This window comes from Gavia stellata, chromosome 11, assembly GCF_030936135.1.
Source record: "Gavia stellata isolate bGavSte3 chromosome 11, bGavSte3.hap2, whole genome shotgun sequence".
Lineage (NCBI taxonomy): Eukaryota > Metazoa > Chordata > Aves > Gaviiformes > Gaviidae > Gavia > Gavia stellata.
Window position 1 is genome coordinate 19,653 of NC_082604.1, and position 68,809 is coordinate 88,461.

Sequence of the window (68,809 nt, forward strand, 5' to 3'; positions counted from 1 at the left end):
TCACCTTGGAGCCACCATTCCCAATTCACACTTGGCTCTCAGTTGGCTGCCTGCGTTTCTGGTTCAAAGGACACATTTCAAGCAGCACAGACTGCAGCTAGTCCCAAGCAAGCAGAGAGGGGGGGATCACACCTGCACACAGCCCAGCACAGAAGCAAGCCACCCTTCTCCACCCTAGCAGGGTCTGACCAAACCAGGCTCTTGGCCCTGGTCTCCTTAGAGGCACAGGTAACAGTCCATGCAGGGAGCTGCTCTACAGGGCTCAAAATCCTCCCCCCCATCCCCTGAGAAGCGTTGTTTACATCGCTCTTACCCTCCTGCAGAAACAAAAGAGCATCCAGCCAAGGGCAACAGGCAGCCATGTTGCATTAGTAACCTCTCCTTTGCTGCAGTGCTAGAGGCACACAGAGCACTATCAGCCGGCATCCCCAAAAGCCCTGCTGCAGGCTCTGAGATGAGACCTGACAGCACAGGCACTGTCTAGCTTCCGAACACCAACACCAGAGCCCCTGGCGGGGGTTGAAACAGGCACATCAGAAACATAGCTGTCCTGTCACCAGTGCTGCACTCACCAGATCAAACCCACAGAATAATTGGACACATCTGGTGTCTTGCAGAGGACAGAGCCACAGCAAAGGCTACAACCAGAGCTGCAATGAGGATCCAGGGAGAGCAGGGAAGTGCTGGCGCAGACAGCTTACACCATCACAGGGATGCAGATGGGAGCATCCACTACCCCCACTTCAACCCATAAAGGTAAAACTCCAGCACTTGGTTAAAGAAAGGAATACGACTGCAACACTCAGTCATTTTAGATGCTATCAAAACTTTTCCTCCCGAATAACTGCAGTGACATCACTTACCTAACTGCAACCTCGTGAAGTGCCAATCATGAAGTCCCAAACAAGCAGCCCATAGCCCTCTTTCTCCAGGCAGGGTTCATACTTGTCGTCTTCTGAAAAAAGTAGGACAACAGAGTTGGCCCCTTTCCCTTTCAGCCATTTTTCCCCCTGCCTTCCTCTGAGCAATGCAATCCCACATTGCAGGGGAGAACATCGGGTTTTTTGGTAGCACAGACCTCAAGGCACAGCCCTGGATTTGCTTTCTCCCTTTTTATTCCCATGCTGGGAATCCATTTTGTTTCCTCACTTTTTGCTCAGTTTACATCTCACTTCCAAACCCTGAACTGCTTCTCTACTCCTGTTCTGAATCAAGACAAGATTTCAAACGCCTACATTTTGGAGACCCTGCCATTTGCCATACAGCCATGAAACCCCCCCAAAAATAAATTGTTTTTTCCCCACTGCTTTTTAAAACAAAGTCCTTGGCCCCAACAAGTGTCATGTCTCCTAGGTTTTCTTTTTCCTTAATACTATGAAACCATTTAATCCAGCCAGTTGTCTTTGCGCAAATGCAGAAGAACATTTATAAGCCTCAGGAAGTTAATCCCATTTCAAGGGGGATGTCTGACATAGAGGTTAGCAAGGCAGTAACGGGGGCTGTGATTGCCCGGAGACAATGCACAAGAAGATGGGGAGGCTCTGGATGGAGGTTCAGGCCTGACTCAGCAAGGTACTGCCACAGCATCTCAGCCTGAACAAGGAAACGCAAAGATGTCAAGGGCACTGATCACCCACGCAGTTACAGGACGGTTCGATAGGTGTTCCTGGGACTGACACTACCTTAATCCTTAGTCTTGGCCTCATGTTTCCTCTGGAAGCTAAAAGCCATCTAAGTCCCCGTGATATTGAGGACAGAAACATGCTGCGGTACCACCACGCTGTAGGACCAGGGCTCAGTGGTCCTTCACGGTCACAGAGGCAGAGCAGGGGTCAGTCTCCCCTCCCGCACACCCAGCCCTTCTCCTCAGCTGGCAGGGTCCCGCCAGGGCATTCTCCATCCCACCCAGTGCCACCGGGCACCACAGGCTGGGGAGTACCGGGCTCTGGTGGTGCATTCCTTTCCCCCCCCCACTTTTCTCCTGGGCTGCTCTATGATCTCAGGAATTCCAGCTGGGCCTCGGCCTTTGCGCAACGAGTTGGGCGGTTAAGCGTCCCTTGACTGTACCAGGAACTCTTGCATGGCTAAGGTGGGGAGCAGCACTGACTGCACCAAGCACTCCTGTTACCCAACTCAAGGCGGGTAACGAGAGCGGGAATAACCAGCCATCCCCTGACAGCCTTGGAACATCCCTTACCTGGGCCATAGCCCGAGTGAAACAGTACCAGTGTTGCTGGAACTCCAGTAACTTTCCAGTAACTTCCTGATGACTAAAGCCAATCATCTTACGAAACTACAAACAGCCGTCCCAAGTGAGCTCTCCTGGACCGCAGCGGGCTGCCACCAGCATCCTCCTCGCAGTGGGACGCCTCTCAGAGTTTCATGAACTCTCCAGTTTGTGAAATGTGGAGGACTGCCGCCAAAAGCTGGCGACGTCACCTGGGCTGAAACCTTCTCCTCCTTGAGGCTCAACTTGCAATGGAGGGGTCTGCTCCATTGCTGCCCCCAGAGCATCCCCCTTGGGCTCCACCACAGAGACAGCCTTTTAACTTTCCCTTACAAAGCAGCACGGGGACTCCCAGGACAACCAGGCCACAGAGAAGAAACCTTCCCCATTTTCTTAACCAACCCAAAACCTTTTCCTCTTTCCTACAGATAGAAAAAATCCCTCCCGTGCCACAGGCAGCACAGAAGACGCACCAAGGATGACACTGACGGTCGCAGATTCGCACTCATCTAATGACAGCTCTGCCAAGGACCAGGCAAGGTGTTTGATCTCACAGGGACTCAGCTTTCCTACCTGCGAGGCAAGTCCAGCAATACTTATTTGGGAAAAGGACAGTCACAAGAGCTAGCAAACAACTCACATTCAACACAGTGCTGTTGCTACTACGGAGAGACTTATCTAGCCTCTCTCTCTGTAATTAGCCCCTTTCTCTAATGTCTGAGCAGCCCAATGTTTTTAGCAACATATACAATCAGCTTTCTTAGAAGAAAATGGTTATCTTTTACCAGTCCAACTTGGTGGGAAGAAAAAGTATCACTGAGAAACCTGATCTTATCCATACCCTTACAGCATGCTGGCTAGATCAACATATCTTTAAAACACGTGCCTGCAGCAATCCTGAAAGGCAGGGGGAAAAGCGTCTCGGCTTTGTGGATAGAACTGCGATGCAGATGATACTGCACAGGAAAATTAAGGTATAAGTTTAACACGCATCAGCTGTTCTCCAGCAACTGCCTACAAGCAGGGTCTTGTCCCATAGCAGAGAAAAGGTCTCATACTCCACATTTGCTGTGGGGTTAGATGTCCGGCATATCTGCAGTCAGGTACAGCCGCCTGCCTGGAGAGTTTCACGAACTCTCCAGTTTGTGAAAAGTGGAGGACTGCCGCCAAAAGATGGTCCTTCCATGTCTCTCTTTTTTAATGCTTACCTAGCTTTACCGTGCTCAGAGACAGAAGATGAAGCCTCATTCAGCCACGTGGCAACATGGGCTAGAATGAAATAGCACCCATTCATTCACAGATGACTTGCAGCTCAATTACTAACAGACCGAGAAGCAGCAAGGTGGAGAAAGGCACTTCTGAACACACACACAGACACAGAGACACACACACACAGACACACGCACACACACAGACACAGAGGTAGGAGGGCTGCTGCACTTGGGCAGCTCTTTCCATCCAGTTCTTTTCCGAGCAGAGCAGCCCCAAGTGAAAACTGCCCTTCTTCAGCCATTTCAGGAGACAAAGGGGGTCCATTTGCTCACCATTAGAATGCAATGTGCATGACTCAACATTGCCTTATTCTTACTGACTACAGCTTTCAGGGCATTTTCATTAACTAATGGCCCTGAAAGCAGCAGTCACCAATTTCGGATCTCAGGGGAGGTTTTGAGTACACATCTGTATTAGTTGCAAATCTGACCTAACTCCTATTTACTTCAGACACAAGCAGGAGCAACTGACACAATTTCAATCAGAATTGGGCAGTCTGGATCAGGTCTTGATGTTACAGAACATCTTGAAAAACAAGGTCAAAAACAAGTGTTAAAAACAAGCAAGAAGAATCAGAAGAATGTAAAGAAGATACTTCATAACAACTGCGCCTGGCACTTAGACATACTAAAGATAAAGACTGTCTTCACCAACTCTCTACTAACTAGCAATAACGATTAACACAAGGACGAATCTTAGAAAAATAGAATGGACTGCCAAAATAGTGCCCTAGAGTTAACCTGTCTCACTATAATCTCATTCTAATGCTAAAGAACACACCTCCTAGCTAGAAAAGACCCCAACCCAATTAAGCCCCCTACTCTCTCAGCAGGTGTGGTGAATTAAAAGAGAACTGTAACTTTAAGATGAAGTAAGAAAAGTATTAACCAAGAGTTAATTAAGGGGTAGAACCAGTAGGCCTAACTAACTTTGGTAATTGTTTTAAATACCTGTCATGATTTTAACCTGGTATGCATGTTAGGAGGAGAAATCCCCCATGCACCCGCCGCTGCAATAAACCAATGTCGGCTTTCTAAACTATCATTTGGTTTGGAGAGTTTTCTTCGTTACGATTTTCGGTAACAGAATTTGGCGACCCAGATGGGACCTGCTCTCCAGAATCTTGATGGATCAGAGGAATTGTGAGGACTCCTGAGCGCACTGGAGCATTTTCGGGGAGGCCCTCCAATTCCCTGGTCGGGTGAGTTTCTGTGACAGCCCTCTGGGAGACTAACGACATTGGTATTTGATATTAATATTGATATTGGTTGCTTGCAAATAAGTCATATCTGAATTCAGTACGTGTTGTTAAGTTGCTGGTATTGATATCGGGAGTAGACTACTGTATAATTTTGTGTAATCCGTATGCTACTACAGGGACACCCGGAATCTGGATTTTTATTTGGACACATCTACGTGGTTATGAGGTACAGATACATCACTGTGAGCACGCCACTATCTTTGGACGTGCCTGTGCATCACTACCAACCAGGGGACCGGGTGTATCTGAAGACATGGTCAGATGAGCTGTTGAAAGAGAAGTGGAAAGGACCTCTTCAAGTTTTACTCACCACCCATACTGCTTCCAAGCTTGAGGGAGTCGCTCCGTGGATACATCGCAGCAGCATCAAGCCAGCCGCGTCACCACAAATGGACTGTCAAACAAGAGGGACCTTTACGTTTAAAATTAACGTGGGAATCATGAAGTTCTGGGTTATATATCTTGCAGCGATGTCAGGAAGTGCGGAAGTTGATACAGATGGAGAGGTCAATACAGATTTGGATGAAACCCTAATTCTAACTTTGATACAAGGGTTTGGCAAAATGCATAGTCTTACCAGCGTTACAGCATGCGTCCCAGTCCCTCACTCGGCCAGTCAGCCCATCCCATGGGGCACTATACAGGTAAATTTATCTTTACTAGAGGAACACGACAACATCACAGGAGCCTTTAAGCAGGCCAATGTCTCTTACTGTTTAGACAAACACAATAAACGTAGACAGAGAGGAAGCGATGTTTTACAACATGCTACTTTTTGGAGATCAGGGGACAACAGAACAGTATTTGGGAGAGGCTCGGAAAAACAATGCCCCAAGGGATCACATCCCTTACATGCCCAGTTTCTGCAAATAGCATTGGCAGCCTCCGGCGGACAGGCCGCAGGATTACTGAAACTCTGTGTCACTAATAATACAGTACCTAACGTAACCACCGCTCCAGAATGTACTAACCTTAGAACAAAACTCAGAATTTGGACCAGACCTTTGGAGGGACATTGGAAATATATAGGGAATGTGGACTGGGGCTTTAATTGGGGAACGAAGGCTACTTATGTTAGCCGAACCAATTGGATGTGCCCCAGTGTTCTAAATTATAGTGAAATATCAATCCTAAATTCTACCTTGACAATGATAGAATGTTGTAAAAACCAAAATTTTTCAACTAATGATTGTAAACAAGACATTCCATCCCCAGGCTACACAACCTGGGTTACATCAGATGGGTATTGGACTACCTGACTACGACTTAGTACAATAACTAGACAAGCAACTTCAGGATTACTGACCTTATGTCCTATATGGAAAAAGAGTCCAATCAAAGCTCAATATTGGGGATGAATTAAAAGAGATACCGAGACAGAAAAAGACCCCGATATTTGGATGGAGCCTTCCGCAGCAGTACAACTTGAGTGGGGATTCCAAAGTTTCCCATTACCAGGGCTGATGCCTTTAGAAAAATCGAATGTTAATAGAAAATCTGACTTGGCAGGTGGAAGCCTTATCGAGAGCCACTCAGAAAGGATTCCAACTTATCAACAAACAAATCCAAGCTAACACTAAAATGACTTTACAAAATAGGCTGGCCTTAGACTTGCTATTAGTCAAAGACCAAGGAGTGTGTGGCTATCTTAAGTTAGACAAAGAGCACTGCTGTATCCGCATCCCAAATATCACTGAAAACCTGCAAGAACAATTAGACAAAATGAGAAAAGTAGCAAAAGACAATAGAGCGATAAAAGAGGCGGCGGAAAATAATCGGTTCAACAAAAATCTCCAAGAATTAGGTGGGCGGTCTCTAAAAGGATGGTTAGCTACATTGTTGGAGGGAGTAATTTATGTGATCGTGATTGTGATTATTATAGGAATCTGCATAGGCTGTACTAAAAGAACCATTGAAAGAAACATATGGAAGTAATAAAAATCTAACTACTTCAAAAGGGAGGATTGATACCAAAGAATTAAGAAAAAAAACAAAGTTGCCAAACCTAAACCGTGATCATATACGAGCAATTAATGACCCTAACTGTGAATGAAGGGTTAAATCACTGACAGTCCCTGGCTGAGACACTACTGTGATACATAAAAGCTTTACTTGCATAGTTTTAGTTATTCCTTGAGCAGAACTGATAATAGGATGTTTCAAGATATGTAACTCCCTTCCTGATAATGGGCCTTGAGGTAGCTCGTTAACATTCCGAGGCCAAAGGATGGATAAGCCAATCCCATGACTATGTATGGACAAAGGAAGCCCGAAGTTCAACTAGCAGACAGTGTGAAGAAGACTATGAATGACCACCGGAGGGTGAAAAGGCCCTAATCCTAATTTTACTGCGCATGCTTGGACTATGCAAATGAATTCCAGGAACTCATCTACATAAGACCAGATAAGACCAGTCTTTGTAGAAATCTGATGAATATGTACGATTTTTCTGTATATGAACTGAGGTGCTTTGCTAACCTGTTGGAGCGTTGGTAGACAAATCCCCAGTGCTGCCCAGCGCTGTATTAAAGAATGCCTGCTTAATCACAAACTAGTTGTTATTGAGTTATTCATCTCGGAAAACCGTCCCGATCGCGGGCTCGGTACCGACTTTGTTGTTTCAACTGCATCGCTGAACTGATATAATGATAATCCCAGAACTTCAGACTGCACTAATATCCAAACCACTGAGAAGACTTGGTATCGACTATGCATAAGATAACTGATTTTTCCACAGAATTGCTTCAATAAGGCTCTTAGAAATTATTATTAATAATATTGATACTATTGTAGTATTAATAGTATTATTGCGTGCATAATCAGGTTAGAATTGAAATATTTTATATTCTATTTCTTTTTCCAGGTTGTAAGGGGACGGGTAGATTTCAGAATGTGTGACAAGGTTAATCACCTTCTGCTTAGTTGGTGAAATCCAGGTAAGAAGGATTGAGACTTATGGTAATTATAAAATATATCCATAAGTCTCAAAGGGGGGAAATGTTACAGAATATCTTGAAAAACAAGGTCAAAAACAAGTGTTAAAAACAAGCAAGAAGAATTAGAAGAATGTAAAGAAGATACTTCATAACAACTGCACCTGGCACTTAGACATATTACAGATACAGACTGTCTTCACTAACTCTCTGCTAACTAGCAATAACGATTAGCACAAGGACGAATCGTAGAAAAATAGAATGGACTGCCAAAATAGTGCCCTAGAGTTAACTTGTCTCATTATAATCTCATTATAACACTAAGGAACACACCTCCTAGCTAGAAAAGCCCCAACCCAATTAAGCCCCCTACTCTCTGAGCATGTGTGGTGAATTAAAAGAGAACTATAACTTTAAGATGAAGTAAGAAAAGTATTAACCAAGAGTTAATTAAGGGGTAGAACCAGTAGGCCTAACTAACTTTGATAATTGTTTTAAATACCTGTCATGATTTTAACCCGGTGTGCAAGCTTTGAGGAGAAATCCCCTTGCACCCGGCGCCGCAATAAACACGCCTGCTTTATAACTCTGTGTGAGTTGTGAAGTTTGTTTCCGCGTGTCAATACCTCTTTCCCAGGCTCTCAATTTTATTATTTCCATTCTCAATCATTGTCAATACAAGCACAAGGGAGAGGAACATTTGAATATGCACAGGCATTCTACAATTAAAAAAATAACTCTATAAATAAGGGGAATGATATACTTGGCAATGAGGTATAAAGCATAGAGGAAACCCACAAGACCAAGGGCTGTTGCTTAGCACATACATCACACCTGGCAGAGCCCACAAATAAGGGGTCTTGCTGCATATACTGCAATGGCACCAAAAGATCCAGGACCAATATGGCACTTGTCAGAAAAATCACTACCAACTTCAGTAGCGCTAAGGAGGTCTGCTACACACCTTGGACTTCTCCTCCTCCACAGACATTTGCAGGGAATAATGTGCAGAGCATAGCCCATGCTGCTTGTAACTCACAAACTCACCATGTGGCTCCATCTCTTTCCTCAAGGGTGCATCAAATTTTACTTGACCAACTAAAGAGGAGAAAAGGAAAACAAGAATCTAAGCTGGACTGCAATGAGACCCAATTCAGCTCCAAAGGCTAGCAAAAAAGACAAATCCCGTTTAATGAGTGCATCACAGCCCCACTGATGCAAACTTCTGGCACAGGCACACCCCCAACTTGTGCCTGCTGGAAACTAAGGGGCACAGAAAGTACTCTTCCATCACAAAGGCAGCACGATCGCCACTTGCCCCACCTAGTCATTAGAAAGAGAAGGAAAACCATTCAGCAAACAGGCCGTCAAGTGCCCTCTTTAGAGCAGCAATACAGATGTAATTTAGATAAAACACACAGCCATTGTGGGAATTCCCTCTGGGACCTGTTCTTCGGGGAGATCACTAGCACTAAAGAGCCGTGAATGGAGTTTGGAGAGAGCTTATCGCATCTTCCAGGAAAGCTCTTTGGCAGACGCTCATTAACACTCCTTCCCTCAATTTTAGCTTCAGGAAAGACAACTAAAGCGCCAAGGATTGCTCTGATTTAATTCAAACAAAAGAATGACTACAGCTTGGGGGATGGAGTCTGCTTGTAATGGCCAGCGATCAACCACCTCCTTTCCTGATTTCTACAGGACTGTTTCAGTTCAAACTACAACAAGAGACTAAATTAAGGCAGAAAAATCTTCCTCTGCCATTCTGCTACCTAGCACAATCTGGCATCACTCCGAATATCCCTGCTGCAGTGGCGTATGAAGCAATACCAGCCAGCTCTCAGAAGAGCTCAGGTTGCGTCCTGTTCAGTTAAGATGAAGCAATAGTGAGATTTGCTGAAGTGCTGACAAAAGGTGTATTCCAATGTTTTACACTAATGTTTCTTTGGCATAGTCATAGTTTCCAGGTTGGACTTGATGATCTTACAGGTCTTTTCCAACCGTAGTGATACTGTGATTCTGTGATTCTGTCATCTAGAACCTATATCCGTAAGTGAAACAGCATAAGTTTTTCTTTTCCTCTGTATCACTAAAAATGTTTCTATATACGTCAGCTATGCAGAATACTAGTTGAAATATGTGAATATCAATGATTATTTTAAGAATATTTAATGTTGTCATATTACACATGCTTACAGTTTATTTCAGAGCGTGTCTTTTCTCTTCTCCCATTTCTACTTCTCGAGTGTATCCTATGAGGCACTACCAGAGGCTAGAGGTGAACAATAAAAGACTTCAATTCCAAAATATATTCACTTGAAACCCAGTATTGTGTACCTGGTTTTTAGCAGGTTTCTTTAGCATAATAGCAACAAAGAAAGACAGAAATCAAACAGAAGCTAAAAATAAAGATTGCATGTACGTTTTCGCACACTAAAGTTAGAATTATTTGGAGACATTTTATCTGTAGAGTGTCCTCACCTTCAAGACAAGGGTTTTTAAAACACTGGATTTGAGCAAGTAAAGACAATGCTGGCCAGCATTTGTCTTTGCTCAGATAACATTTCCTTTGTGGCCTCTCAGTTTAACGGTATTGATAGTTGGAAAGTCTTCACTAACATACAGTTAAGTATGAAGACAGGATGCAGCAACAGAATATCTGTTTTCTCTTGTTTACAAAGCACTTCAGTCCCACGCTGCTTATCACCTTACATAAGCGCGCTATTTTTTTCCCAGCTGTTAAAGCACAAAATCAGAAACTTTGTCTTTGACAAAACTGTAGGTGAAATCAAGTTTCAGAGTATTCCAAGATAGAAAATAGAACCTGCAAGAAACACATACCAAAACGCTTGACAAAAACAACTACAGGGTCATTCTCTTCTTCTCATAAGAAAGCAAATTAGGAACAAAAGAACAAGTTCTACAGAGGTGGAAAATGATTTTTACGAATGCTTGCTTTGCAGATGAATGGAAACATAATTCCACAAAGAAACAGAAAGCAGAATGCACGACAGAACTCGGGACTGCAGAAGCAGTCCACACATACTGCTGCAAAATTGTTGAAGGACAACCACAAACAAAATTTTAAAGTGTTTTCATCTCTTTCTCTTTGAGCGTCTCTCCCCCAAATATAATGAATTTTGCTAAGGGCCTGGACGTGTGACAGAGCAGCACAACCAAAAGTAAAAGCAACCCTTCAGCCTGTTCCCAGATCACAAAACATTCTGTGCCTCAATGAACCATAAGCATTTAGTTTTGTCGGCAAATGAAAACTTAATCTGAGTCTGTGATTAAAACGTATTCCTACCTCAGGATCATCGTCATCAAAATCACAGTAAGTGGAATGATCAGGATTATTCATTTTATCCAAAAGTTCAATAGCAAGACTTGGATTTAATCGCTGGGTAACAAAAAGGATGCTGAAAGACAGAAGGAAAAACACAGATTAAAATTCCAACCACCCATATTAAGCACATTTTAATTTTAGAACTTAAAAAAAATCCCACACATAAATTTATACCTGTAGTAACTTTTCAGCTGTTGGTCTTTTTTCAGGATTTTTTTCTAACTACCATTTCCACAGAGTGATGGAAACTATTGGACCTGTAAAAGGAAGTGGTAAACATGAGAATCAATTGCCCAGTGAAATACATGATCATTATCTACTGAAACAGAAAAGTACTTGCCATTTCATTTTGTCCTTTAACTCAGGAGGCTGGCAGTTGCTTTTCATCATTAGCAAAAGCGCTCTAAAAAAACCAACAGTATTTCTGTGGGTGACATGGCAGTACATACCTGACATGAATTTTGAATACATTGTTTAGTTGGCAGGAAGAAGTCCATCCGTTTAAGAGACGCTACCAGGACAACATGACGCGTTTATGCAGCAAAAGGAGTTGTCACAATTTCTATCACGTACATCCAGAACACTTACAACCCAACACCCTTGCAGTACCCCCAAACACCACAAGCACCCATGTAGCCACTACTCCAAATGGATGATTTGGGAAGCTGTACTTACACACTGCGCTTTAACCCTTTGCTCACCTCACGGGATGTAGGTCAAACATTGGAGGCTGAAGCTCAGCGAGCTCTGTAGCAGTTATTCCAGCTGCCCACAGATCACAGAGGTGCTTATAGCCACCTTTTCTTCCTACTGCAGCAACTTCTGGCGCCATCCTAAAGGGTAAAACACATTTTTAGATAAACTTCTCGCCACAAATCAAACATTCTTCTGTATGCAGTGGTTTACTACTCTTTTTCCTAAAGCTCTCAATCTATAAGCTCACAGCATATACACTTCCACATGTGGATATATACACAGGGGTGCGTGTGTGTGCGCACATGTGTGTGCAAAAAGTTCCGTAATGTATACATGAAGTTCTCCTCAATCACCTTCTCGTGACTAACAGGCAGTTTCCAAAACAGCTATTTCGCTGTTGTCAGTGGATGAAACCAATCTGCCTCAGGCTGTTCTGCAGGCACACAACAAACTGCCCCTCCACAGCCAAAGAGCCTGAGGGGTCATTATTCAGCTACAGTAAAACCCAAATAATACCCAAATTCACACACTGCCCCAGAAAGTGATCAACTGACCTTGAAGAGCAGAATTCTAACCAGAAAGAACTCACAAAATATCAGCGGGGCTCCTGTCATTCCGGCTCGGCTGCTCCGGGCTCGGCTCGGCCCGGCGGGACTCGGCTCAGCTCGGGTCGTTTCGGCTCCGCTCCCATCCGCGGGCTCGGCTCGGCTGCTCAGGGCTCGGCTCGACTCCACTCGGCAGGGCTCGGGTGATTTCGTCTCGGCTCGGCCCGGCGGGACTCGGCGGGGCGGGTCTGGGCCGGGCCCGGTGCCGGTGCCGCAGCCCCCGCCCAGGCGAACCGGCCCGGGCGCTGCCCACGCAGGAGCTCTCCTCGGGCGGGTCCCGGGACACCCCTGCCGAGCTCCGCCGAACCCCCCTCGCTGGGCGGCAGCCGGCGGGACCGAGAGACCCCGGCGGGCGCAGGGCAGAGGCGCGGCGGTCCCGGCCCGCCCCTCCCCGCCCCTCCCGGGACAGAGGGGTCCGCAGCGGCTGTCCCGGGGCTGCTGCCCCACGCCCACCCGTGCGGCGGCACCGAAGCGGGTGGAAGAGGCCCCCGGCTGCCGACCCCAAACGCGCCCCCCCGCAGGAGCTCCCGGAGCGAGGGGGCCCTGGCCGGGGACGCCCGGCGGGCTCCAGCACCCTTCCCTGGAACGAGTTTATTTAAGGCGGTCCTCTGAACCCGAGCGTGGAAGGTTTGCTGCTTTTCCTCAGCTGTGGACGCAGGGCTTCGCAGGACGGACCATTCCTGTCCGGTAATGTTACCGAAAATCGTAACCAAGAAAACTCTCCAACCCAAATGATAGTTTAGAAAGCCGACATTGGTTTATTGCAGCGCTGGGTGCGTGGGGGATCCTTCCTCCCAGCATGCACACCCGGTTGAAATCATGACAGGTACTTAAACAGTTAACAAAGTTAGTTACGCCTCCTGGTCCCACCCTTTAGCTAACTATTGGTTAGGATCTTTCTTACTGCATCTTAAAGATACAGTTCTCTTTTAATTCACTACACATGCCCAGAGAGTAGGGGGCTTATTTGGGCTGGGGGCTTTTCTAGCTCGGAGGTGTGGTTTTTAACAGTATAGTGAGGTAGGTCAGCCTTAGGGCACCCATTTGGGGCATTTCACTGACTTGGCTGTTTGGCCAAGTCTCAAGTTTGCATATCAGCCATTATCAGTAGACCCAGAGGCTATATCAGGTGCCAGGTCTGCTTTTGTCTCCAGGTAGACAACATTAACATAACGCAATAGAGCTAATCGCCACAGCCAGCCTGTTTCCGGGAAAACTAATGCATATTTCAGTTTGTGTGACACAGTATCATCTTAACTCATCTGTACAAAGGTTGCACAAAGGGATCTGGGTTTTTTGTATGCTAACTAAGTTGTTTAAGTCTTTGGTATCAGTAACACGTTGCCTGCTCCCCAGAGCCACAATCGCAGCCACTGGGTTAGACCTGCAGAAAGAGGTGCCTTTCCGAGGGGTATTTTCTGAGCGTGCTCAACATAGACCCATCAGGAGCCCCACAGCCAAGACAAGGAATGATCTCTGGCGTTACAGGAAGCGATAAAAGGGTGACAACCTCTGGGCTCAAGAGAGCAATTGCAGCAGCAATTCCCATCACAGGCATCATAGAATAACGGATGCTGCCCACCCATGTCTAACTCGCATTAAGTCACCCTAATCCCCAAGACACTTCTCTTCTAAGGAACTGCAAATCAGTTAAAACCATGGAAAAAAATAACACTGGGTTAAAAAGATTTATACTTAACACACACAAAAAACAGACAGAACTGAACAAAAGCCAATGCTGGATATACAGCTAGAAAGCACAAAACAAAGCATTAATGTGACAACTGAAGACTAAGCGCTGCTTCCACATTAAAAGGTTAGTCGTCATGCAACAAGCTACAATTATCACAAGCACATGGACACCCTCTCACAGCAGAGCTTTGCTGTTGCCTGCACAACAGGGAACAAAGTTTTGGGAAGGTAGAAGGAGTTTCTATAGGAGACCTGAGTAAATGGAGAAGGATCCAAGAAATAAAAATGCTGCTGCCAAAATTAAGAATTGTTCTTCCGCTTCAAAGTAATAAACACTTCCAACATGCAAAAAATCCCTACTTCCACCAGTAACTGTAAGCCACAGTGCAGCTTGGAAATGAGTGTTGGCTGCCCAAGTGCTGAGGGCCGCTATCCTGAGGGGAAGCCCAAGTACACACTGCTGCAGAACAGTATCCTGGGGCGCAGGACAGCTCGATCCCATGAAGGGATACGCCGCAGGGGGAAGGAAACTTCAAGTCCCCCAGACAGTGCATCTCTAATGGGGGAGAACAGGAGAGAGGTGTTCCCACTGAATTACCAAGCTGCCTTAACCTGGGGCACTTACTAAATAACAGAACTTGTTGCCAGTGAAACATTACATTTTAGGAACCATTTTTCTTCTACCAGTTCAGAGTGTTCTCAACCACTCAGTAAAGTAAAAATCATATCCATAAAACACATTCTTCCAGTAGGAAACTTCTCCCCTCTAACCGCACACCAGGGAGGTGGCAAGACTTACACCCTCGCTGTGCTGATGCATTTGCTCCTAGCCTCTGCCATACGATCAAGTGAGAGGGCTAGGCCTCTTCTTCCAAGCTTCCTGAGGCCCTTCGTACCCAACACTTCCACTTTATTCTTGGCTGCTTTCAGAAACCTTAACGGCTTGGGCACAACAGCAAGTTCCTCTGAGCAAGCAGGGCTGTAGCAAGCTCTGGAGATATGCACTAAGCTCTTTCTTACTGCTGTTACCAGGGCCCAGCTGATGCAGAGCAGCTCAACCCAGGTACTGTTCTTCTACCAGTTCTTTCATCTTCCCCCACTTTCAAGCATCCGGGGTGGGGGGGGGGCGGGGGGGGGGGGGAAATAAAAAAGAGGGTAAATTGGTGTGAGAACCAAGCAGACAGTACAACTGCTGCTGCTGTCAATAGGATCTCACCTCACAGGTATGCAGCGCACGTCTCCACAGCCCACCCCTGACAGTTTCTTCTCAGATGAGCTGAAACACCACTGCTGCGTTTTATTTGCATAAGCACAATTACCTGTGTTTACGCTGACACACACTGAGTGTTCAGTGTTCACGGGCATCACTTCAGTGCTGCTGTATCCCTCTTACTTAGTATTTTAATTAGGCTTTAATGGATTCTAGTGGAAGCCAAATGCTTTTGTTCCACAATTGTTTTCCCCTATTAGGCAGCTCGCAAACCAAACGGGACTGCGTTTCAGCTACTAATGAAAACATCACATTCAAGCTAGGCAGCAATCAATATGGGAAGCAGGAACAGGCTCTTTGTTCTGCGACACAAAGACTCCACAGCCTGCCTTCCAGGTAGTACCTCACCGCTAGGTAAACTGGAGCATTAAGTAAACTGGAAAAGGGCTCCCCTATAGCTCGAAAAGAGCCCCCAAACCCCCCAAAAGTCAAAAAACACCTGAAACTTCTGCTCCTGTGGCCCAATTGTTAAATAAAATGGCTTTGGGGCATGCATGAGGCACAGTTTTCCAATTGCACATTGTTTCTCTCTTCCATTAAGCAGTTTCCTAACCAAGCAGAAGGGCAACGCATCCTCTTTTTTTAAGCACCAGCTGCAGGAGTCTGTATAAAACCAGCTAAAGTTCTCCGGCTTTTGCTTGTAGTTAGCCAAGATGGGTGCCCCTACCAGCACCTTCCGGCCCTATCCTTCCCTGGCAATGCAGAGCTTCTGAGCTACCTGCTGCTCTAAAGCCAAAAAAAAAAAAGCACTGGGTCTACCGGAATCACAAAGAAGAGGTATTTTATGTGCATATGTTTGCAGCAGGATGATTTGGGAATCTGAATACATCTGCCCTCTGAGACAGACTGCTGACATTTCAAACAGCAAACTACAAAAAAAAAAAAAGCCCACAGATTGCTTCATCAGTTCAACTTGACTTGGCAAGTTTCATTTAAAGAGGAGACAACTTTACTTTAGAAGCACCTCCAGCAGTCAGACTTTCTACTGCATGCTGTAACAACGGGAGACGGTACAGGGTACATCAACAAATAAAACAGTAACGCAGAGATTAAGACCCTCTGAAACAACACATGGATATGGAGCATGTTCTCCAGAATCCAACATAGTACCTGGGGGAGACGCGGGGTCCTCTGCTTTGTTACCCTGTCCCTAACACCTCACCTTCCCTTTAGCTGTAGCCTCTCTTGCTCTTTGCTTTGTGGGTAAACAAGTTATAGCACATCAGATTTAGTTTGTTATTTATCCCTTGCAACAGGTTTAAGTGTGCATTGGGGTGTGCACTGGGATATTCTTCCTTAAGGAAATCAAACTGGAACTGTGAGAAAACCCCCTTGTCTGAAACCCAAATTGGCAGTACTTGACTTTACTTACTGAAGCAGTAGCACAGAAAAAAAATTCTTTGTCCATAATTGAAAAAAGGCTAAAACCAGGGGAATCAAACACCACCAGATGAATATTGCTATGGAGAGGGCCACTGTGCCAGTGCGAAGAGGGTGTAAGACCTCCGCCTCAAGAGCTGTCCTTGAAAGCTGATGGAACTGCAGAAAAACCAGTGAATCTCTGCTCAAAGACTATTTTTTTCCTCCATTTTTAATTTCACTTAAGTAGAATTTAGTAGCCAGAAGAGATGGCTGGTGTATGAGGTTTAACCACCCCTGTCCTTCAAGAGCTACAGTCTGGTTCTCTGTCCGTGTTCACAGAAGATTGGAGACAAATTAGCCACTATCTTTTCTTGAGATTAACAATACCCCAATAGATCATTTGAAATGCGCTTTCCTTCATACACTGTCAGCTCTTTAAGTGCATTCACACCAATGCTCTGGGCCTTCTAGCTGGCCATCTCACAAACTCCAATTAAACTGGGCAAAAAGATGTGAAAATCTCCTGGCAAACCTACAGCCGAGACATTCATCATGACAAGTAATTCTGGATGGCCAAATGCATCCATTTTGGAGGAACCCTGTTGGTAGAGAACAAATGCTTGTGCTCTCAAACATGTGGGCTCCTTTCTGTACTCTCTGTGTGAGCATCCAAGATCTGAGACCCATTAAAAAATCCTAGTGATTTTCTTCTCATCTGCTCAAAAAAAATCTCATCCATCTATTTACCTAGGGCATAGGGGAGATGTTACCATTTGGCAGGCTGCTCAGAAATGTTTGCTGACCCTGCTAACTTCACAGCAATCAAAACCCAGGGATCTTTTCAGTATCCGGTGATAACCAAGAACTGTGGACCAAACCTGAAGCACCTGCAACCCGAGGTCCCCATGGCTCAACTACAGATCCCCATCTGGCATCTTTCCAGTAGAGTGCTACTGAACCACACAAAAATAATTTTTACCTATTGGAATCATGTTGTTGGGCAGGAGAGACTGCTCAGGAGCTGAACACAAATGACTGCCATCGTGCTTAGGAACCATTTAAAACACTGATTTTCTGCCATCTGCAGCATAGCTAGTTCTCCTCAGCAGGAGGATATTGTCCTCTACAGGCCTCCCAACACTGAGGGCAAATTCTTAGGCAAATAACTACCTGTCAAACTCCAGAGGAAAGCCAAGTGTGGGGTAAGACATACCCTTGTCAGGTGGTGCTCTGCTGACAGGGCAAAATCCACTGAAATTCGCAGACTATCTGCATTCACCAACTGCAACTCACACATCAGCTTTCAGGAACAGCTCCAGGACACAGCAGCAATGGCACAGATTGATTTTAAAAGACCAGAGGGGTTATCTCTGGATGTCACAGCCTTCCCCAGCCAGCCCCCCTTCTCCAAATATCCCAGGCACATCCTCTGCTTTAGCAAGAAGAGGCCCAGCAAAGCCTCTCCACACACAGAAGTGAAGAGAGCGAGCACCAGGGCCAGCACACGCACACATAGACGCACATTACCTGGGATGAGGACTGCATTCACATCAGGATTATAAAAATAAACACAGCACAATTAAAATGGGCATTTCTTTTCCTCCCTTTCCCCATCCCATCCATTCCCAGTCCCTAGCCACATTTCTTATTAAGTTTTTGAACCCAATAAGAGTATTTTGACAACACAGGAAAAAATATTAGGGTGGGAGAGTATTGGCCAGGTAAACCCACAGAAATATGAACTTCTCTGACTTTGATCACTATTGCAGAGGGTGCTGTGACACACAGCGGGACAATATCGCTGTGCTGCTGCGGGAGGTATGTGCTAGCTTTTGCTGGCCCTCCTGGCTGTGCTCCCACTAGATGGCACGTTTCAGAGATGGGAATTCCAGCTCTGCGTTCTGGTACACCGGAGCGAGCGGCCTCACCAGCTGCAGAAAATGCAGCAAAACTCCATTATGAGGAGAGGTGGAGTAAGCCACCAACCACATTCCTAGTTCCTCCAAAAACAAGCCAAGGCAAAAGCTTAACAGCCCTTCCAAAACTGAGACAACTTTGGATCTCATGTCAGTAGGCACCTACCTAGTCCCCATCTCAAGTCCTGATGAGTTCTTGGTTTCCTAGCATAGTAATAATTTATTCATAACTAATGATTATTAAAGTGATGTGTTTTATCAGATCACAGTTTTCTATTTTGCTGTGGCACAGTCTGTATTCCATATTCCAAGGCTGAGGACAGGTGCTCTCAGATCATATCCTTTTATAGCCCTTTTATAACAGAGACAGAAAATGCCTGTAGCCTCAATGCTGAATCCAGGGCAGAGAAGAGGCGCTTATCTCCAAAGTCTCACCCCTGCTTCTGTCCTAAACGCACATTTTAGACACAGAGGCTACCTCAGCAGTGAGAAGGCCTACAGATAGGTGTTTGATAGCCAGGCAAGAGGATACACAGTACAGCAATCCCCCCCACCCCTTCAAGAACTCACCTGGTCTCTTGAGTGGCTTTTTGGTGGGGGTGTCCTTCCTTTTGTTCAGAACGGCAGGGGAATATGGCACTCCAGTGGAGGAGCTGTTCTTACGGAAATGGTCTTTCAGCCCCTTGATGGAGCGGTCAAGCTGGACAGAACGGATTTGGAAGTAAACAGGCATAAAATCTAGGGAGACAAGGTAGAAACAAGATTATAGGCAAACAGGGAACACTATATGATAAAACAAACCTTTCCTGAAACACTCTGTGCCCCTAAGGGGCCCTAGTAGCATTGATGTGGGACCCGAGGTGGTTTTCCCTCCCAGAGCCTCTCCTGTTTTCTTCAAAAACTGCTACTTCTTCTTCCTTCCCCCACAGTATTCATTCCAGCCCTCCCACCACACACAACAAGTCTGTGCACCAAGAGCACATCAGTTGTGGAACTGATGGGAGACATTTGCGCAAGACATTGTCAATTCAAGTGCTCAGTTTCTAACATGAGACTTTACACACTTCTCAGGATTCAGGGCATTCAGAAACTAAATGAGGCGTTCATCATTTGAAAGCAGAATACAAACTGACTAACAAAATATGCTATATATGCTTCAGTCGCCTTTGATCATGGAAAAGTTCTTAAGAAGCTTTTAAAAGATGTTTGTCATACTTGGTAAGCACAGTAATCCCCACTCAGAAGCAAATCATTGAGGTGGGGGGTGATTCTAGTAGCTATATGTATGTGAAAGTACAGGTTTCCTGTAACAAGTCCACAAAATTGTTCACTCCCAAAGAAAAAGTTAATAAAGGAGTATAAAGCTGTAGGCAGATTTTGATGCTGCAGAACAGGAAAGAAGAGACATGTACTGACTGAAGAAAGTCGTCTGTGCTGCTTCCCCCCCCGCCCTTGGTCACATTTACTACAAAAAGTTCTGTTCATAAATAGTTCCCAAATGGGAATAAGTGACCAGTGTCTCACACATTTATAACACTTATAATGATGGAGCACTAGATAGTTGCAGCTCCATCAGAAGGCATCACAGATGCAAGTTAAATGGATTTCTGCTATAGGACAGGCTATGCATTACGACAATTTATGCTTTATTTACACAGCTCGCTCTCTCATCATATTCACCAGATCATTCTGTTCAACTGACAAACCATCACTCACTACAAATGCTGTAAAAAAAAAAAAAAGGAGGATCTTAAGAAGGTGACTGAAAGGAGACTGAACTACTCACCTAAAAGGTGCCACTAAGGCAGTCACTAGTTTTGCTAGCGCTGCTAGCTACCAACGGCAGTGAGAGTCATGATTTGTTAGCCACAGCAGCACCTGAGCAGAGGCTTCAAGGCTGAAGGTGTGTGATCTACAATCAAAGCTGTACAGTGCTACACAGAACCCTCAACACCCTACTTTTGGTCTCAGCCACATGCGGTAAGTAGTTGGAGAGCGCTCACCTGATACAGAACTACAAGGGAACAACACACAGCACTACCAACCTTGATTCCCGCCGTTTTCCACCAGCCAGCCAGAAATGCAGATGATATCGTGTAGGACGCTCTCCGGGAGGTGCTCCAGAGACGTCTCCTCCTGCATCTCCATTTCATCATCCCCGCTGATCAGGTCCAGGATGAGGATGGGTGGGACCGGCTTGGTGTGTCGTGTCATCAAGCTGCAGCTTGCCCCTCTCAAAGAGGGATTTCTGGCACACAACAGCAGAAGGACAGAAGCAGCACAGGGCTTCTGTAATCAGTCACTCACAAGTATTTCTGTATAAGAACGTACTTTCTGCAGCGTTTCTAACCACATGCTTCAAACTCCAACACCTGTAACTAAGAAACTTTTAAAGCAAATTAAATAAAAAAGGCTTGGGAGTTGCTCAGTTTTCAAGTGGGATTTAAACAGATCTCCCATTCCGTTCAAGCAGTTGAAGGACTGACAAGAGCTGCTCAGGAAGAGGTTCAATCAACTCCACCACACGTGCAAGATGCACTTTCAGAAGTCCTATGGCACAATGCGTAGAGAAAGCAAAACGCCACAAGCAGAAACGCTGCCGAGTGCAGACTTAAACAGAAGCCAAAACAACTGTTTCTTTAGCTGTGCCCAAACACCTTCTTTACAAGGCAGCAAGCAAGAGGGCAAGCAGCAGGGCTACATCTGTCCCTCTTACCCATGCCAGGTTCCAGACCCATGACCTACCATGCGGTTCAGCTCTGGGCTGTCTGGATTGTTGTCCTGGAAGTATTCCACCGCCTTCTGGATTTTGTCCATGCAATTCAAGTACTCCTCCAGCCTCCCAGTGGGGCTGAAAATAAAACCAAAAAGAAACAGAAGAAGCAAAGAAAGAAGGTATCAAGAAAGCACCAGACCAAACTCGGGATAAAAATAACAAGGAACATTTAAATTGCCTTTTCTTCAACTAGGAGGAGGTCATGGGATTCCCTTTTGCCTCCACTCAATAGCACCGCAGAATACCCAATCCATGCAGCAAGTGCAGAAGTACTGATGATGGAGCAGCACACAACTCTCAGCCTTGCCATCCTTTCCCAGTCAGGCCCTGATGGGAAGGTAGAGGAAGCTGCACATCCCACCCCAGAGAAGGGCCATCACAGCACCTTCCCAGAGACTGAAAGCAGGCTCCAGAACAGTTCCGATTCATCCTGGATGCAGCGACAACATCAACAGGGCAGGAAGAACCTTTGGGAAAAGGGTGGAGGAAAGAAGAGAAGCCACCAATGCTCATCAGATTCATATGGCAGCATGTCTGCAAATCCTGGAAGAGACACCAGGGTCTGAGCAGACTTTGCCCTCTGGGGATTGCTGAAGGTCAAGTCAGGCAGCTTCATTGTGGACTGACAGTGGGAAAAGAGTGGGGGAAGGGTACAAGGAACATTATGATGAGTGTGTGGAGTCAGGTCCCCTGCCAGAAGTTCAATAGGATGAAGCACCCCAGTAAGATCTAGCTGCTCAACTCACCCTTCCTTTATGATCTTCTCTGTGTCCTTAGCCACATGGGAGTAACTGATGACGTGATCCAAGCAGGACAGGGTCTTCTCCACGTTCTCCTGCAAGCGCTGCAGGTTCTCTGCCTGTTTATGGACAGGGATGATCGAGTTCTCCAGCTTCATCAAACGACTTTCAAAGGAGGAAAGAATAGAAACCTACACGCCAAGAGAGAAACAGAGAGCTGAGGACATCCTTCCACCTGGACCCATACAGTTGGACAGCAGTTAGAGCAGGGCAATCAGGGACCTTCAAGTCCCAGCTTCACTTTTTGAGCTCTGCTACTAATTTGCCATGGCTCCTAAAGCAGGCTGTTTAATCCCTCTATGTCCTAATTTGTATTAATAATCACAAAATAGATCACCTGCCATACAGAGACGGGCCAAGCTTGAATTAGATGTTTGTAAAGTGTGAAGCTAATGTTTCAAGACAGTACTAAGGAGGAGCAAAATTTTATTTGACAGCAGAAAACAAAACCACAGGAACTGCCTAGAGGTGCCCTAGGTAAAAAGAACAAAAACATAAACCGGCTGCCACTTTGCTCCATACCACTAAGACCCAAATATGAGATGCACAACACGACGACACAGGACCAGTATAGCGAGAACCTTCTTTTCCATCATAGACATTTAGTTTTTAAAAGGGACTGCGATATTGCTTCTGAAAGGTGGAAAACCTCTTAGTAAGCTCATAAATGGAGCCTTAATGTCATCTTTTCCAGGCAAAAATGTAATTCTTTCAAGACTCACTCCTACGTTATGTTTTCCACACTTCTCTGGCAGTGCCTCTATGACCTTCTTGAAGCACTAAGCCCAAAACGGGACATAGTATACTAGCTGAGGGCTTAGGAGCAATTAGAGCGTGGGAATTACTTTCTACCTCCTAAGCAGAACACTCCCAAAATAAAACTCCAAACGAGACCTGACTTTATGAAGCAACAACATGATGCTGTTGCACAAACTAGTCTGGGGTCTATTAATACCAATTCCCAAGAGAGAGGACAGACTCATTTGAGCCCTCATCTCCTCAGGAGAGAAGCTTAGGATTTAAACATTCATCAGTTTCCCACTTCGCCCAGCCACTGAAGTGTCAAACACAGATGCAGAGCAAGTGGTTCATTACTCTGCATTCCTCAGATAGGCACAATGACAGCCTTGAAAACAGATTGTCCTAAGAAAAAGTAAACCGAGGCCCAACATTGGGGCTGAACTTCAAGGACCTCCTTACTATGTTCTTTGTAAGCTGGTCACTCTTCTCAAGGCTCTCTTTGATAAAGGACAGGGTTTCTTCTTCCTGTCAGCAGGATGAAAAACTAGTCTTCAATTCTGAACATGGAGCATTTAAGTCACTACATGCTACACGTACGTTTTTACAAGTCCTGGTAAACACTGCAGCAAACAATGTTTGATCTGATGCTGACACCACATTTTAATATGCCACCTCTTCGCAGAAATCACAACAACTGACCCGAGGCGAGAGACGCATAACATAAGTGAGGGGTTTATGGATTACTCATTTCCCTCTAATATCCCAAGCCCATGAGCCTTAGCACACTGAAGTCACAGCACAATATAACATTAACACCTTTACCACAGAGGCACACCGGCACAAGACCACATTTGCCTGCCACAGCACAACACAGGTGTTGCACAGGCACCATCCAAATCCCCCACACAGCCGTGAACTCAAGCAGCCAACGCAAAGCAACCACCAAGGGCTGTTTTCAAGTCACCAAAGCCCAGAGATGGGGTGGGGGGGACGGACGGGACACAGCAACCTGCAAGGGCTGGCCCCACAGGCTGCACCTGAGGACCTGAAGGGAGAGCCCCCAGAAGCTACCAGGCCCTAAGAGCAGGGCCCCAGCCCCAAAGCGGGGGGCAGAAATACCTCCTGACCCTGAAAACTAAGGGCCCTCGGCCCTGAAGGGGACCTGGGGATGCTGACAGGCCCGGAGCGGGGTGACCAGGCCCTTAGGGGGCCGCGGGACGCTCCCAGGCCCGGAGGGGGCCTCCGTGCCAGCTCCCAGGCCCATCTCCTAGGCAACGCGCTGGGGCTGCGGGCCCGGGACCAGGCCCCGGCCCCGGCAGGGCCCGCAGCAGGGCCCTAGCCCAGCCCTACTTGCTTGAGCTTGCCCTCGATCGCCCTCCTGCGGGCCGACACCTCCTCGGCGGGGATCATCCTGCCGCGGAGCGCCGGGGCCGCGCTCCACCGTTCAGTCCCACTGCAGACACCCTCTTCCGCCCTCCCGTCACTGCCGCGGCGCCATCTTGGGAGTGGCAAGACACATTGAGCATGCGCAGCACGACCAAGGGCCCCCTGGAGAGTGGTCTCCATTTAAGTAGGGGCCGGAAAGGCACCAGCCCTGAACGCGCATGCGCTGTTGTCCCAGAGGGGAAGAGGCGCATGCGCACTGCCCCTCGTGACGGGCAGTTTGGGAGTAGTGGGCAGCGGCGCCGCCATGTTGGAAGTGGTGTGGCGGGTGCCAGGGTGGCACCCCATTTCTGTCAGGGCAGGACTGGCTCCCCAGGCCCGCCATCCCCACTGCGGCCTGGCCGAGTCGAGCTCCTCCAACCCCAGTATCACCGACGTCCCCACAGGACACGACGTCCTGACGGGGGTCCAAAGCCACCCAGCCTTCCCCCCTGCCAAGCTGTTGGGGCGGCCAGGCCCAGGGCCACTCTGCCACACACCGTGAGGGGGAAACGAGGTGTGGAGGAAGATTACAGGGGTTTGAGCCCAGGGAAATTAAATTGTAGAGATTTGAGTATGAATTATGGAAATGTAGACATTTGCAGGAGTGCAGGTCACTCCACTCCCATCCAGCGTCCATTTTCCAGAAAGAAAGGCTACCACCACAGGGAAGGTGCTGCCTTCTCCTGCGGCATAGGTGGGGATGGCCGGCTTTATCACACGCTGAGGCAGTTACGGGGCTCTGCAACCTCACAAACCACATCCAGCCTGGCACAGGGAGCTGGTTTTATCAGAACAGACAGTCCCAGCCTGCCGTCTCATGGTGCACCGAGGCAAGGCCCCTGCTGCGTGAAGGGACTGGTGTGTTCTCATCCATCTTCCTCTTGTCAAACCACCCCGGGCTCTGGAAAGGAGCTGAAACAGCCCGACTGGTCTCTTTTGTTCAACAACTTCAGTGTGTTTCATAACTCACCTTATCATGCTGCAAACAGCTGTGACCGGGCTCTGGCTGCTGTGAGGGCCGATGCACAGCCAGGGCACTGTGTTTTCTGTGTGTGACATTGCCCAGCCATGACTGCCTGCCCGTGTTTTATGGGGACACCTGCTAGAGGGGATCTTGTCCTGTGGGTACAAGAGAGAAGAGCCCTGTCCAGGGTCAGCGCTCAGCATGTCTTGTGCTTTTCCCCGCTGGGCTGGTGTGATTGGGAAGGTTTCTTTTCTCCATGTACAGCAGAGCCATCTCTTTTTTTTATAGCAATCCATGCTTTTTCTGCTAACACTCATCCCCTCATTCAAAGAGCACCCAGGGCCAAAATGAAATCTCCCCTCTCTGAGCCTGGGGAACAATTGTGTGTGCTCCCCTGAATAGTGCTGTATATCTCCCGAAAACCCAGCAAAAATGTTCCCTCACCCGTTCATGGGGTGACTGAGCCCTCAGAGCAAAGAAGGGGAGCTGGGATAGAGGCACCCAACCCATGTCGCCGCTGCCAGCTAGGGTGCAAAGGGTGAATAAATATACAGAAAGTCAGTCTGCCAATAAATAGTGTAAAAACTACCAGAGTCTGTGCAAACGTGAGGTGCAACGCCACATCCAAGGGGAGGCAGCAGAAAAAACCTGGCTTGCTGGTCAAATGAAAAAAGTCAAAGCAGCAGAGGTTATTTCTGGTAAAATGAAAAAGAAAGGGTAGAAACACTGCAGTTTGAACATGTTAAAATGCAGTGCAAAAGGGCGCAAAGCACACCTGGGATCTTTGGGTTGTAAATACCCCCCCGGCTCATTGCTGGCAGTTTCTCCAGAGTCCCTTTCCAGCCCCTTCTCCCACCATCCCAAGTGGCAGCACTGCCCCACAGCTGTGGGCACAGAGAGGTACCCGCAGCCTGGCCCTGGCCAGCCTCGCACCCAGCCCCACATCCCTGAGCCAACCTGCCCTCCCCATGGGGCTCCCCGAACCTGCTGCCCCCAGACCCGCCACCCCTCACCCTGCCTGCGCCGGCCGGGCTGGCAGCTGAGCGTGCGCTGCTTTTCTTCCCTGCCTTGGCAGAGCCCAACCGCTCCTCGGCGTAATTGGCCTCGCGAGGGCTTGGCTATTCCTGCGGTTTCTGTGCGGCTCCTCTCACCGCCCTGTACCCAAGAGGGCTCTGAAGCCACTTGTGTTTCTCAGGGCATCTACAGGGCCAGGTGGGGACATGGCACAAGCAGAGGGATAGCCCCAGGCACTGACACCATGTCACCCTCAAGAGCTCCCTGCAGGGGCAGGGAAGGATGCTCCAGGGGTTGGGAGCAGCTCCCAGGACTTGGGACCCCGGGCACAGCCACCCTTATGTCGCACAGGTGGGGTGTAACCATTGTCACGCATGTGGTGGTTTGTGCCTCAGTTTCTCCGCGGGGCATTGCTGTGCTGCCACGGAGAGGGGTGATAGCACCCATGTAGCAAGGCTGGGTGTGCAACCAGGGCTGGGCTGGTGAGATGTCCCCTACCTCCAGGGGAGAGGATCAGGCAGAGCCAGGCTGTGCTGGAGGGAAACAAAGAGGCAAAAGGGTTTTTTCTTCTCCATTTTTTTCTTTTTTTTTTTTTTTTTTAAATTTGAAAATAACTTTCCATGGAAAGGTTAAATTGCACACATATCGCTGCAGTTCTTCAGCATCGAGGCCCCGAAACAGGAAAATATAACAAGACCAACAAATAAAAAGGAGCATTGCCAATACAGATATAAACACCTACACTGACCCCCAAAGCCCCCCAAAGACATGGCCTTCACTCCCCAGCCCCGGGACACCGTCCCCAGCTGTGCGGTGGCATCCCAGGGCACTTCAGGTGCTGGCACCTGGGCAAAGCAGTGGCCCAGTCCCAGCTCTGCTGCTTGCGTGAGCTGAAGATGTTGGTTCATCACGCTTTACCGGGGGGATGCGGGACCTGCACTCCCACCTCCACGGCTCCAACCCTCTCCCCAAATTTGGGTGCAAATTACTCCAAGGGTAATTTATATAGTTTTTTAAAGGCTTGTTTATTGATTCTTACACTACAGCTATACTCTCAATAAATTATATTGCTCACATTAAAGGTCCTAAGTGCTTTTGTAACCAAAAAAGAAATTCTTTACAGTCTTCCATTTTTCAGTAAGTCTAAGACATACAACTAAAACTACAGCTTCTACGTGGCACTCACAGTCTTTGGCCTGAGCTCCTGGATGGAGCCTGAATGTGGATTTCCTTCCTCCTTGGTCTCAGCTGGGAGCATTTGATGTGGAGTGACCCCATTGCCACCAGCTGATGGCCATGCCACAGTGTTTTCCTTACAGCTCCCCCAAAAACGCATTCTTAATCGGGGTCCTGCATTGCCCTGGCAGCCACTCATAACCTGATGGATGAGCAAAAGAAGTGGAGAGCAACAGTCTCAGACCAAAAAAACAGAGAGGGGCTATGTCAGCTGGTGAAAGACAGAGAGGGTTTATGGTGGTCTAGACCCTTCAGCAACTGCAGCGAGAATTTTGGCTATAAAAAATACGAAAGCTCGTTCTGGGAGCACCTCGGTCCCTACTGCTCCTCTCCTGCCAGGGCCAGTTCCTGGATCTTTAACGAAACCTGTTGCTGCTGCTCCAGGAATCCTCCCTCGCCTGGTCTTGGTTTACAGAACAATGAACACAAGCCTTTAAAAACAGTGAAAATATAAAACAACTCTCAAACTGTATTTCCCCTATCCCCCCCACTATTAAGAAATTCTAGTGCTAAAAATATAGGTTTCTTTGAATATATAATATATAATAGATTATATAAAAACATCTAAAGAGGCAGACTTGCTGAATTTATAAACCTTTTCTTCTTCCCTAGGCACAAGTCAGGAGGGAGGTTGAACTCGGAGAATCCAGAAGGGACCTCTATTTGCTTGCTAGCTAATTATCACACTATATCTACTAACTACCCTAGATAGAGAAAGGAAAGAGAGACAGAAATGGAGAGACGAAAGGGTGAGGAAATTGCATTTAATCTATAGAGTCCTAAGCCGCCAGGAATCACATGTCTTGGATGGAATTTAGCAGGTGCTCTCCTTTAGCCCTGAAGGAACAGATGTTGTGTCCATTTTCACAGGAAAAAAAAAAAAAAAAAAGGGTAATTCACATTTCTTCCTTTAAAAGTAAAAAAATAAGTAGTGTTCTATTTCTTCTCTCATGGACTAGAGACTTCTGATGTGTCCTTTAAAGATCTATCAAGCAGTTCCTGTGGTGGTGTTTTTTTCTCCCCCCGGTGTTTCTGTGAATAATCTTATGATGAAGCTGGTAAAAATCACTGTGGATGTCTCTGTCTCTAGAAAATCTTGTCCCTTCTAAGTCCCAGCAGCATGGGGGGAGCATCCTACTAAAGTCTGGGTGGGCTTGGAATGGCGACTGGCCTCTTATCAAAGGGCCGTGAGACTGCTCCAGTCGCTCACATCCACTGGCAAAGAGGTATCATTGAGGTCAAACAACTGATCTATGTTGATGCAGTTGGAGAGGAGATCGTCTGTCTCTTCATCCCAGGGATGCTGCAGGAGAGACGTGGCCATCAAGGTTTCGTCAAAGTCCAGGTTGTTCAGGCTGGGTTCAGTGAGGACCTGCTCCTGCCCCTGAGGACAGTCGACGTGGTGCCCTTGTACCGTCAAGTCCGGGTTGCGTGTTGCGGGGCTTAGTGGAGGTGTGAACTCCAGATCCCCGAAAATGGAGAGGTCCCCACTCAGGTTGGTGTCTAAGATGGCCTCCCAGTCAAAGTCACCTTTCAGCGATCCCAGCTCGGTCTGCTCTTCCTGGGTCAGCAAGGCAGAGCTGGAAAGCCGCGACGCCTTGGCCGTTCGCTTGGGCAAGGGCTGCCTGCGCTTCTGGCCTGCTTTGCCATCCTCTGGATTCCGGTTCTCGTTGCCAGTGACTTTTTCAAATTCTTTCAGCAGCTGCTGCGACTCCGTGTTGACGTAGAGGATGCTATCGGTGGTGCAAGTTGAAGTGGCCGAGTTGGTGACGCACCGTACTTCTTGCTGGGCTCTTCCGGTGAAGGACGGGGGGATCTGCACTGGGGGCATCCTCCGCTTTTTGAAGGCACCGTTCTTGAGCCGGTCAGCATGTTGGGGGTCCAGCTTCCAAAACCCGCCTTTCCCCGGCTCGCCCTTCTCCCGGGGGACCTTGATGAAGCACTTGTTCAAGGAGAGGCTGTGCCGGATGGAGTTCTAGACCCAAAAGAGAAAAAAAAACAAGGCTGAATGCTTGTCTGCTACTGCAGCACCTACCTGTGTGGGAAGGCTGGTGGAAAAGCATGTTTTCAGCAAGGACCTTTGGGAAAAAGAAAGCAGAAATGGCAACGTCAAGACATCCCGGGCTTCTGCCCAGCAGAAGCTCCTCCGCCCCGCAGAAACTCCCCTGCCCCGCGTCACCAGCAGAGTTTTCTTGCCTCCTGTCTAATCCAGCCAGAGGTGGCAGGAGCCAAGTGGTTCAAGCTAGGACTTGCCAACCAACGGGAAGCTTTTGGGCAACTCTCCTTGGCTGTAAACGGCGGCCATGGGGCCTTGAATCATGCAGAGCACTGAGAGAAACCAGCCAGACTTGCTCTAGGCCTGGAGCTAAGCTGGAGGAGGTCGGGTCCTCCTTCATGGGTAAGGAGGAAGAGGAGGGTCTTTACACCAATGTGGCCACAGCTTCATTAAAAGTGGCAACACATGGCAGCACCGTGGGGGACGGCATCATCAGGGCCCTCCTTGCATCCCCCAGTTCATCTGCGCCTCTTGCTAGGAAAAATATTTGGCCAAAAACCAGGCAGCATGCCTCCCCGCAGCCAGGCTGACACAAACCAGACAGGCAAAACCGCAGAGATACGTGGGCTGTCCCACCTCAGCCCTGTGTGTCCCCAGTGGTGCCTCCTGGCCCAGGGAAGCTCGGTGTGAAATCACTGAATTTTCATCAACCACCACTCAAACGAGCCGGGGGGAAAAAAAAAGGAAAAAAAAAAAAAAAAGAGGCGTTTCTGCTCCCGTCGAGCTGTTCTGAAACCCTGAATGTGCCTGGAGTGATGTGAATAATCAGAAAGGAAACTCAGTTATTGGGTAAATAACCCAGCGTTGGACTCCACAAAGCCAAGACTGTATTAAGAGATTGGATATGGTAGAGGGTTTTTTTTTTTAATGTTGCCTGGATATCTTTATGCTTATTCATCCATAATCTGTAGTGCCGAATAGGAAAAACAAGGCTTGAATGCTTAGAGCTGTTGAAAAACACGCATATGCGCGCGCACACCCCCCCCCCCCCCCCCCCAAACCCCTCCTCTGGGCTGAAGCTCCTTGGGTGTGTTGGCTTTTCTCCAAAGCACTCAGCTCCCACAGGAATATATCCATCTCCCCCTGGAGTATGGGTGGCATGACCTTTCCAGGCTGTCTTCACGTATGGGAATCGGGATAGGGGATGAGAACACAGCCTCGAAAAGAAAGAAAGAGGAAGAAAAAAGGAAAGAAAAAAGGAAAGAAAGAAAGAAAGAGGAAGAAAAAAGGAAAGAAAGAAAGAGGAAGAAAGAAAGAAAGAAAGAAAGAAAGAAAGAAAGAAAGAAAGAAAGAAGAAAGAAGAAAGAAAGAAGAAAGAAAGAAATAGAAAGAAATAAGAAAGAAAGAAATAAGAAATAAATAAGAAAGAAAGAAAGAATGAAATAAGAAAGAAAGAAAGAAGAAAGGAAGAAATAAGAAAGAAAGAAATAAGAAAGAAAGAAAGAAGAAAGAAAGAAAGAAATAACAAAGAAAGAAATAAAAAAGTAGCAGGAACACAGATAGCCCTGCAAACAATCCAGGCTGTGGTAACTCTGAATTTACAGTTTAACGAAATTTTACAAGGGTCAGAGACTTGCAAGCTGAATTCTCTGCTCCCCATCTCCCCTCCCCATCCCAAACTTCATTCAGCCTGGGCTGCCCTCTGTTATTACCCGGCCGGTTAACATATTTATCATTCCTGCCTGCAACAATCCTGTAAAGCCCCTGCATCTCTGCAGAGAGCGATTGAAAACCTTCTTTCTTTTTTTAATAAACACATTTAATTAAAACCGTGGTGATTACCCAGCCGTGAGTTTGCAGGAGAAAGTCAACGGACTGGCACACAGCTCCTCCTCCCGCATTGCTCCCATAGGTCCCCCCAGCACAGGGGAGGCTGGGGGACCCAGGTGGCCCTGGAGAGGGACCGGAGGGTTTCCTTCCCCGTGATGGGCTTCAAGAGCCGCTGAAGACCCACCTGCCTGGGGAGAAGGTGGGCAACGCCTGGGCAGGGGCTTTGCAGAGGTTTTGCCTGGGTGAGCACCGCCGCCGGGATCATTGGCACACTGCGGATTTGGGCTGGGAATAACCCGAGCGGAGGGACGAGCCACCCAGGTCCCTCCTGCCCTGCCACATCCTAGAAAGCCTCACGTGCCAGAGGTCCCTTCGCGTGATGGAGGAGGGCGGCGAGCCCAGGTGGCTGGGAAAAGCCCCCTTGTTGTTGTTGTTTTTCTTTTTCCTTTTTAATTTCTATTTTTTGCTGCGGGAAATACCTACCCATAGAAGACTTTTTATACAGGTATCTACTATGCAAACTAAAAGCAAACAACCTTCCCTGAGTTTTGAGAGTAACTTGCTAGTTCAGCCTGAGCTTCCATACAGATGCTAAGTAAGATTTTTGTGGCACCGAAATCCCCAGTCTTTATAATTTGGCAAATGAAGACGTTAGTCTGAGTTGAAATAAATGTGTGTGGTTAAAATCAAGTGCAATAAAGACCTTACAATGTATAAGGAAGGGGCCTTTTTTTTACCTGTCTGAAGGATAAAATTTCACAGAAAGGCAGGAATGCTTACCCCTGATAAAGGTGATTTCTTTCTTGGCTTTTCTTGTAAGCATGACTGCTTAAATGTGCGTGGGGGTGAATTTACCCCTGCAGACAGTCAAACTGCATGCAGCTAAAAAACCAAGTTAGATTGCCAGTTTTTATTGCCAAATCAATTTTTTTTCCACTCTCCAGGCCACCCAAGACGGTCTTGAATCGCTCCACTCCATCCATGTCTGCTCTTCCAGTAAAAGGCTTCAGCACCTGCTCACAGCTGCAATGAGAGAGGATCAGCAGCTACCCCACAAGCCAGGACAGGAGTGTGCAAGTGCAGACCTGTTGTAAAACAAAGAGTGGGACTCAGAAGAAAGACTCCACTGAGAGGCCACTAACAGTCAAAAGCTCAAGAGCAGCAAAAGGCAGGACTTCTACCACCGTGTACACGGGTTGAGGCAGGACACAGGGAGTACACAGACCCTTCACAGCATCTATCATCATGCAAGGGAGTTTTGATACCAACAGCTCTTGCCAGGAGCAGCATCCTCTCTTTTGTACCCAGCGGTGTTTTGCACCCAAACTAAGGAGCAAAGAAAGTTGCAATCAATGTCTGAGACCAGGCCAGCTCTGAAGAAGAGGGTGATGGGAATGCCTCGTGACTGAGGGCGCTCTGAGGAATAACCATGAGAAAACACTTGCTCCAGAACCTTGTCCAAACATCTATGTGACCCTTCTTTCTGATGGGACAGAGGAGTGACAAGAAAGGGAAAGATGCATCTGAAACCACACGCTGCCAGCAAGAGAAAGGCTTTCGGTGAAACTTAAGGCCCCAAGAGCCACCAAAGGAACGTGAGGACTTGGGAGGCCACAGAGACTCCGTTTACCCAAGGAGAGCGGGGAATGGCACAGACAGGGACAAGGAAGTGCCCCAGCTCATTCAGAGGGAAGGGAAGAAAGGTGTCCACTGCACAGGAGTGTAAAATAATAAAAATAAAAAAACCCCACAGATGCAGAGAAAGACAAAGAGGAAAAAATACGGAAGCACATCAAGCCCTCAGAGATAAGTTAAGAGGCACGATCAGAGAGAAGCAAAATAAGCCGTGCAACAGGGCAGAGCAGCTGAAGTCTCACAGGCGTGGACAAACAGAAGGAAAGTACTTTGTAAGTCCCAGAAAAAGTGTATGATGGTGGTGGTACCAGGAAACGTACAGTAGGGGAAAAAGCAAAACAAGCAATGTGACGATAACAAGGATTTAGTAGAGAGCAGGAAACTTCCACCACCATTTTCCCTCCCCATTCCAGCAACTGTCCCGAGATATCTGGGCAGACGTCACGCGGCCGGAGCTGTGGCTGTGTGAAGTTGTCTCCGGACACTGGACAAGGCTTTCACTTGGTCGTGCATAAAAGCCTTGAGGCATCAGATGGTCTCGTGCCTGCCCTGTGTACCATATAAACTGTGAGGAAGCAAATCAGTAAGCTGCCAAACTTTTGGAAGAAGACACCTCTCCTGTCTCCTCCAGAGCTCTCCGACTAGGCTATGATGAGAACTTCAGCACCAACAGTCACAGTGAGATTCCACCTCAATTGGCTCTTACCTCCAGAAGACAGCAGAAAAGGTTGTTGATGCAGGAAACCACCAGACTCAATTCCAATGCAGCCAAGATTCACACTGCGATCAGTTGCCCCCCCCCACCTCACAGGAATCCCTCAGCTCAGTCTCAAGCACACACAGCCCCATCTCCATCTCAGAAGAGATCTTTAAGCCCCCAAACAAACCACTGCCTCATCCCCACATGAGCGACCTGCCCTGATCCTCGTTCCTTTTCCCTCCATCCCTGGCTGTACCACACTGAAACGGTATTTCTTTCCCTACTCACATAACCACACCATATCCAAACACAGTAATAATCCTGCATAGGAAAACCGTCTGCAGTGCCCAGGGACTGCTCTTCCCCAGTTGCAGCACAGTGCACCACAGTGTCATGGTGTCATCACTGATGTAGTGCTGCACACTATACAACAATCAGCAGAAAACACAGGAGGTATAAGTCTTGACAGACTATTTTTTCTCCTTCACATATTCCCTTTAAATCATCTCTTCAACTCTTTCCAATAAGTATGTAGCTTTTGAAGATAACAGCTTTATAACAGATTTGAAGAAGTGCTTTTCTCCAAAGCTTTTCTGCTGTTCATCTACATTAGGAAAAATGTCTTTACTGAGAGAGTGGTGACACACTGGAATAAACTGCCCAGGGAAGTGGTGGAGTCACCCTCACTGGAGGTGTTCAAGGAACGTGTGGACGTGGCATTGCGGGACATGGCTTAGTGGGCATGGCGGTGTGTGATGTGTGTTGGGTTTTTTTGTTTGTTTGGTTTGGGGGTTTTTTTTGTTGATGGTTGGACTTGATGATCTTACACGTCTTTTCCAACCTTGGTGATTCTGTGACTACGTGTGTGTGTGATTCGTTGCTCATGTAATAAAAGAGTAAGCAAGTGTACCTAATTCCTCCTAACATGGGCATGACCAGGGTTCCCCCCACAGCCAAGGCCTAAAACTCACCACGGGGCGAAAGTGCGGGTGGACGGAGGAGTGGGTGGGTGCAGAGGCCGGACGGGCGTGGAGGCAGAAGGGGTCTCCAGCAGAAGCTGAGGGATGACTTTTTCCTGCTGTTGCAGCCACCTTTCTCCAGGAGCGGTCCGGGTCCTGGAAAGGCTGGAGCCGCATCAAGCAGGCTGGGACATATTCAAGCACGTCACTGAGACCAACAGGCAGCAGCAAGAGCTGCAGCGGCAGCCGCCCTGGTAAGTACCTCCAAACAGGGAAGGTGCTTCCCCCGGCTGCAGGGCCAGCCCGGGGTGGGGAAGAGGGGACTTCTCTGACACTCCTCGTGAGACAGAAGCAGGTTTTGGAGCCTGGCGTTGGACTGGAGCTCCCTGATGCCGGAGAGGGGCTTGCGGGGGACCTGGCTGGAGAGAGAGGGATCCCTCTGATGGCTGGCTCTGCCCTTTCCAACCCAGAGTCTGTCCTCCCTTTGCAGAGGCCTGGCACCAAGACGCCTTGCCCCGAGGGGGGAATACCTGTTTAGGACAGCCAAGGTCTCGCTGCACCTGACTCAGCCCCAGGCTGATCCGCTGCACGGAAGGCAGAAGGGGCAGTATGGAAGAGGAGCAACACAGTAACTGAGCTCTTGGGAACCTACTTGCAGAAGCCCCTCGCCGCTCCCGGCCCACCCGTGCGTAACCACACAGCATCACGCTGCGCCCCTGAAAGTAAGGCTGGGGCAGGGGAGGGCACCGGCCCGACCTGGACCCTCTCCACAGGCCACTTCTCCGCAGGCTGAGGGTGAGGCCACTTCTCCGCAGGCTGAGAGCCAGCCCCCCCACACACCTGGGGGCTCCTACGCCTCAGCAGGAGCTGACGGCCGCAACCCCAGGCCCCCGCAGTCAGTGGCTCGGCCTGGTGCTGGTGTTACAGAACATCCTGAAACGCAGGGTCAAAGTAGTGTAAAAGGAATGGAAATAATGTGAAGAAGATACTTTGTAATGCGTGCACCTGGTATGTAGACATAAAATTACAGTTAAAAACTGTCTCCACTAACTAACAGTAAGGATTACCACAAGGTCGAAGTCTAGGAAAATAGAATAGAGTGCCAAAACTGTTTTAAGGCTGACCTGCCTCATTGTCATGTGAAACCCACACCTCCTAGCTAGAAAACGCCCCCAACCCAAATAAGCCCCCTCCCCTCTGGGCATGCGTAGGGAATTGGAACTGTATCTGTAAGATGAAGTAAGAAAGGTACTAACCAATAGTTAGTTAAGGGGTAGGAGCAGTAGGCGTAACTAATATTGTCACCTGTTTTAAATCCCTGTCATGATTTCAGCCCGGGGTGCATGCTGGCTGGAGAGATCCCCCACGCACCCGGTGCCGAATGAAGTAATGCCTGCTCTTTAATAGACCAGTGTGAAGGGGTTCCATTCCCGATTTCGGTGACACTGGCACTGAGGGAGGGAGCAGGAGGGCGCCCGACCGGGACTGGGCTGGGCACCCTCCGCCTGTTCGTGCTGCGAGGCCTCAGGGCGAGGGCCCGCGCCTTCCCCTGAGAAGGCCCAGCACGGCCCGCAGGGCGGGATGGGCCAGGAGCAGCTGTGCCCCGAGGGCCCAGACAGGCTGGGCTGGGGCCCCCCATCAGCGCTGATGTTCTGGGCTGAAAATGGGAAAATGGGGAAAAACTTTGCCATGCATGTTTACTGGAGGCTTGTGGCCTGATGCTGTCAGGCCCTGGGTGCCAGCGAGGCTTTCCAGATGGCTGAGTAACGCCGTGCGGCTGTGAGCGGTGGCACAAACTGCTCCGGTGGCCTCGGGTCCCTGGAGGGGGACGTGGATCGGGGACGGGGCTGGGAAGGGCTCTCGGGAGAAAGTCCTTGCTAGAACTGTTCGAGGACCATGAGTGAGTTCAAGTGATGGAGAATGGGGCCCCTGCATTTCGGGGCCTGTGGAGATCCGCAGGGTGCTGCGTGTCTGGTCCCCGCCCCGCGGCGTGTCCCCAGCACGTGTCCCTGTGTCACAGCAGCCCTCTGTGAGGCGCCGCGCTCCGCACGGGTGTCACAATGGCCAGGCTCTATATCTTCCCAAGGGGCTGGTGCTGCCCCAGTTTCTCATAGTGTTTGCAGGAGGAGGACCCAGAGAGAGCAGTGCGTCCATCTGGGGGATCCTGCTGCCCTGAGGAGGATGAGAGCACTCAGAGGTGAGGGGGTGGTGGGGGGCTGGGGGCTGCTGCCTGCTGGGGGCTGCGTCCCCGTCACCTCTCATCCTGCTGCCAGGCACCTCCGAGAGGGCTCTGGCTCCATCCTCTCCCTGCCCTCCGTGGGGCAGCTGGGGACTGCTCAAAGACGACCTGGCCCGGCCGACTCTTGTCGGGACTGCCCAGCCCCAGCCCTCCCAGCGCCTCCTTGCAGGGTCCCATGTCCATGTCCCGCCCAGCTCGGGGCCCCTGTGCTGGACTCGCTCTAGCGCATTGCTGCCATTCTGTCACTGGGGAGCCCAGAATGGATCCAGTCCCCCAGTGTGGTATTCCCAGTGCGGTCTTCCCAGTGCCGCAGTGAGGGGAAGACTCCCTTCCCTCGTCCCAGTGACTGCCCTCTTGCCAGTACAGGCCAGCACGGGCTGTTAGTGCTGGGAGAGGCTGGGAAGATCCTCTCCCCTCCCTGGTGTAAAAGCCCTGCAGCCAGCAAAATGATTTCTTTCTTTTCTTCCAGCTCTCTGCCCGTGCTTTGGTTCTCAGTCCAGACCTGCACATCCTGAGGATGGAGGCAGGGCAAAGAAGGCTGTCCCTAAAGCCGTCACTATCTCTGTGGCTAGTGGGGCTTCTCTGCTAAAGCGGCTGCAAGACCATGAGGTGAGACAAGGGGGCTCGAGGGCTCCCCTCCAAGCCCTTGACTTCCCCAGGTGCCGTGGCAGAGGGGGATCTCGCCTGATGGCACCTCTGCCCTCCTGCAGGCGCTTCGTCCCCAAGCGCCGATCCTGCCGCTCCAGCTGGACTAATGCCACTGCTCCCTCCCTCCTTTCCCTGGGAGCTTGCAGTGCTCTCCTGGACAAGGCAAAGCCTCTGGCATAAATCCCAGCATCTCTCCAGCACCTTTGCCCAAGTGCTCAAGGCCCCACCTTAGCTTTGGTTCCAGAACTGTCCCAGCGCCTGGGCTCCTGCCTGTGCGAGGGGAGCGACACTGTGCCCCAAGGTGCAGGGAGTTCATGGCTCCCCCTCCTCAGGGACTGGTCTCATTCCCACATCTTCCCCTTCCTCGCCTGGCACTGTCCGTCTGACCTCCACCATCCCCCATCCTCAGGAACGACTTCCTAGGCTCCCGCATGGCCCTTTACCCTGGTGGAATCAACCTCCCTGTCTGGCTCTCTGGTAGTGTCAGAGGTGCCGTGGAAGATCTTGCCATTCCCCATGGCTGTCCTGACCGATGCCTGCAGTTCGTACCTCGTGCCCATGGCAGAGAGATGATTTGGGGGGCAGTAGGTCTCTCTCATGGGTCCCTGGCAACGAGGGCAAAGCAAGTCCCATCACTCCCATCTGTGGTCTGTCCCCAGGGTGACCGAGTGGAGACATACCGGGAGCTGGAGAGCTTCTTGCAAGGAGACGATGGCAGTTTGCAGAGCGGTGTCGTGAACCGCCTGATAGCAGAGGTGTCCAGTGACATGCGAGCAGCCCAGGTGAGCTTGTTCTCTTTCAAGGCCGCCAAAGCAGCCTGCCTCTGGCCCTGGTTTTTGGGGAAATCCAGAGCAGCACAGAGATGTTCCTCAACTATTCAGACCCAGTGGAGGTCCGAAGGGGACTCCTCCTTATAGGGCATTTGAAGAGGAGATGCAGAGAGTAGTGCAGAGAGGTGGACGCGGGGCTGTTTCTAACTGAGCGAGAGCTGGGTTCAAGCTCACTTGAGGAACAGTCCTGGGAACCCAGCAGCCCCGTGGAGAGGCCCCAGGGGGTCCTTGAGTCTGTGACAGTTTGTTCCTGGCATCTCTGCAGAGAGGGAGAGAAGGCAGCAGCACAGGGCTGTGCTAGGGAAAAGCCTCCCTCGTCTCACCGGGGAGCTGCTCGCCTACCCCAGGGTACAAGAGGCAGCAGGCGCCCGGTCTGAGCGAACTGCCCCGTGGGGTCTTGCAGGTGAGGCAGGGGCGTTCAGCCTGTCCGAGTGCCTCAGCCTTTTTCTCAGGAGTGTTTAACTTGTGGCACTTTTTCAGGGTGTGACAGATGATGTGAAGATGGCTGCTAGCGACGTCCTGGTGGCTCTGGCCCGCTCCCGCTTCCACTTTGTCATGTCTGAGCTCCAGAGCCACCTGAAGGCCATGGGGAAGGTCCCTGATGAGATCGTGCTCCTCACCTTGGGCAAAATGGCCCGCAGCTACGGTACGGCACCCTGGGCCTCTTGGTTTGGGTAGGGGTCTGTGATAACGGGGAGAAAGCACCCTCCCCCTTCCTGAAGGCTCTGTGTTGAACTGGGGGGCTATGAAGTCGCCATGCCTCCTTGCTCTGTGCCAGGGCTGGCCGGCAGCTCTGCCTTACTAGCCCAGTCCTGGTTCCTGGAGGATGGGAACCCACTGGAGACAAACCCGCAGGGTCTCTGCCCCGCACTGTCCTCCCCATTTCCCTAAAGGGCTTTCCTGTGTCCCCCTTGGGGAAGGCAGCCCTCCCCACACCCTCTGGCATGTCCCACATGGCCCAGCAGCCCCAGCCTTGCCAGGGATCGACCCCGGTCTCCCGTGTCTCTCACTGACCCTCTCGGTCCCTCTGTCCCTGCCTTCTCTGCAGCCCTGCGGTGCATCCCCTTCGTGGGAATGACGCTGCTTGCCCTGCGTGCCATGCTGAGCCGGGTGGGGAGTGGCCGGATCCTGCGCGCCGTCTGCAGTGGTGAGTGTCGGCTCCTTAGCTGGGGTCCCAGGGTCAGGGGCTGGGGTGGCCGTTGATGCCTCCCTGTGATCTCAGAGGGAACATGGCAGGTGTCAGCCCACAGTGAGGTCAGGCCTTGGCGATCCCAAACCGCTGTGAGTGTGCAGAAGGAGCGGGAGAAGCCTCGGAGGTTTCTGTGGGCAGGACGCGACGGTGCTGCACAGGGGAACTCCTGGGTCCCTTCCCATGGCTTCTGTTCCCCTGTTTACCCTGGGAAATACTGGAGGGGAACAGGCCATTGAGGAGGAAAAGGATGGGGAGGAGGAGAGAAACAGTGGGGTGTTTGAAACCAGACACCTCAAGGGCAGAGCTTGGCCTCAGATGCAGATCTGGTCCTGGGCTGAGCCCTGCGGAGCCTGGGACCGTCCTTAGAGCAGGCTTGGGTGAGGGTGCAAGGTACCGTCCCTGCTGCAGACTGTCACGTGCTGCCCTTCCCTTTCTCCTGGTGCAGTTCTGGAGCAATGGTCAAAAGGGGTCAATACATACTTCGGCAGCCAGGAGCAATGCGCCTTCCCTCGCAACGGGGAAGCGCAGCTCTGTGAAGACATTTACCCAGTCTTCTGTTACGTGTTGGTAAATTGGCTGGGCTGCGAGGAAGAAGAGGTAAGAAGTGCTGCTTTCCACGCCTGGGGCCACAGCGGGGATGTCCACGTTGGTGGGTCTGTCTGTGGCTGGTGGGGTGCGAGCAGAGGGGTGAGGGGAGGGAGCGGTCTGAATGAGAAAGCATCCCAGGCCGGGAGGCTGCTGTCACTGTGCCTGGGGCTGGAGGCTCTCTGGCAGGAAGCAGCCGAGTCCTGGGGCCTTTCTGCAGGGAGGGCTGGGGTGCGTACGTGGGGAACTGCTCTCTCTCCTCTGGAGTGAGCCCTTCTGCTGCAGGGCAGAAGGGAAAGGGAAACCCCTCCCAGTGGGAAGGGCAGACTGGTGTGCAGGCGATGCTGAGTGCTAGGCAGACCTTCAGCCCTCCAAGCAGAGCCTCTCCCTTCCCTCTTCAGGACAAGCAGGCTGTGCTCAGGGCAGTGGCTGCCATGATGGAGGTCCTGCTGCGTGAGGAGCAGCACCGCGAGCATGCCTGGGAGCAGCTCCTCTGGCTGCTGCACCAATCTCAGGAGGTCCGAGACACCTCCCGGGTCAACAAGGTGAGGTGTTGCGCAGGGCCCGGCGTGGCTGCTGGGGTGGGTCTGCGCGAGTGCCACGAGGCACTGGGGAGCTGTGGGGTGCCAGGAGGAGCTGGGAAGGCCTTAGAGAAGGAACAGGGAGGGGGAGAGCAGAGGAGGCCTGAGACTTCCCCGCACTCTTTGGGCAAGAAAAGAGAAATGCAGGGAGGGGCCAGAAGGGAGGCAAGAGTCCCCAGGGCTCGTCTTCTCAGGAAGGGAGGCATTGCCATCTCTGTAGGGCTCTGTGTGTGGGAAGAGCTTTGCCCTAATGCCCAGGGCCGTGTCCAGTCCCGTCCAGTGAGGGCTGAGGTCTGATGAGTGGGAAGTGCCGGGAAACGGAGTTGTCAACAGCGGGCTCTGTTCAGAGGAAAGAGACCCTGCCGATGCTGCTCTGAGGGGAGGGCAAACAAGAAGCCCCATCCAGGAGGGTTTGTGGTTTTCCCTGGGAGCTGCTGTTAGGGACTCCCCTTCTCCCAGATGTGCTGGATTTCTCCCTTCCCAAGTGCCTTTAAGTAGCTTTAGCCTCCTCTTCCTCCCCCGTTGTCTCACAGACCTTCCTGCAGGCCAGGAACACGCCAGGATTTGTGAGACAGGTGCCACGTAGGTTCCTTAAGGCTGCAGGAGGCCTGATCCTGGCTGTTCGGAATGGGCCTGAGGGGCAGCCCTGTTCCCACAGTGATTTCCCTCTCAGCCAAGTCGCAGCAGGACTCTGGGAGAGGAGGGCAGAGAGCACCCTTTCTTTTCAGTCCCCCTCAATGCTGATGCAGATTTCTTTAAAACAGACCTTGTTCCCACAGCTCCCTGACGTGACCAAAGAGCCTGGCCTGGCCCCTAAGGCAGAACTTCCCCGCTGCATCGCACTGCAGGGTAAGGAGAGGAGACTGGGCGATCCCCCGTCGTGCTGTGGCGGCTCTCTCCCTGTCCTCGGCAGTCAGAGGCAGCTGCCTGCTAGTGCAGAATGCGATTTCTTCCCTGCAGCACGAATATGCCCTGAGGAGACGGGCATGTTTCTGCACTCCCCGGAGAGCGCTGGGAGCAAGGCCGGTCGCGTGGCAGCCCTGGGCCTGCTGGGAGCGCTGGCCCACTCTGACGGTCAGTGCCATGGGCAGGGACAGAAGGCAGGGGTTGGGGCTGCTGGGCTGAGAGCAGGAACAGGCTGAAAGCGGTGCACCTGCACCCAAAAGGAGCTGCAAAGAGCGGGTCCCCCAGCCGAGCTGATGCCCTGCGACAGGGCTCGAGCTCTCCTCCGGCAGTTAGAAATGGTGGCACACCAGGGATGATGCTCCAAGCTCAGTAACACGGGCAGGCTGGTGGGTGGGCGGGTGGGCTGGTGCACAGGAGCTGCTTGTACCCAAGTCATTTCTCACGTGCTCTGTGTTACCATATTACCATAGCTTTCAGTCCCTATAAAACAGCTGTGCCTCTAGAAATGGAGTCACTCTGGCTACGCCGCTGCCTCCTGTGAAGTCAGAGTCAGGCCCCGCTTTTCTGTCCTGTTGGTGTGCGAAAAACTTGGAAGCTTCTGCCATTGGGGCTCTGCCTCAATGCACACCTCTCCATATCTCTTCCAGCACCTGCAGTGAGAGAGAAGCTGCCCCAGGTGATGGAGGCCATGGGGTCAGTGTGCAACGACCCCAGTGCCCAGGTGAGCTGGTTTGGGAAGGGACAGTGCCACCAGGGGAGGCAGAGGAAGCCTTTCCCTCAGGGCAGAGCTGGGGTGCCTGGGGAGGTGCCGGCGCATTGCCCAGGCAGTGGGTGATGGCTCCTCCCCGGGGAGAGCTGGCAGAGTGGAGCAGGGAGGTCGCTGTGCTCGCTGGGGCAAATGCCCGTCCAGCCTGGTGCTAAAGCCCAGCCCTGATGGCCGGAGCGAAAGCTTCTGCCGTGCGCTTGTCATCTCTCCGCGAGCCACAAAGGCTGCCCCCAAGCAAAGGTGGCTTCCCTTTGGGTTTTGAACAGGAGGACCGTAACCACGCTCTCCCCTGGCAGGTGCGGAGGGCAGTTCTGGAGTTCATCCGGGAGCTGCTCAGCTCCGGCTCCCAGAGCTGCTGGGCATGGGATGTGGTGGGGCACATCTTCAGCGAGTTCAGCCGGACCTCATGCAGACTGGTAAGGGCAGAGCGGGACACCTGGGGCTTCCAGCAGTGCCTGGCCTGTGCTGAGAGCTTCTGCAGGCATCCTTGAGCATGGAGAGCTCCACGCTGCAGGGCCATCAGCGCCGGCGCTGCCATTGGAATGACCTGCAAATGGCTGTTCCTCCTGTGTGTGTGTGCTGATGTTGGTGGAGACGTCAGTGAATGATGAGGGTTTGCACCCGGGCGTGCCACCTGGGACTGTGGGGCTGCCTGCGCACCCCACAGGCTGAGCTGTGCCCACAGACACCTTCAGCAAAGCTGCCTTGCAAAGGGAGGGGTCTTCTAGGGACAGGACATCCTCCATCCTTAAGTGCTCACAGACAATCAGCAAAACACAGCCACTGCAGCCAGATGGGCCTGGCTAGAGGATCTTTCTGTGGTGTTCTCAGACTCTGGCCCTCCAAAGCATGCCCTGCCCATCCAATAGCAGTCTGGGGACCCGCATCCCTTCTGGCAAGGGGACAGGCCGTCTGGCAGTCCCTTTGGTGAGTGTTTCCAGCTGGGTGCCCAGGAGATGAAGGATGGGCATGGCTGAGCCTTTTGCTGACTTGCTGAGGATCTTCCCTCTGGCTAGAGCCTCCCTCCAACCAGGGGATCTGTGGGTGTTGCTTTGCTCCAGGGCTTTCTAGTCCTTCCCAGGGTCTGGGAAGTGGTTCCCGAGCTGGGTCTGGCCGTTCTTGTCCTCCTTCTGGAGGTCGGTGCTCCTGGGAGGTTGGCGCAGGAGCACTGGTGAGGCCATGCCTGAGCCTTGTCGGTCGGGAGCTGAGACTAACAGGGGTTTTGCCAACTCTGTCTTACAGGTGGCAGGAGGCCTTTTTGCCTGGGTAACACCGGAGGAAGGAGCTCTTCGAGCCCTGTGTGTGGACATCCTGGGCTCGCTGGACGTCTCTCTGAGAGGGATGACCAAAGTAAGTCACCCTGTGCCCTGCTGCTGTGGCCACTTCTTGCCTTCAGGGCATTTTTCTTCATGCTTCCCCATGCTGTGAACCTCTTCCCTCACATGTGCTGAAGCACACAAGGCTCAGGGAACCGCAGACTGTCACTTTTGTCTTTGAGCTGAATAGAAATGCTGATGTGGTGAATTGCCTGGTTCTTCTCTGCAGCTCCTGTGGCCGAGGCTGCTGCAGTATGTGGTGCCAGCCCAGTACAGTGGCATGCTGATCCTGCTCTCCCACTGTCTCCGAGCCCTAGTTGAGAGACGGGAGAGTGCAGGGTGTGAAGAAGACAAGGAGGAGCCTGACGCCGTGGACTCCCAGGAGCGAGGTAGAAGCTAATGGGTTCATCCAGGGGCTTGGCCAGTCTGTGTCTACATGCACCCTGCCAGCCCTCAGCAGAAGCCTGGGAGAACGAAAGGGCGGAGCCAGGCTCTGCTGCTGGGCACGAGGGGCTCTGCCCTGCATTGCCCCTTGCCCAGCGCAGAGGCCTGCCTCTCCTGCTCGCAGCACTCTCCTGGCGAGCTGGAGCTTGTTCCTGGCCATGCTGGAGCTGCCTTCGTCCCGTGCTGGGCAGCCCTGGGGATTTCTCCCGGGTCAGCGCCGTGGCAGCACAGCTGCTCTCAGCCCTGTGCGGGGCATGGGAGGCGCGATGGGCACGGCATGGCAGGGGCTTGTTGGCTCACCCAGCCTTTCTTCCTCCCCACAGCCCGGCTGCCGGCTCCCCAGGCCCTGCTGGCTCGGCTGCTGGTGAGTAGTGGGGCCCGGGGGAAAGAACTTTTCTGGCCAGGGGTGGTGGGGGAGCCCAGGGCAGAGATGCTGTTGAGGCCCGTGCCGGGATCCCCCAAGGAGGAGGCAGTGTGCCTGAGACTGCCTGGGCCTGTCCGGTATCCCACTCCTTTCTTGGGGCTAGCAGCACCGCAGGTGCAGGAGCGGCATCGAGCTCCCTCCATCCCTCCATCCCTCCCTCCCTCCCTCCCTCCCGGGAAAAACTGCAGCTCTGGTGGCAGGAGTGACCCTTCTCTCCTGCCCTCGCCTAGGTGGTGGCAGCAGCTCCTCACAAGAGCGGCGAACGTGCCGTCGCTGCCTTGCAGCTGCTGCAGGCCCTGCATGGCAGGATACACCGAGCCTTGGGGGTGGTGTGGACTACCGAGATCCCCCTCCTGCTGCAGTACTTGGAAGGTAAAGTGCGGGTGGGGAGGGAGAGGCTGGGGGGAGGGAAGGGGAGCAGGAAAATGCAGCTTCCCAGCGTGACGGAGGAGAATTGTCCCCAGTTCCCCAGCACTTGCTCTGCAGCCTTTCCCCTTCCAGGGAGCCAAAGCTGAGGCTGGGGGCAGCCGTCCCCCAGTGTGATTTGGCCCAGGGGATGGATGGGGCTGTTGATGTCCTTTTGGAGGGCAGGTCTTGGCGGCACCCCCATGTCCTGGCCGGGACGGTGTTTGGGGGAGGGACAGGACTGGTGCTCCTGGAGGGGGTGCAGCCCCTGGCTTTGGAGAACCAAGTTGCCAGGCCAGGCCAGGTTTGCAGCAGCTGTCCTTGGCAATAGCCTGGGAGAAGAGCTGCAAATGGGCAGAAAGTGGTGGGTCATTAAGGAGAAAATGTGTGTTGCCAATGCACGCTGGCACGCAGTGGTCGGAGTTGTTCTGGGAGCTGCAGTGAAGCAGTGGGGATCTGCCGTGGACAGCACGTCCTTGCCCAGCTTGAATCAGTGGCCCTGACAAATGTTCCTGGGATCCCTCCTGGTCTTTGGCCTCACAAGGGCTTTGGTGTAGGTGCTTGTAGGCCCTTTCTAGTGTGATGGCCTGGGAATGTTGGGAGGTCTGACCGCAAAGGAGACCACAGGGCTTGTCTTTGGTGTGAGCTTAAATAGCAGCGAGGGCTTTTGCTTCCTCTTGCTTTCTAGGGAAAACCGAGAGGTCCCTGGACTCTGCAGAGTGGGAGCATCATGTGCTCAAGGTACAGCATCCTTGGGGGGTGTCACAAATAGAGGGGGAGAAGAGGGAACAGACAAAGTTGTGGGAGGAAGCTCGGGGTTGCCTGTGTAGGCAGCAGGAGGTGGGGGCACCTCCTGAGTGCCCTGTGCCTCCCCCCGCAGTAGGTGCCTGCCCGCTCAGAGGAGCTGCTGTCTGTGCACGTGCCACGGCTGATGGCTAATGCCCTCTATCGCTGTGGCACACGCCTTAGCACTGCCTCCTCCTCCATGTCTGGCATGCCGGGGGGGTCTCGCCTGAGGTGTTAGGAGAAGAGGGAGGCTGGTGAAAAGAGGGCTGGGTGGGGCAGGGGAAGAGTCTGCCGTTCCCAGTAGCTCCCCTCAGCAGTGTCCCGGGACATGCGAGCGTAGAAAGCATCCTGGCCAAGGGCAGGGGAACACTCGCTTCCTCTCTGTTCCCCACAGTTCCTGCGAGCGTCGCTGGAGCCCATCGAGGACAGGGCCTGGACCATGGGCCTGAGCCAGGAGCTGAGCCAGCAGCTGGGCAGCTCTGCCCCCAGCTCCTGGGAGAAGGTGTGTCTCCTGCCCCGCGCCAGGGCTGGGGCTCTGCCCACGCAGGCGGTTTTCATTGCTTCCCCTTCTCTTGCCCCCAAAATGCGCCTCCCTGGGCTACTCCAGTGGCTGGCTACCACCAGGGGTGGTCGGGTCTGTCTGGGGCCAGACCTTTCCTGACAGGTCGGGCCGTGACCACATCTCGGATGTGGCCTCTTCTCTTGCAGCTTTTCCTGTACAAGGCCCTTGGGACAGTGCTGGCAGCTTGTCAGGATCTCAGACACGTCCAAGGGCAGGTGCTGAGGTTCCTGCAGGAGACAAGCTTTGTGCAGCTGTCTGAAGCCCAGGTGAGGTGATGTTCATGTCCTGCGCATCCCCTGCCTGTTCCTGGGGGAGAGGCAGGGCTGCTCCAGACCTCGATTTCCCCCATGCTGCCATTTCCCCCTTGCCGCAATGTCCTGCCTGGCCGTTGTTGCTGGCCATGGCCGAGTGCCTGGGCTGGAGCCAACTCCCTGTTTCTCTGTGGTTGCAGGGAATGATTTCTGTTGTGTCCCACACGGCTGAGAGCCACTTCCATCTGGTCTTGGACACGGTGACCATGTTCTCCGCTGCTTTCACCAGAAGCTGGTTTTATCGGACTTCCATGGGCTGGAAGGTAAAGGAGGCAGGGTTTCCCTGTTTGGCTTTCCTTTTTTGGCCTTCTTTCACTTCTACACCTGCAGCAGCCAAGTTGTGGCAGCTGCCTTGAGATAAGCATTCGTGTAAGAGCTAGCCGAGACCTCTGTTTCAGAGGGGACGTCCTGGCATTGGGGCCCCTGAGGTGTCTTTGGAGAGGAGGGGGTTTGACACCGGGTGGATCAGAGCCACCTGGGGCAGCTGCAGCGGTTGCTTGCTTGCAGCCACCTTGCCCCTGACTTAACTTCAGCAGGAGCTGGCGACAAGGGGGTGGGCACGGTGTGACACTCTGACCCTTCCCCAAAGCTGAGGGCCAAGAGCAGGAGCCTGGTGAAGTCTCGCTGGCTCTGCTCCCCACCTGGGGGCTGTGGGGAAGCCTTTCAGGGCAGGGCAGGGCCCTACAGAGAGAGCGGTGCAGCCTGGCCTGGGGAGGTGAGCAGAGTGGGCTCATCTGCACCCCTGACGCGCACGGGCTGCGTGTCTGAGCAGGACCGTGGCAGGCTCTGTCAGATACCTTTCCACAGAAAGGTTCCAGGCAGCTCCTCGACCTCTCAAATCAGTGGTAAAAGAGCCAGCAGTGTGTGCGATGCTGGCTGCACCTCATCCCCATCCCCATGCGAGATCCCAAGCTGTGGGATGGGAACAACTTCTGGCCCTGGAGCTCGCAGCTCGAGGAGTGGCTTGGGGAGCTGCTGGGAGGTGCCCAGGGAAACAAGGAGCTGGTGAGGGTGCAGGGCAGGGCCTGCCGCAGGAGCCTGCCAGAGTCCCGGGGCTGACCTCTCGGGGCATCTCTGTTGACACAGGTCCAGCGGTGGCAGAAGATGGAGAGCGCCCAGGCCATTCGTGCTGCTCTGATGCGCACCTACAGCGGCATTGCGCTGCGTGCCCCCAAGGAGCAGCTGCTCACCCGCGTGGATAAAGAAATCGTGGGCAACATCCTGCGGCTCTCCAGAGCTAAACAGAGGGTAGGAGCATGGGGCGCGCAGGGCAGGGATGTGCCAGGGCAGGGTGTCCCAGCTCCAGCCCCTTGGGGCTGGGGTGTACCGAGATGGTCAGTCTCTTTCTAAAGATCTCCCAAGGAAGGGTTTGTCCTCAACATCCAGATCCAGCCCCCCATGGGTTTCCCCTGCCCATGCTCTTCTTCCACCTCTCAGCCCTTCAAAGAGTTGAAGGGGTGCTTTGCTCTCTTTGGCCTCAGGACTTGCAGCTCAAGCTCGCCCTGGTGCAGAGCATCACCGAGGTCAGCTGTGCAATCCAGGCTGTGGGCAACTGCGGCAGCTTTGAGCTGTCCTTAAAGCAGGAGGCAACGTGGACCTTGCTGGTGAGTGCCTGTAGCCGGGGCGGTTGCACGGGGGAGTTTTGGGCTGTGCCATCGGACTCCTTACCCCAGAGGCACGATGGTCTCTGGGCTTCACGTGAGCTCCTGGAGCTGGGTCCGGAGCTGGTGGGGCTCTTGAGTGCTGGTGCTGGGTGGCTGTGGTTGGGGAGCAGGGGCCCTTCTGCGGTGCCTTTGGGGATGCGTGGGGGTGACGGGGCAGTGTCTGCCCAGGCCTGGCAGCAGAACGTGTCCCCCCAGGGGAGGCGGGAGGGCCGTCCCGTGCCCCTGCCAACTCTGTGCTTCTCTCTCTGGGACTTGCAGGACTGGATCAAGGGGGAGCCCTGGGACTCCCTGGTGTATGGGGTGTTCCAGGCCCTGGAGGAGTTGAGGTGAGGTCTGTTCCACCGTGTGCCCCATCCCAGCTGGCTGGGGCAGCCCCAGTGGCCTTGAGCATGGGGCCGGGAGCTGCTGGGGCTGTGGAGTGGGAGGGTGTCCCCCATGTCGGGTGTCTCCCACAGGAAGGGAGCCCCCGGGGTTCCTTAACCTGGGGGCAGGGGTTTGCCTGCTGCCTGGGAGGAGGCAGGAATTGCTGGCGCTGAAGGCAGTGCTCGCTGGCATGGGCGGAGGTGTTGGATTTGGGGCCCTCGATTAGGAGGAACCCAGGTGTGGTTTGAGCCACTCTGGAGACAGTAAATCTCCTTTGTGTTTTCTCTTCCTTTTTCCTCTGGCCAGCAAGCTGAGGCCACCTCTGAGGCGGAAGGAAAATCGCAAGCTGCTGTCAGTGTGCTGCCAGAGTGTCTTGTCCTGTCCTTCCCAGGAGCGGATGAAAAAGGGCAGGAAGACAGTGAGGGCAGCTGTGAACATGCAGGTACCCGCCGGCCAGTGCCTGCCCACCCCTGGGTCAGGATCCCACCTCAGTGCGCCCCGGCAGCCCCCATGATGCAGAACCTCAGCTCTGCTTTCCTGCTTTCAGCTTCTGCACAGGAGATGCATGGAAGATCTGGGCCATCTCCTAGAAACCTTTCTGGAGGCAGAGGTGACCTCTGCCTGCTTTGATGACGTGGTCCATGTGAGTAGCCGTGGGGCAAGAGGGAAAGTGTTGCAGGGGCAGAGAGTGGAGGCCTTAGAGGGTGTTAGGAGGTGGATACCTTTCCTGCGGGAACGTGGGGCTTTGGCTCCTTGCTCTGAGGCTGTGCGTCTGGCCGGGGCCAGGGGCTGAGCTGGGGGATGGGAGCGCCCGGCCACTGCAGCCTCAGGCCAGGCAGAGCAGTGGGCCCTGATAGAGGGAAAGCCCAGAGCCAGCCCTGAGCTGGCTGAGAGCAGCCTGGAGGAAGGCTGGAGTGGGGAGATGCCGGCAGGGTAGCAACAGCGGGCTCAGGGCAGAGGCGGCTGGAGGGAGCGAGGCAGTGGAGGCAGCAGTGCCAGTGCTCGGTGGGGCACTGGGAAGGGGCCAGAGAAGGAGGGAGTTGGAGAGGGATCTCAGGGAGAGAAAGATGCCTGTTGTGAGAGAGATGCACCCTGCCTCAGGTCCTGAAGGGCTGGCTCACCTCAGCCAAAGAATGGGAGCGGGAGAGAGCCCTGCAGGTTTGCACCCACGTGCTGGGAGTTTGCAAGGAGCGATTCGAGCTCATGGTGAGTAGAGCCCCCCCGCGTGCCCTGGCGCCCTTTTCCCACCATTCGTGGCCCCAGAAGGGAGCCCTGCCCAACTGGGTGCTGGGTTTTGGGGCTCCAGGGATTACGGGGCAGCCCTTCTGCCTGCCCCTCTGCCCGGTCGCTGCTCAGGGAGCAGGATGGGCGATAGAGGGGAGCGGGTGCTGGGGCTGCCTGCGACCCTTTTCCTGCTACTCTCCCCTGCAGAGAGGACGTCCTTGCAAGCGGTTCGGCTCCCTGGTGGGATTGCTGGCGACTCTGACCAGCGACTGCCTGGCCACGTCCCGCCAGAGGGCATGGGTCTGCCTTGGCTACCTTCTCCAAATGCAAGGTGAGGAGAGCGGGCGCTTCCCAGCCTTGCTCAGCCTGATCCTCCCTCCCTTCCCGGCCTGGCACCACTGGGATCCTGCAGGGCCAGGCCCTGTCCCCAGGAGGGAAGCGGGAGGCAACGTCCTTGGCTGGTTTTGTGCCCCCACCCTGTTAGCCCTCTGCCTCCCTGGACATGTCAGGAAGGATCCCTGGGAGAGGGTCGCTGAGTCCCACCTCCGCAGCGCATGTGTGCGGTTGGTCAGGGCCATCCCCCACTGCTGTCTGAGAGCAGGACATTGCCACCAATGCTGGGGACTGTCCCCCTCCATGTCTGCCCCCCTCCATGTTCCAGGAGAGACAGAGGGTGGTCAGACAACTCGCTCGGATGAGGCCCCTGACATTCCAGAGGGTGCCTTCCCCCTTGCTCCCTGCCTTGAGCCTGGAGAGACAGGCAGCTCCCCAGGCAAACTATCCAAACTCATCGCCGCCAGGGAAGAAATCTCCTGCTGAGCACAAGAGAGGAAACCAATTTGCTGCCCAGAGCAAACTGGGCAGGGAAGAGGGATCTGAACTGCAGGCCCGGGGCGTGCCGCAAAGGGTTGTGTTTGAACCGTTTCCTCTTCAGGCAGCAGGTTCTGCCTGTGCTGAGGCAGTCACGGGGAGGTTTCCTGCCTCCCAGAGACGATGGTGGCCTGTGTGGGAATAGGGGACACAGCTGCTGGGATCAGAGGCCAGTAGCTGCTGAAACCCTGAAGCCCCAACAAATGGTTCAAGGAGGAAGAGGGCTCTTTCCAGCCCGGGATTTGTCAGCCGTTTATCGGGCTCAGGAAATCCTGCTGCACCGAGTTCAGGAGGGCCCTGGGTTTCCCTGTGGCTTTCACTGCCACCCCCTGCGTTCTCCTTTAGCAGTATCTAGGGCCAGAGGTTGGGTTTCTGTGGGCGTGACTCCCCTTTTCTCCTGGTGTTTGTTCCAGCCAGGACCATGGAGGTGGTGCCTCAGGCAGATGAGATCAGGTGCCTTGGTGAGGAGCTGAACAGCCCAGACACCGTGCAGACCTGTGCCAAAATAGCAAAGGTAACTGGCCCCAAAAGAGCGGGGTGGGGGCCCAGCTCCTGGGCTCCTGCACGTCTCCCTGCTCCCCTCCAGCGTCCCTCGCTGTCTCCAGAGCAAGCTGTCCAGGATGGCTGTTGTTAGCAAGTAGCAGGAGGCTCTGAGACAAGACTGTCCTTTAGGCATGCGGGAGTATATACCGTATATGTGTGCGTGTGTGATTGCTCTTGTCAGAATACAAATTTGGTACATAATAAGCAAACAACATGGGGGGCGACACTTCCCAATCGGGTAGCTGCATCAGATGTAAACAGCACTGTATGCACAGCAGGAGGAAAAAGTGATTGCCCGCTGCCTGACTGCCGAACTAACAGTTCTGTCAAGTTTCCTTTCCATTCTGAATTGCTGGAGCAGAGCTGTGACGTGGTCTCTCTTGTTTCCTGACTTCTCTCCAGGCTGTTTGCAAGTGCATCCCTCCAGCGCAGGCTACAGACTTTCTGACTGCGGTCCTGGACAGCTTGCTGCACGTCACACCCACGTGTGCGAAGCCACTATGGAAGTGGGTGTTCATCTTCCTGGTGGAATGCAGGAAGGAAATAGTCCAGGAGGTAAAGGAGACCTTTTTCCCACTTGACTTTGTCTTTGCTCCTGTTGGCTGTTTAACGACACCCTGTGCAGTTGGCACAGGCTCAAGAAATGCCACCTGTGTGTCGAGCCAAGGGGCTACTGAAGGAGTCAGGTGCCCTTGCAGAGGCCCTGCAAGGCGTCTTCAGGGTCTCAAAGAGCGTGTTTGGTTTTGCTCTTGCATCGCTACACACATGTGGGGAGAGTTCTTCAAGCGTTGGGTGTAAAACGTGCCCGTGTCCTCTGTGTGCACAAGGGCACGCAGCTGCTCGTACGGTTGGGCCCAGGGACATGCAGTGACTGAGTCTGTGCGTGTGAGCGCGTGCATGTGTGCGTATGTGCGCACAATTGCCAAGAGCACACCCAGCTCCAGACGTGAGCCAGGGCCAGGCAGGGTGGAAGGGGTGAGGTTTCAAGCTAGGTCTGGATTCTGTCTCAAGGGAGCAGGCACTGCTCCTGTGCTGAATGACTGTGTCTGGGCCCCGCAGGAGGGGGTAAAGGATGCACCGAGCCCTTCTTTCTCCTCCATTTCCATTCAGGTGCCAAAAGTCCTGAAGACCCTTTGCACCTACATGCGGCAGAGCACCCACAGGCCCTTCCTGCTCCGGGCCATGTTTCTCCTCACCCACTTTCACCAGGAGCCCGTCGTCAGCAGTCTCCTCCGGAAAGGTCTGCCCATGGACAGGTACGTGCACTAGCCACTTCCCCACTGTAGTCAAACAGAGACCCCACAGCTTGCGTGCACTGGGGTGGTCCAGTTAAGAAGCAGGTCTTTTTTCTGCCTGAGCTGTCTTGAGTGTTGCAAGACTGCGTGCTTGTGTCTCTGCCGTGAGTGGGGCATTGTAAGCCCCATTGCGGACGAGGAGAAGGTTTGAGGGCACTGCAGGACTGCGAAGATAGGGGTTCAGGGGTGAACATCTGTTCCCTTGCAGTGACACGGTGGAGCTGTGGAGGAGCCTGGGGAGAAGCACCACTGGGATTCAGGTCCTGAGGTGCTTAGTGGAGAAACTAAACAGAGCAGGAAACAACTGCCTGGGGACCAACTCCTCCCCTTGTGAGCAGCACAACCATCAGACTGCTCTGGAGACTTTGATGGTACGTTCAACAGTAGACACGTTTCTGCAGCTTTGCATCTGCTTTGTAACTCCTACTTTGGCATGAGGGAGTCAGGTGCCCTTTGCAGATGCCCCTGGAGACTCCCAGGGCGCTGTGCTGGGCTGACCTCAAGCAGTGTGGGGAGCTGGGACAGCCTTTGCTCCTGAGCCACAAGGCTGTTGCAGAAGTGACAATTGCAGACAGTAACCCCCCTGCCCCAGGCAGGCAGGGGAACCAGGCTGGTTGGAAAAGGCCTTGCCTGAAGAGGGGCTTCTTGGTCACGTTTCTCTGCAGATCACCTGTGCCATCTCCGAAGTGGTGCTTGCCCTGAGGAGCACGGAGGAGCTCAGGCAGCTGCTTCCCCACCTCCTTCCCAGCCTCCTGAGGTGGGCCAGCGAAACCCTGGGCGAGGAGAGGCTGCTTTCCCCCCTGGGAGAAGGCTGGAGACAACTGTTCCTCAAGGGCCAGGTGCTTGAGGAGAAGCCGTGCAGGTAAGGAGCAGAAGGGGCAGATGGCGGGGCTGGCTTCGTTCCCCTCGCCACGGCACGTGCCTTTGTGGGGCTGAGGGAGTGCTTCGCCTGCCCCGCTTCCTAGTTGTGCAAACCGGTCGTCGTGGTTGGGTCTACTTCTGCTCCTTCATGGGGAAACTCCAGCTCCCAGGCAGGAAGGTCTGAGGCAGCTCGTGCTGTGGACGGCTGTCATCTTGCCTTCTGCATACCCTTGCATGCACGATAGCGTTGCACTCCCTCAGCGGACCCCCACCGGGGGGGAGCATGACTCTTGCAGGCAATGGCATCATTCTTCACAAAATGCTGGTGGGAAGAGGTATTAGGTGTTGCCTTGGTTCTCCAGCATGGAGTCAGTCTAGGGGCGTGGAGTTTCTTCTGCTTCAGTGGGTTTGGGGCATGATGAAAATGCCAGTGTCGTTAGCTGCAGTCTACGAAGCATCATTCCCGGGGTATTTAGCTCTGCTAAAGAGAAATCTTCCCCTAAGCTGCTGTGATTTGATCTTTCTTTGGTTTTGTGGTGTTGCTGCTGTTTTGATTTTTTCTTGTTTAGTTTGACTGTGTTTTGACTGGTTTTGTGTTTTGTTTCTTTTGCCAGGGTTTTCCTTAAGGCTTTAGAGTTGGTGCTAGGCAAATGCATGGCAGAGAAGTGGATGCGGCTGCTCATGAATCGGGCAGCGTGGGCTCTCCTTGAAGACCCCCTGAGCCATTCTGATGGGGTGCGTCTCCTGACCAGGTAAGAGCCCCAGGGATGCACGTGGCTGCCTCCTGCGGGGCTGTGCCCAGGGAAATGCCTGCAGGACCCTTCCAGCATGCCTGGGAAGCCGTCCTGAGCTGAAGAATAGTGTCTGCATCGGTGTACGTGAATTTTGGCAACCTGGCCTGTGGCCTTCCTGGGTAACTGTGTGTCCCTCGCTTGTGCTCCCTTGTGCAGCGTCCTGGTCCAGGCTGGGCTTCTGTCACCCTGTCTGAAGCAGACCCTCTTGCCATGGCTGCGTTCCTGCTCAGTTAAGCTGCGGGTGACAGCTACAGCCTTCTTTGCTGAGGTAAGGCAGGGGGTGGGGAAGGAAGGGTTCAGAGGGTTTTAGTGAGATCCTGCTCCTTGGGATGTCTTTTTTTGTGGGAAGATCCCTGGAGCGGAGCAGACAGGGGAGCGCCTGGCCAGAACCAGGTCCCCACAGCACTGCCTGTGTCCTTCCAGCTCTCTTGGGACTGCAGCACAACAAGGACCCGCGAGTGAAGCAGGTGCTAGAGGAGTCTCTCCACGATACCTGTCCCCAGCCAGCACCAAGGAGTTAATTAAATAAAGCTCAGCACAAGATGCCTAAAGGGCAGTGTATCTTTTTTCCCCCAATGGCACCCTTGTGCTTGGCGGGACCACATGTGGGTGACACCGAGGCTGGGGGCTGCCAGCTGCATGGCCCCTCCCAGATCTTCGTGGGCTGGGCACAACGCAGTCATGCTGGGACAGACCCCAGAGCAGGGGTCTCCCCATGGGGTCCTGGGGCCTTGCCTCCCACTGCCCATGGGGATCCCCTTGCCACCCCTCCCACCATGGCACGACCACCTCTGGCACCAGCAAGGGCTGGCGCAGGGAACAGCCCAGGAGAGCCCTGACCATACCACCACAGCAGGCTTTGCCCTCCCCGGTGTCCTGCCATGCTGGGCCCCCCCACAGCACTTGCCCAGGGACACAGTGGGGGCGTATCAGGGGAAAAGGGAGGCACTGGGGGGAGTAGGGGGCACTGGAGGATGGGTGGGGAGAACCAAGGGAGGCACAGAAGTTTACGGGGATGTGGGCAGGGGACCGAAGAGGGGCACTGGGGGACAACTGGGGAATGTCAGGGGGATCTTAAAGGGGTGGAGCAGAGGGACAGAGTGTAGCAGAGGCGTCTAGCTGACCCATCGGACCCCTGCCCACTAACACAGGCCCCACTGGTGCTGCTTCTCAGCCCCGGCCGGCCTGGGCATATCTGCGTGGGGCAGGGGCAGCTCCACACAGGGAGCCCACCAGCAGAGATGTGGTTTCATGCCTCAGGCTGCTGGGCACCCTGGCCCCAATGCGAGCCCATGTAAGCCCCTGGTCCCCTGTCCTGGGGGTCCCACCATATGTATGATCCTAACTGAAGACTCTGCAAAGTTTGCTCAAACACGTGTTCCCCCCTTGCACAGTCACGTTTCTTGACAGAGGTGAGGATGGAGCTGGAAGAGGGAGTCGAGCCCCTGACTGGGTGGAACACCAGGCCTGGGGAGGCTCCTGCTGTGGAAGGGGCACCAGCGAGGGCCAGGGGTTTCCCTGGGCACTGGCAGTGCTGAAGGCTCTGGCAGTCCTGGGAGGTGAGTGTGCCAGGCACGGGGCAAGCGACTGAGCTGGACCTTCTCCAGCAGCAGGCATTTGTATGAGGGGGGCTCGGAGGGACCCCCGTCCTGCCTCACTGCTGCAGGTCAGTCTGAGGCACGTGTGAGCCCTGGCTCCCTGCACATCGGGCTTTGCACTGCCCTCAAACGGTCTGAGCCTCCTCCCAACCCCACAGAGCTTCTCAGCCCTGCCGGTAACTCCTATTTCCCCCTGACTTGCTGCTTGCATGGGCCAGACGCCTTGGTTCAGCTGCATCGCCTGAAAGAAGGACCAAGAAGCCAGAGCCATGCGGAGAGAGGTCCCTGCAGAGTGGAGTCCCTGGGGATAAATGTCTTTGGGGGAGGTCTCTCATATCAGCCCAGGCCCAGAAAACAGATGAACCTGTGGGGTGGGAAGGTTCCAGTAGGCAAGAGCTGAAAGGGGCTGAGCTCTGCCTGCTAGCCTGTTTTATGAGCTCTCCTGACAGCAGTAACAGCAACTACAGCAACCCCAACAGCCGCTGAAGACGGGCTATTTACAGAGCACGATCTCCTCTGAACAAATACAAGCGTAACTCTTGACACCTCGCTTCCCCCCAAGCAGCCCGCTCCTGCCCCACTCCTGGGACAGGAGCAAGCTCTGGGCTGGGTGGGGGGCTGGAGGGAAGCCTGTGACACTGGTCCACAGGGACCCAGTGCCCCCAGGAGCCCCAGGCCAGCACAGCCCCAATCCTGCAGCTGCGGTCCCCCAGGGCACAGCCAGGCTGCACTGTCCCATTGTGCCACACCCCCTCCGTGGGAGGTGAGGGGTCCCCAGGCACTCCCTGTGCATGGAGGGCTGGGGGCAGCCTAGGCTCTTGGGGTGCTGGGACCCAGAGATTGGGCTGTCGGACATTCCCTGCTCCAGGAGCAGAACGGGTGCCATGGGTGACGCATCAGATGTGGCCGTCCCTGTTGCTGCTCTCAAAACTTCAGGCAGAAATCCCTCCAGAGGCCAGGACAAACCCCACCTCAGCTGCGGCATCCCCCCAATGGCCGACAGATTTCCCTGCCTTCCCACCACAGGCCGGCCCTGTCACCCTGAGCCCCAAGGAGCAGCGATGGGTGAGGGCTCTCCGGCAAGGAAGGAGGGGTGAGAGGGGAAATTTGCTCATCCAAGGGCTGAAGGAAGGCTCTGGGATGCACGGTGGCTTCCCCACCCGTTGCACCCCAAGGTGAAAGGCGAGGGGCAGAGCACAGCTGGAGCCAGAGGAGCACAGCTGGAGCTGGGGCTGCCTGACTAGTCAGGGATGGAGGGAGGGAAGGGTGTGTGGAGGGATGTCTGTGACTTTTTCTGGGAATGCTGTCTCAGACACCCCCCCCAGAACTAAACTAGGGCCATGCCTCCCCATGCTCCTTGCTTAAACTTCCCACCCTTTGACAGAGCTCCTTGATGCGACCAGCTGGTTTCCAAGGCTGAGCCTGGCACAGGACGGAGGACAGTTGGGGTCGGCCCCTTTTGGATCCTCAGAGTGGAGAATGACATCCTTAACTGCATCAAGAGGGCAGATGCGGAGAGAGGGATGATACTGGAACAACGAGGTTGGAGAGCTGCCTAAGGTCAAGACCTGCAAGCAAGACTAAAGTAAGCCCTGGCTTACCCAGGTCACCATGGGATGGAAGGGGACTCTCTGCGGAGGAGCTCTCCTGGACAGATGTCCCCACCACAGACATGTACAGCTCCTCCAAGGGTCACTCCGGGTGTCTCGGCAGCCTTTTCCGGAGCCTTTTCCTCAGGGATCTGGACAAACCTATAACAGAACTGACCATAGAAGGGAAGGAGTGCAGGTGCCACTTCTGGGGGCAGGGATGACAAGGTTTCAGTCGGAGTCTCGCATCACAAGGAGTGCCCTGTAGTCAGCAAGATGATCTTTTCTCAATTCTTTACTCTTGCCCACCCCATCCCAAAACCACCCCTGAACCACCAGCTGCCTCCTCTGGCAAGAAATAGGCAAGTTGAACTACAGAAGCATTCTGAAGAGGAGAATTATTTTGTTTAAAACTCGATTTATACTTGGTTAGTAATTCCTTATCAATTATTCTGATTATTAATTTTATTTTCACACAGGCGTTTTTCAACATTTAAGAAGATGCAGCTGTGAGAAGCGCACAGCACAGAGCAGCCTGTGACAGTCCCCGTTGTCTCCGTAGGATGAGGAGCAGCCCCAGGAGCTGCCCTTGGACAGAAGGACGGCGCAGGACAAGCGCGGAGGAGCCGCTGCAAGGAAGGAACCGGGGACTCGCTGAGGCTGCCCAGGGATGTGTGTCACTGGGGCAGGAGGGCTGGGTCAGGGGTTGGGTACCGGGAAGGGGCAGCAGCAAGGCTGCCTTAAAAGCCTGGGTGCACAGGGGACCCCAGAGAAGCACCCAGGAGCGGTCATGCACCAGCGAGGTGACAACCTGCAGGCTGGCAGCACATCAGGCGGTACAAGCTTGCAGAGAAAAATGATGGCAATTAGTGACATCGCGTTTATAGCCATCAACAGCCACAACATTACTGCAGTTATTTCCAGTCTCAGAGCAAGTGCTGCTGCCATATTTCCCAGTTGGAAGCACTCCCAGCTTCCCAGCACATGGAAACTTTCATCACGTTTCAATTACTTCTTGTACCTTAATGACTTCAGATTTCTGCTCTGCCCGCAGATGTAAGGAGATTATTTTCTGAATGTTCAAACTCAAAAAAACAGACTTTGTCTTTTGAAAAACGTGCAACTGAAAAGCTCACCGCAGAAACGGAACTCTCTCCATCCTGGAAGCCAGAGGAGCAGCAAGGCTCTGCAAAGGCGCTGGGCCCCAGGACACCCCCGTGCCCACCCCCAGCCTCTCCCAGCACCCGCGAGCTGTGGAAACCCGTCCCGCAGGCAGAAGGCAAGAACCCGCCCGGGGCCAGCTCTCGCCTCCCGGCTTCGTGCCGGCTTCTGATGGATGCACCTTGGCTCCGGGAGCTCCCACCCTCTGCAACACCACTCTGAGGCTGCTTCATCACCCTAAAACCACCCAATTCACGTCACCACAAAGAGCAGCAAGCATTGAGCGTGTCCTTTTTTCCACACTTGAACTAAAGGGCGGAAATTAACTTGCCCTCCGTTCATCCGACCGACAAACCCTACGGACACAACGTACCCTCACGGACACCAAAAACCTGCCAAATCCGAGGGAAAAGGCCAACTCAGTCGCACACCAGCACGCCTGAACAGCCCGGGCTCTGGCAACGGACCTTCAACGACGTAAAAACCAGAACCGGGTGAAGTTTGGGGGCTTCGGGACAAAGCTCTCCCCGCTCCGGGCGCTCCCGCCCCGGCCCCGCCGCGCTCCCCCACCGCCGGTTCCGGCCGCTGCCGCCTCCCGGGGCCGGGGCCGCCCCGCCCGCCCTCATGAATATTCATGAGCCGCCGCTCAGGCCGGCTCCGCCCCCGCCGCGGGGAGCCCCGGCAGCGCGGCCCGGCGGGGAGCGGGGCGGGGGGAGAACGGGGCGGCGGGGGGACGGGGACGGGGACGGGGACGGAGCCGGGCCGGGCCGCGGGGCGGAGGGGCGGAGGGGCGGGGGCTCCCGCAGGGACACGCTGCAGCGGGGCTGCTGCCCGCCGCCACGGAGCGAAGTGCGCCGGGAGGAGGGGCCGTGTGCGGCAGCGGGACCGGCACCGAGACACGGCCTCTGCCGCGGCTCTGCCGCTGCCACCCGTCACTGGAGGAGCGCTGGGTAACGACTGCATCATCGACGGCGTGACTATCCAGAGTCCTCCCCCTCCGCAGGATGCCTCCTGCCCCCTCTCCTCCTCCTCTTCCACTTCTCCTCCTCCTCAGCAGTCCTTGACCTCCTCCTCCTCCTCCTCACAAGCCCTTGTGCTCAGGAGTCCTCCTCTTCCTCCTCCTCCTCTTCAGGAGTCCTCATCTTCCTCAGGAGTCCTGCTCCTCCTCCTCCTTTATAGCAGTCCTCCTCCTCAGGAGTCCTCCTATGTCCTCCTCAGAAGTTCTCTTCCCATTCAGGAGTTCTCCACCTCTTCATCAGGACTTCCCCTCCTCCACCTCCTCAGGACTTCTCCTCAGGACTTCAACAGAGTTCTCCTCAGGAGTCCTTCTCTTCCACCTACAGGAGTCCTCCTCAGGACTCCTCCTCTTCCTCAGGAGTCCATCTCTTCCTCCTCCTCAGGCTTCCTCCTTCAACTCCTCAGGAGCCCTCCTTCTCTTCCTCCTCCTCCCCCTCCTCAGGAGTCCTCCTCCTCCCCCTTCTCAGGAGTCCTCCTCTTCAGGACTTCTCCTCCTACACAGGATGCCTCCTTCCTCAGAGTTCTCCTCCTCAGGAGTCCTCCTCTTCCTCAGGAGTCCATCTCTTCCTCCTCCTCAGGCTTCCTCCTTCAACTCCTCAGGATTCCTCCTTCTCTTCCTCCTCCTCCCCCTCCTCAGGAGTCCTCCTCCTCCCCCTTCTCAGGAGTCCTCCTCTTCAGGACTTCTCCTCCTACACAGGATGCCTCCTTCCTCAGAGTTCTCCTCCTCAGGAGTCCTGCTCTTCCTCAGGAGTACTCGTCCTCAGGAGTCCTCCTTATCTTCCTCTTCCTCAGGAGTCTTCTTCCTAATCCACCTCCTCAGAAGTCCTCCTTCACCTCCTCCTCTGGAGGAGTTTACCTCTTCCCCCTAAGGAATTCTCCTCCTCGTCCTCCTCAGGTGTCCACTCCCTCTTTCTCCTCAAGAGTTCTCCTCCTCCTCCAAAGACCTTATCCTGCTCAGGAGTCCTCCCACTTGTCCTCATGAGTGCTCCTTCTGCTCTATATGATTCGTCCTCCTCAGGACCCTTTTCTCCTCCTCCTACTCAGGACTTCTCCTTGTATAGGTTCTCCTCCTCAGGAGTCCTTCTCTTCCTCCTCCTCCTCCTCAATGGTCCTCCTCTTCCTCCTTCTTCTCCTAAGGAGTCTTCTTATTCCTCCTCCTCCTCCTCAGGAATCCTCGTCCTTCTCCTACTCAGGTCTCCTTATGGTACAGAATTCTCCTCCTCAGGAGTCCTCGTCCTCCTCAGGAGTCCTCCTCTTCAGGAGTCCTCCTCCTCTTCCTCCTTCTTCTCCTAAGGAGTCGTCTTCTTCCTCCTCATCATCCGGAATCCTACTCCTACTCCTACTCAGGACTCTTTCTTGTACAGAATTCTCCTCCGGAGTCCTTGTCCTCCTCAGGAGAACTCCTCTTCAGGAGTCCTCCTCCTCTTCCTCCTCCTCAGGAGTCCTCCTTCACCTACTCAGAAGTCCTCCTCTTCAGGAATCCTCCTCCTTCTCTTCCTCCTCTTGAGGAGTCCTCCTCCTCTTCCTCCTCCTCAGGAGTCCTCCTTCACCTACTCAGAAGTCCTCCTCTTCAGGAGTCCTCCTCCTTCTCTTCCTCCTCTTCAGGAGTCCTCCTATGTCCTCCTCAGAAGTTCTCTTCCAATTCAGGAATTTTCCACCTCTTCATCAGGACTTCCCCTCCTTCTCCTCCTCAGGACTCCTCCTCCTCCTCAGGACTACTCCTCCTCCTCAGGACTACTCCTTCAAAAGAGTTCTTCTCCTCAGGAGTCCTCCTTTTCCTCCTAGAGGAGCCCTCCTATTCAGGAGTCCTCCTCCTCCTCCTCCTCCTCAGGAGACCTCCTATTCAGGAGTCCTCCTCCTCCTCCTCCTCAGGAGACCTCCTATTCAGGAGTCCTCCTGCTCATGAGGCCATCTCTTTCTGCTCCTCAGGATTCATCCTTCAACTCCTAGGCGTTCTCTTCCTCCTCTTCCTCCTCGGGAGTCCTTCTCCTTCTCTTCCTCCTCAGGAGTCCACTCCTTTGTCCTCAAGAGTTGTTGTCCTCCTCCTCCTCAGAAGACCTTATCCGCCTCAGGAGTCCTCCCGCTCGTCCTCATGTGTGCTCCTTCTACTCCATACAAGTCATCCTCCTCAGGACCCTTCCTCCTCCTCCTACTCAGGACTTCTTGTCTAGATTCTCCTCCTCAGGAGTCCTCCTCTTCCTCCTTCTTCTAAGGTGTCGTCTTCCTCTTCCTCAGGAATCCTCCTTCTACTGCTCAGGATTCCTTCTTCTACAGAATTCTCCTCTTCAGAAGTCTTCGTCCTCCTCAGGAGTACTCTTCAGGAGTCCTCCTTCACCTCCTCAGAAGTCCTACTGTTCAGGAGTCCTCCTCCTTCTCTTCCTCCTCCTCAGGAGTCCACAGAAGTTCTCTTCCTGTTCAGGAGTTTTCCACCTCTTCATCAGGAGTTCCCCTCCTTCTCCTCCTCAGGACTCCTCCTCCTTCAGAGTTCTCCTCTTCTCGAGTCCTCCTCTTCCTCCTAGAGGAGTCCTTCTATTCAGGAGTCCTCCTCCTCTACCTCTTCCTCCTCAGGAGTCCATCTCTTCCTCCTCCTCAGGATTCCCCCTTCACTTCCTCAGGAGTCCTTCTCCTTCTCTTCCTCCTCAGGAGTCTTCCTCTTTCTTCTCCTCCTCCCCCTTCTCAGGACTCCTCCTCTTCAGGACTCCTCCTCCTACACAGGATGCCTACTTCTACAGAGTTCTCCTCCTCAGGAGTCCTGCTCTTCCTCAGGAGTCCTCCTCCTCAGGAGTCCTCTGCCGCCTCCGCCGCTGCCGCCTCCTCCTCTGAAGTCGTCCTTCACCTCTGCCTCAGGGGTTTACATCTTCCTGCTAAGGAATTCCCCTCCTCCTCCTCCTCAGGAGGCCTTATCCTCCTCGGCAGTCCTCCCCCTTGTCCTCATGAGTGCTTCTTCTACTCAATAGAAGTCGTCCTCCTCAGGAGCCTTCCTCCTGCTCCTACTCAGGACTCCTCCTTTTCTAGATTGTCCTTCTCGGGAGTCCTCCTCCTCCTCATCCTCAGGAGTTATCCTCTTCCTCGTCGTTCTCTTCTTATTCCTCCTCCTCAGGAATCCCCCTCCTTCTCCTACTCAGGACTCCTTGTACAGAATTCTCCTCTTCAGGAGTCCTCGTCCTCCTCAGGAGTACTCCTCTTCAGGAGTCTTCCTTCTCTTTCTCTTCCTCAGGAGTCCTCCTCCTTTTTTTCCTACTCAGAGTCCTCCTCTTCCTGCTAAGGAAACCTCCTCCTTAAGAAGAGGACTCCTTCTCCTCTTCAGGAGTCTTCCTCCTCTTCCTCCTAAGCAGTCCTCCTCTTCAGGAATACTACTACTACTACTCGTGACGCCTCCTTCTACAGTGTTCTCCTCTTCAGGAGTCCTGTTCCTCCTGAGGAGCGCTCCTCAGGAGTCCTCCTTCTCTTCCTCAGGAGTCCACCTCCTCTTCCTCCTCAGCTGGCCTTATCCTCCTCAGGAGTCCTCATCCTCATGAGTGCTCCTTCTACTCTAGAGGTGTCGTCCTCCTCAGGAGTCCTCATCCTCATGAGTGTTCCTTCTACTCTAGAGGTGTCGTCCTCCTCAGGAGTCCTCCTCCTCTTCCTACTCCATCTCCTCAGGAGTTTTCCTCCTCCTCCTCCTCTAGACTTCTTTTCCCCTTCATCATGAGTCCTCCTCCTCCTATGGTGTCCTCCTCCATCTCATCTATAGGAGTCCTTCTCCTCAGGTGTCATTCTCATCCTCCTCCTCCTCCTCAGCAATTCTCCTCTTCCTCCTTCTCCTCTAGAGTCCTCTTCCTCATGAGTCCTTCTCCTCCTATGGAGTCGTTGTCATCCTCCTCTTCCTCCACAGTCCTCTTCCTCTTGAGTCCTCCTCCTCCTCCTCCTCTGGAGTCTTCCCCATCCTCCTCCTCCTGTATTGGAGTCCTTGTCTTCAGGTTTCCCTTTCTTCCTCCTCCTCAGAAATCCTCCTCCTCATCCTCAGGAGTTATCCTCTTACTCATCGTTCTCTTCCTCCTCCTCTGCTTCCGCCTCAGGAGTCCTTCTCCTCCTTTTCTCTGGAGCCCTCCATGCCCTCAGGTGTCCTCCTCCTCCTCCTCCTCTTCTTCCTCCTCAGGAGTTCTCTTACTCCTCCTCCACAGGAGTTTGTCTCCTCTTCTTCCCCCTCATCCTTCTCCTCAGAACTCATCATAATCTTCCTCCTCCTCCTCCTCCTCCTCCTCCTCCTCCTCCTCAGGAGTGCTCCAGGCATCTCCCGGAGTCTTTTGACCTCTTCTTTAGGGACATGAGATCCCAGGTAGCCGCCCCAGACTCCTCCAAGGACGCTACCCGAGATGTCTTTTCTCCTTTAAAGGAAACTCTCTCCTCTGGGATGCACCCGAGACTCCTCCCGAATATCTCCCAGAGAGTTTTGACTTCTGATTTAGGGACGTGGAATCCCGGGTAGCAGCCCCAGACTCCTCCAAGGAAGCTACCTCAGATGTTTTTTCTCCTTTAGAGGAAGATCTCTCCTCCGGGATATGCCCGAGACTCCTCCCAGGCATGTCCCGGGGTCTTTTGACCTCTTCTTTAGGGACCTGAGATCCCAGCTAGCAGTCCCAGACTCCTCCAAGGAGGCTACCTGAGATGTTTTTTCTCCTTTAGAGGAACATGTCTCCTCTGGGATGCACTCAAGACTACTCCAAGGCATGTCCCTGAGGCTTTTGACCGCTTCTTATGCACCTTAGACTCCACATAGTAGCCCCAGACTGCTCCAAGGAAAATTCACAAAATATTTTCTCTCTTTTAAAGGAAGATCTCTCCTCAGGGATCTGCCCGAGACTCCTCCCAGGCATCTCCCGGAGTCTTTTGACCTCTGCTTCAGGGACATGAGATCCCGGGTAGCAGCCCCAGACTCCTCCAAGGAAACTATCCGAGATGGTTTTTCACCTTTAAAGGAAACTCTCTCCTCCAGGATCTGCCTGATTTTCCTCCCAGGCATGTCCTCCAAGGCAGCTTCCCAAGTATATTTTTCTCCTTTGGAGGAAACTCTTTCCTCTGGGATCCACCCTAGACTCCTCCCAGGCATCTCCTGGAGTGTTTTGACCTCTGATGTAGTGACGTGAGATCCCAGGTAGCAGCCCCAGACTCCTCCAACAAAGCTTCACGAGATGTTTTTTCTTCTTTAGAGGAAGTTCTCTCCTCCGGGTCCACCCCAGACTCCTCCGAAGCAATTTCCAGAGTCTTCTGACCACTGCTTCAAGGACCTGAGATCCTGGGTAGCAGCTCCAGGCTCCTCGAAGGAAGCACCCAGAGTATATTTTTGTCCTTTGGGTGAAACTCTCTCCTCCAGGATCTGCCCAAGACTCCTCCCAGGCATCTCCAGGAGTTTTTTCACGTGTGCTTTAGGGATCTGAGACCCAGGGTAGCAGCCCCATACTCCTCCAAGGAATCTACCCAAGATGGTTTTTCCTCTTTTGGAGAGCAGAGTGGATGGGCAGAATCACCTCCCTTGACCTGCTGGCCACGCTGCTTTTGATCTAGCCCAGGATACAGCTGGCTTTTGGGCTGTGAGCGCACATTGCCAGCTCATGTCCAGCTTTCCGTCCACCAGTACGCCCAAGTCCTTCCTTGCAGGGCTGCTCCCAATCCATTCATCCCCCAGCCTGTATTGATACCGGGCATTGCCCCGACACAGGTGCAGGACCTTGCACTTGGCCTTGTTGAACCTCATGAAATTCGCATGGGCCCACTTCTCAGGCTTGTCCAGGTCCCTCTGTATGGCATCCTATCCTTCAGGCGTGTCATCTGCACCACTCAGATTGGTGTCATCTAAACTTGCTGAGGGTGCACTCGATCCCACTGTCTATGTCATTGATGAAGATATTAAACTGTACTCGTCCCAGTATGGACCCCTGAGGGACACCGCTTGTCACTGATCTCCATCCGGACATTGAGCTGTTGACCACTGCCCTCTGGATGCGACCATCCAACCAATTCCTTATCCACCGGACAGTCCATCCATCAAATCCATCTCCAATTCAGAGAGAAGGATGTTGTGGGGGACCCTGTCAAAGGCCTTACAGAAGTCCAGGTAGGTGACATCCAGAGCTCTTCCCTTGTCTGCTGCTGTAGTCACTCCGTCATAGAAGGCCACTAAGTTGGTCAGGCAAGACTTGCCCTTGGTGAAGCCATGCTGGCTGTCTCGAATCGCCTCCCTGTCCTCCATGTGCCTTAGCATAGCTTCTAGGAGGATCTGTTCCATGATCTCCCCAGGCACACAGGTGAGGCGGACAGGTCAGTCGTTCCCAGCATCCTCCTTCCGATCCATTTTAAAAATGGGTGCAATGTTTCCCTTTTCCCAGTCACCAGGGACTTCACCTGGCTGCCATGACTTTTCAAACAGCATGGAGAGTGGCTTGGCAACTACATCAGCCCATTCCCTCAGGACTCCGGGATGCATCTCGTCAGGTCCCATAGACTTATGTACGTCCAGGTTCCTCAGGGAGTCACAAAACCTGATCTTCTCTTACAGTGGGAGCGACTTTGCTCCCTCAGTCCCTGTCTTGCAGTCCATCGATAACCACCAGTGGCAGTCATGATGGCTGTGTCTGGTGGTGATGGCTGCGTCCGGCTCAAAGTGGATTCGGGAGACAGATAACAACACAATAGCCAAGTGCTGATAGAAACTAAGATCTCTGTGGTCGGTATGCAAATATCACTAGGAGTCAGTCATCTTACCCCCATAAATAGTGAGCAGCCCAAGAGCCCTTTGAGCTCTCCTGCACGGCAGCAGGCTGCACGGCGGGATCTCCCCTTGAGCAGGGACGCCTCCCAAGGTTACGCCTGCCGCAGAGATCCCTTACGCCTCGGTGCTGAGAGAGTCCTTGCCGCAGCAGATCCTTGCTAAGTGACTAATAGCTTGCTAAACTTTGTAAGCTTCACTAAGATTATATCTTTGATATAGGAGTTTAGAATGCAAAGGGGGTCCTCTCTGAACCTCGTGAGTCAGCGGGAGGGTCTCCCTAACAGTTCTGTCTGACCCTGTCCTCTATGCAGTAAATAATCAAGTGTCCCTTGCCATCGAATCGTGTTAAACCACTGTCACATTTACTGTGAAACAGAGATTTAACAAGGTTTGATATCAATAAACATATTGCTGCTTCTCTCTTAGGAGCAAAGTGCATCTATCATGCCATCCACGCCACGCTGTCCATTACCTGGCTTAAGAAGTTATCCTCAGTGCTCTCCGGGAGTCTCCTGCATCGCCTACAGCTCGCCGTGCTACTTTTCCAGCAGATGTCGGGGTGGTGGAAGTCCCCCAGCGGGACGAGAGCCTGCGAGTGCGATGCCTCCTGTAGCTGGAGTGAGAAGGCTTTGTCAATACGCTCCCCTTGATCTGGTGGCCTGTAGTAGACACCAACCATAAGGTTACCTTTGTTTCCTCGGTCTCTAGTTTCACCCACAAGCTTTCAACTTGCTCGTGGCTGTCCTCCAGAGACAACTCTTCACAATCTATCCATTTCTTGACATAGAGGGCAAGCCCTCACCCCCTCCTTCCTTGCCTGTCCCTTCTGAACAGCCTGCAGCCATCCATAGCCCCACTCCAGTCATGGGGTTCCTCCCACCAGGTTTAAGTAATGGCAACTAGGTTGTAGCTTTCTAGCAGCACGGTGGCTTCCAGCTCCTCCTGTTTGCTGCCCTGTATGCATTGGTGCAGAGGCACTTCAGCTGGGCTATCAGCCATGTCACCTCCTCAGAGGAACACACATTAATTCCTTTGAGGTATTAAAAGAAGCGTGAGCAGCAGGTCAAGGGAGGTGATTCTGCCCCTCTACTCCGCTCTGGCGAGACCCCAACTGGAATACTGCGTCCAGCTCTGGAGTCCTCAGCACAGGAAAGACACGGACCTGTTGGAGCAGGTCCAGAGGAGGGCCACAAAAATCGTCAGAGGGAGGAACAAATCTCCTATGAGGAAAGACCAAGAGAGGTGGGGTTGTTCAGCCTGGAGAAGAGAAGGCTCTGTGGAGACCTTCTTGTGGCCTTTCAGTACTTAAAGGGGGCTTATAAGAAAGATGGGGAGAGACTTCTAACAGGGCCTGTAGCGATAGGACAAGGGGTAATGTCTTTAAACTAAAAGAGGGTAGCTTTAGACTAGACATGAGGAAGAAATGTTTTACAATGAGGGTGGTGAGGCACTGGCACAGGCTGTCCAGAGAGGTGGTAGATGCCCCATCCCTGGAAACAGTCAAGGTCAGCTTGGACGGGGTTCTGAGCAACCTGACCTAGTGGAAGATGTCCCTGCTCATGGCAGGGGCGGGGTTGGACTAGATGACCTCTAAAGGTCCCTTCCAACCCACAACATTCTATGATTCTATGATTTCACTGTTGTTTCCCTGTTGGCTCCTATTACCTCAGGAGCCCCCGGCTCATCTCCGTAAGACTTCACCTGTGCTGCGCTGTACCCAGCACGTCTCAGAGCAACAGGCTGAGGGCCCTCGCTAGCACCCTGTCCCGCTAACCTTGGCGTGTCATCCCACAGCTTGTCAGGGCAAGCCTGATATCATCTCCCTCCCCTTCCAAGTCTAGTTTAAAGCTCTGTCAGTGAGACCCGCTAGCTCGGCAGCAAAGACCCTCTTCCCCCTTTGAGAAATCCCATCCGACACCAGCTGGCCTGGTGCCGTGTCGGCCTCCCCATTATCAAAAAACCCAAAGCTGTGATGGTGACAGGAGTCACAGAGACCTGTATTAACAGACCGGGTCCGTCTGTTTCCTTCCAGCGCGCGGCTCCCCCAGCCCAGCTCCGTCTCAGCCCCCCGACGCCCCCCCACCTTCCTCCCTCCCCCCGCAGCTCTCCCACCGGGCCGAGCAGGCGCTCCGCTGGGTCACCCCTCCGCAGCTCTTCTCGCTCCCGCCCGCCGGCACCAGCCCCAGGCTCCGGCACGCCCGGCAGCCCGAGGCCCGGGCGGCTGCCCCTTCTCGGGGGGGCTCTCTCCGGCTGCCGCCGCCGGCCTGGCGAGCGCAGAGGACGCGGCTTTCTGCCGGCGGGGCACCGCAGCCGAGCTCCTCCCGGCTGCCACGCCGGCCTCGCCCGCTCCGGGCGCCAGCGCTGCCCCGGCCGCTGTCGAGAGCCGCGGGGGCGGCCGCGGCCCGGCGCGCCCAGACCTGCCGCTCCGCTCCGC

At 53.0% G+C, this 68,809-nt stretch overlaps 3 protein-coding genes and 3 long non-coding RNA genes across 6 annotated transcripts; 4 read left to right on the forward strand and 2 right to left on the reverse strand.

The window, feature by feature from the left end:
• Positions 1-20,729: 20,729 nt before the first annotated feature.
• On the reverse strand, positions 20,730-24,328 carry LOC132317717 (exocyst complex component 7-like). Its single transcript, XM_059822817.1, has 5 exons — positions 24,245-24,328; positions 23,354-23,419; positions 22,100-22,284; positions 21,323-21,428; positions 20,730-20,825 (listed from the first exon to the last, which is right to left on the reverse strand). Exons 1-5 carry the CDS (start codon positions 24,302-24,304, stop codon positions 20,730-20,732), a joined length of 513 nt encoding a protein of 170 aa, XP_059678800.1. The 5' UTR covers positions 24,305-24,328.
• Positions 24,329-28,710: 4,382 nt separating this feature from the next.
• LOC132317718 (forkhead box protein J1-like) lies at positions 28,711-29,838 on the reverse strand. The gene is made up of 2 exons (XM_059822818.1): positions 29,791-29,838; positions 28,711-29,508 (listed from the first exon to the last, which is right to left on the reverse strand). Exons 1-2 carry the CDS (start codon positions 29,836-29,838, stop codon positions 28,711-28,713), a joined length of 846 nt encoding a protein of 281 aa, XP_059678801.1.
• A 3,541-nt stretch (positions 29,839-33,379) lies between these two features.
• Positions 33,380-35,191, forward strand: LOC132317745 (uncharacterized). The gene is made up of 3 exons (XR_009484164.1): positions 33,380-33,721; positions 34,782-34,907; positions 35,144-35,191. It is a non-coding gene; the product is annotated as an uncharacterized LOC132317745 (long non-coding RNA).
• Positions 35,192-36,549: 1,358 nt separating this feature from the next.
• Positions 36,550-40,495, forward strand: LOC132317719 (maestro heat-like repeat-containing protein family member 2A). The gene is made up of 7 exons (XM_059822819.1): positions 36,550-36,553; positions 37,362-37,501; positions 38,200-38,322; positions 38,851-39,016; positions 39,419-39,517; positions 40,008-40,159; positions 40,433-40,495. Exons 1-7 carry the CDS (start codon positions 36,550-36,552, stop codon positions 40,493-40,495), a joined length of 747 nt encoding a protein of 248 aa, XP_059678802.1.
• Positions 40,496-44,084: 3,589 nt separating this feature from the next.
• Positions 44,085-44,849, forward strand: LOC132317678 (uncharacterized). Its single transcript, XR_009484153.1, has 3 exons — positions 44,085-44,105; positions 44,484-44,524; positions 44,815-44,849. It is a non-coding gene; the product is annotated as an uncharacterized LOC132317678 (long non-coding RNA).
• A 3,349-nt stretch (positions 44,850-48,198) lies between these two features.
• Positions 48,199-49,006, forward strand: LOC132317764 (uncharacterized). Its single transcript, XR_009484167.1, has 3 exons — positions 48,199-48,252; positions 48,571-48,638; positions 48,982-49,006. It is a non-coding gene; the product is annotated as an uncharacterized LOC132317764 (long non-coding RNA).
• Positions 49,007-68,809: the final 19,803 nt, after the last annotated feature.

Excerpts from the sequence above, each read along its gene's own strand:
- LOC132317717 (XM_059822817.1), bottom strand. The coding sequence starts at position 24,304 with ATGATCCCCGCCGAGGAGGTGTCGGCCCGCAGGAGGGCGATCGAGGGC. Across the intron at positions 21,429-22,099 it reads GAGAAGATCATAAAGGAAGG|CCCCACTGGGAGGCTGGAGG; the intron begins GTGAGTTGAGCA and ends TTTTATTTTCAG. Across the intron at positions 20,826-21,322 it reads GCCCAGAGCTGAACCGCATG|AAATCCCTCTTTGAGAGGGG; the intron begins GTAGGTCATGGG and ends GTTGTGTGCCAG.
- LOC132317718 (XM_059822818.1), bottom strand. The coding sequence starts at position 29,838 with ATGGCCGCCGTTTACAGCCAAGGAGAGTTGCCCAAAAGCTTCCCGTTG. Across the intron at positions 29,509-29,790 it reads TGCCCAAAAGCTTCCCGTTG|AACTCCATCCGGCACAGCCT; the intron begins GTTGGCAAGTCC and ends TTTTGGGTCTAG.
- LOC132317719 (XM_059822819.1), top strand. Across the intron at positions 39,017-39,418 it reads CAAAATGGCCCGCAGCTACG|CCCTGCGGTGCATCCCCTTC; the intron begins GTACGGCACCCT and ends CCTTCTCTGCAG. Across the intron at positions 40,160-40,432 it reads TGGGCTGCGAGGAAGAAGAG|GGCAGAAGGGAAAGGGAAAC; the intron begins GTAAGAAGTGCT and ends CTTCTGCTGCAG.